Raw genomic sequence first — 72,089 nt, 5'->3', positions numbered from 1 at the left:
TCTTGCTGAGGATATTCTTTTACAGTCTCTTTGCACGAGATTTTTCCCATGCACATTCATTCTCTGCTGGAATGTTTGCTGCTGAGAGATTCTACTGAGCTTCATGAACGTTTATATAAATAAGGTTCTGCTTCATGGATTTTTGAGATTTGATTCTGAAGCTTTCTGCTTTAATCTCTACATTTATGGGTTTTAGCTGACACCTTTTCTTGCATATTCCTATCCTACTCTGAGATTTAGATAGAACTTTTTCTTTGTAGCGCCTGCTTTATGCATTTGCTCTGATGTTATTTGATTAGATTGTTTTACTGATTGATGATTACTTATGTATATTCAATAAAGGTTCAACCTACTAAAGGATTTCTAAATAAAGCTTTTGATCTCACACCAACTCTCACCATTAACTGAAAAATAATCACTGAAACTTGTATGATTTGCTGATTGATGTACAGCTCCTGGTTAATCTCACTTACGTCCAAGGTCTGTCAGCCCAGTGGCGTGATGTTACTGCCCTGATGAGATGGTAAATCTGACTTCATAAACCAATATTTAACTGAAATCCCTGCACTCCAGCAGGATTGAAAGGACTGAAGCAAGAATGCAAAATCAGTGAGCAGGATGAACCTGCTTAGTGTGTCCAACCTGCACCCCATAGCAGTCAGTGTCAAATTGCGACTAGGACCTATTCTACTGCAATCATTGACTATCATTGGCACTTTGTGCTTCTTTGCACTATTTCTACCTAAAATTTCAAAATTAACATCTCTAGTTTCCCTTATTGGATTTTTATCATTTTGGTGGCATTTTGAATAATAAGTTTTACTCCATATCTCTAATTTGTTTTGGAATTTCTGTTGTTGTTCATTTTTACTTTTATCACTGTATTAGTACTGCATAACTGCTTCACTCATTATTTCTCAGTTAAACCTGTCTGCTCTGTGTCATAGCTACCAAGGGGTTGAAATCAAGTTTAATTAATGACTTTAGTGGTTCACCCACCTCAAGGAAAAAGCACATTACTTACTAATTATTATTACTGTTATGACTTGAGGTGGGTGTTTACCCCTCATTTAATAACCCAATTTTGTACACAAACATAACCTCACTGAAGTTATCTGGAAAACCGATTTCTATCCGAAACTTTGAAAATCTAACAGTCAACCAGGGCCTGACTTCTGCCTAGGCAGTTGTCCTCCTTTGTAACCTATCCCTTGCCAATAACCATTCTGTATAACCCTATGCTAACAAGATGACCCCCACTCATTCCATACCTGCCAAGTGGCACTGTTCTATGTCTCACACTTTCATGCAGCTTGTGTGAAACTATGATTTACACTTTATTAGTTATGTACATGTAATTAGGCAGAGTACCCTCTCATGCAATATAATGGTCTAAAATGTACTCCAAAATAGCTGCAACCTTTTCAAGTGCTTAACAAAAGTCACTTACCTACTTTCATTATCCAACACCATTGTCCTGGATTTATAATAGTGTAGGAAAGTCCTTTTTTTTTTGCCCTGATCACCCCCAAACATTTTGGACAGATACTGTTGGTTTCTGACTCTTGGCTGTGCCCTGGGTACTGCTTATCAGCCCCAGGGCCAGTGCTCTGTGTAAAGTAGATATGCAAATTAGGCTAATTATAATTGGCAGTATCAACCTACCTATAAGTCCCTAGTATATGGCAGGTCATGTAGGCTTAGGGACTACAGCATAGATAGTGCTTAGTGCACTGCTGGAATGCCCAGTGTCATTTTAAAGGCAGGCCTGCCTTGCTGTCTGCTTTTAAACTAAACTTATATGCACATTCGACTTTGGAATTTCAAATACTTCCAACTACCTTATTTCTACATATAAGCTGCCCCTAAGGTGTGCCCTATGTACCTCTAGGGTTGGGTGCCATGTAACTGAAAGCAGGGACTTTATAAAAAATTGTTTTATAAGTGCTGGTGAAGTAAATTAGCCAAATAAATATTTCCCTCACTGTAGTGAATGGCCTCCATAGGCTAAAATGGGGAGTCTTTATTTTAGTTAATGAAGTCCCCTTAAGTGACAGATACTTTGAGTTTGGTATCACATTAATTGTTATAATAAATCCCACAACTTACAATTGTTGTGGATTTAATATAACTAGTTCAGGTAAGGAGTTTTTAAACTCTACCTGAAAGTTGCCAACCACAACTCTATCTGAAAGTTGCTAACTTCAGCTCTGTAGTGCCCTTCTCTGATTGGCCAGCCTATGGCAGCCTGGCCAGGCTGCCTTGATGAGGTGTAAAGTGGTCTGGGCTGAACACAAAAGATGTGCCTGGGGTAGGATATCTGCTTCAGCAGATGCGGAAGCAGGAAGGGCGGCCAAACTTGTCTTCAAAGGCAGGGAAGGACATTTGGAGCAGCCTAGCACCTCCCTCACATCCTTCAACCCTAGACAAAATTAAGTACCCTCTTGATTAGATTAGAAGAGGGCAGGAGAGTGGTGTGTTTAAGATTTTTGGCCACACCCGTGGGTGGGCTCAGACAGAACGAACCTCCAAAACTCACTTTCAGCCATGTTGGATTTTTGAGGAAGGTTGCTCTCTGGGATTGATTTGTTCCACACTTCCCAGGAAATGGTCATCAAAGGCGGAAGGAGCCTGCCTCTGGCTGGATTCCCAGGACCCCCCTGTTTTTCACCCAGGAGCAAGGATATGTATGGCAGAGCTGCACCCACACCTCAGATCTCGACAAGGAAGAACATCAGAAGAAGGGCTCCCCTACGGGACCCCTGACCTGCACCTGGGCACTGCACTCTGGAGGACCGCATCAGCTGTACACTTGGGCTTTACCACAAGAAGGTCTTTGCCTGGTTCTGGAGGGACTCCCTGTTTGCTACAAGTGAAAAATAGCTAACCAGAGTCACCTGCATCAAATCCTGAAGATACTGACGAGCTGACCACTGTCCAGTGGCCATTTTGGAGTTTGAGCCAGGTGCATTCAGGGAGTTAGAATCCGCACCCTCAAGGAGCTACTCAGACCTTCTGTAACCTTGGGGTGAGTTATGGACTCCTAGAGGACCTTAAAGGACCTTCTGGAAGAAGATCCAGAAGTTTGGAGAAGAATGGTGAACTTGTTGGGAAAAGCTCCATAGAGGGACCGACCTGCCCTGTGAGTCTAGCCGGCTTGCCTCAATCGCGACCCAGCCTGACTTGCAGGTTTGTCCCGTTGAAGAAAATCTTCCAAAAAGTGACTAAGTCCAAACGTAGGAAGTTGACCGGGACGTCCCGCGCAGTGTATCAGAACATGGATCCAGGAATGATTGATCAAGATTCAGGTTTGACCCAGTGAAAGGATTTTCGTCTTGAAAAATTGTCTAACTCTGGATGTAAATCTTCACTGAAGTGTCCTGTGACAAGTACCCGTGGAAGGGCTCCAGGGAGCTTGGATCGGACTGGCGACTTCATCCTGCTGAAGAAAATCTTCAAGAAAACAACTAAGTCGTAAGGTTAACTTTTGACCAAGGTCTCCAACTTGCTGCAGCCGAGCAGGGTTCCATTGCGGTCATCCTCAAACTTTGACTTTGACCCAGGCGGGTTGCGTCCAGATGACCAGATTGGCGCTTTTTGTTTCTAGGAGTTAAAAACACTTATTCTTTAAAAATTCACATCTCCGGTTCTCCTTATCCCATTTTATTTGTTTTGGTGCCAAATTAAAGATGAAAATATTTCCTATTTTTATAAATTGGTTTTGGATTTTTGAACTGTTTCCTGGGTTTTATTTAATTACAGTTTTGTGATACTTGAATGCTTTACACACTTTGGCCCTCATTACAACATTGGCGGTAAATGCCGCTTACCGCCGTGCAGAAGACTGCCAACACACCGCTGCGGCGGCGTAATTCCGCTATAGCTATTACGACCCACAGCTCAGAATCTGCCATAATACAGACACCCACACAAGTCTGCCACACCAAAGGTCAGTGATAAACTGGCGATAACAAAACCTCCACCGTCATGCCAACAGGAATACGCCCACACTATCACGACCCACAAATCCACGCGGCAGTCTTTCAACCGCGGTATTCCATTGGCGGTACACACCGCCACGCTCAAAATACACACACATTTACAAAACACAACCACATTGGACAAATTGAAATACACACACCTGATACACATACACACACCACTCCCACACACCAATCCATATAAAACACACACCCACATCGCCCACAAACCCTTACTACCAAATATTCCGAAAGAAGGCCAGAGAGACACAACCAGAAACAACACTAACATCCACAGACACACAACATCATCACTCACACAACATCCATGCACCCCAAACTACACACAACAACACATCCTCTCACACTTCACAACACACACCACCTCACACATCACCCACAGGTTCTCTGAGGAGGAGCTCAGGGTCATGGTAGAGGAAATCATCCGGGTAGAGCCACAGCTATTTGGATCACAGGTGCAGAACACCTCCATTGCTAGGAAGATGGAGCTATGGCGCAGAATCATCGACAGGGTCAACGCAGTGGGACAGCATCCAAGAACACGGGATGACATCAGGAAGAGGTGGAACGACCTACGGGGGAAGGTGCGTTCTGTGGTCTCAAGACACCAGATTGCAGTACAGAGGACTGTCGGTGGGGCCCCACCTCCTCGCCCACAACTAACAACATGGGAGGAGCAAGTCTTGGCAATACTGCATCCTGAGGGCCTCGCAGGAGTAGCAGGAGGAATGGAATCTGGCAAGTCAATTCTTAACTATTATATCCCCCACCCTACCTGCATGCCATCACATAACCCCATCCTCACCCTCACCCCCATCACTCCAACACCTCACATATGTCCCACTATCACAACCCACCCATCCCAACACCAAGCCCTGCATGCAACACCAAAGCAGGGACACCCATCACCAAAGCATGTCCACTACAGATACCAACACAGACCCCAAACCAAATATCACACAAGGACCTAGACAAGAATGCAAGCACTGGAGTACAGGGTCACTCACCCATCGCACACGATGGCACACACAGATGCAAAAATCATGCCTTACACCCCTGCAGGACCCCTACCCAACGTCACCGGACAGGAGGTTCCAGACATATCCAGCCCCCCCACAGAAGAGGCCCACAGTGATGACAGCATCTCTGCACAAGTGGATCAAGATAACCAGCCCGGCCCATCTTGGACCTCGGGACAGTCGGTTCCCCTGACATTGGCACAAGCCACCACAGAGCCTCCCCCCTCCGGAAACACCAGCACAGCACCCACCCAGCAGGCCCATTCCCTCTGTCCCCAGGACACGTCAAGCAGCAGTGTGTCCACCACTACAGGGAACCCAGGCAACCCCACCACCCCAAGAAAATCTGGGACCTGGGGGCAGTGGGCACACGGTTCAGGGGACAGAGGAAACGGAAAAACGGTGAACTGGGTGGACAGCTGTGTGACACAGGGAGGACGGGCCAAGGGAACCCACTCTCCATGAGGCCTTCTCCAACATCATGGGAGCGAACCATCATTCCCAGGAGACGATGGCATTGGTACTGGCCAACTTTCAGGAGACCCAGTGGCTGCAGGAGGAACACTATCTGGGGATCAGGGAGGAACTGAAGTCCATTAACACCACCCTGGTCATGATTGTAGGGGTGCTGAAGGACGTTGTCAACACCAGGAGGGACACTGTGGCACAACAAGGGCCCCTGACACTAGCCTGGATGATGAACAGCCCTCCACCTCTGCCGGCGCTAGTGGACGGGAGGCACCGCCACAGGACCACGACACCAGCACTCCACCCGCTGCAGATGGAGAGCCACCCCACAAACGGTCCCTGAGATCCAGGAACAAGACAGAGAACATTGCCAAGACCCCCGCCAGGAAATGAGACCCCCCTGAATGTCACCCTTCTGTCCCACTTTGTCACCCTGTCCATACTTCAACTGTCCTTGCTCCACTTCCTATGCCCCTTTGGAGAATGCACCTGTGAAACAAATAGACTGGACTCTGCCATCGACATTCCTCCACCATCACCCCAGCCCATTTCACACCCCCTCCACTTATTTGCACAGAAAGAAACACCCTTGAATCACAAAACAATCTGGAGTCAGTCTGTGCTTTCACTAATGTGTAATTGTAATAACTATGGAATATAGCAATGTCAATTTAATTGTCCACATACCGATGAAACACAGCTGTAGGTCTTGAGGAACTATAGCAGAGGGCACAAAGTGGGACCCACATCTGTTAAATGGAAAGTCAAAGTGACAAGTTAGGGTCCATATACTGGGATTAAATGACAGACCTCTGATAGCTCAAACAATAGTATGAGATGTGTGAGGCAGTGACATCTTCTTACCTGTGTTTCACTGGACGTATTGCTGGATAACGTTGTTTCTGTTGTCGGTATCCTCTTCTTCTGCCTCCTCTTCTTCACTGTCCACAGGCTCCACAGCTGCCACGAGACGTCCAGCTGGACCATCCTCCTACAGAAAAGGCAGGTTGTGCAGCATACAGCTGGCCACGATGATCTGGCACACCTTCTTTGGTGAGTAGTAGCAAGAACCACCTGTCATATGGAGGCACAGGAACCTGGCCTTCAGGAGGCCGAAGGTCCGTTCGATCACCCTCCTAGTTCGCCCATGTGCCTCATTGTAGCGTCCCTCTGCCCTTGTCCTGGGATTTCTCACTGGGGTCAGTAGCCATGACAGGTTGCGGTACCCAGAGTCACCTGCAAATTTCGAGGGACAACTGTTAGACACACACTAACCCGTAGGGACAACCCCATACCCAGATGCCTATTCACACTGTATAGGGTCCTTGTCCTCACCTATTAGCCACACACAGTGCCTCTGGAGTTGGCCCATCGCTGCTATTCCTCAGAATGTAAGCGTCATGCACTGAGCCAGGAAATTTTGCATTCACATGGGAGATGTATTGGTCGGCCAAACACACCATCTACACATTCATCAAATGATAGCTTTTCCGGTTTCTGTACACCTGTTCACTCCTGCGGGGGGTACCAAGGCCACATGTGTCCCATCAATGGCACCTATGATGTTGGGGATATGTCCCAGGGCATAGAAGTCTCCTTTCACTGAAGGCAAATCCTCCACCTGAGGGAAAACGATGTAGCTGCGCATGTGTTTCAGCAGGGCAGACAAAACTCTGGACAGCACGTTTGAGAACATTGGCTGGGACATCCCTGATGCAATGGCCACTGTTGTTTGAAAAGACCCAATTGCCAGGAAATGGAGTACTAACAGGACCTGCACTACAGGGGGTATCCCTGTGGGATGGCGGATAGCTGAGATCAGGTCTGGATCCAACTGGGCACACAGTTCATGGATTGTTGCACGATCAAGTCTGTAGGTGACTATTACGTTTCTCTCTTTCATTGTCGACAGGTCCACCAGCGGTCTGTACACCAGAGGATGCTACCATCTCATCACCTGTCCCAGCGGACGTGCCCTATGGAGGAGAACAGCAAGCAGAGAGTCCGCCTACATTGAGGTATCACAAAATGTAATTTGCACACATTTATTAATCCGCAATGTGCCTGTTACTGTGTGTATGCAAGGCCTAGTTAGGTGTGACGTAGTTATTATTAATGCCATGTGGCCCCCTGAAATGGTGGTTGCCTGACCTGTAAGGTGGGACAAGGGGATATGAGGTAACTGCACTGGTGTTCTACACCATCGCGGTAGGCGGTCGAAGACCGTGGTGCAATCCTGCATTGGTTAACATTGGACCCTATGGGTCCGAGGAGCCAATGACGACGTACGCCGACGGTGATGGTATGCACCGCCGCGGACGTGACTGCCATTTTCTGTCTGTTTACTCACTTGATACCTGACCTTCAACAGGAGAGGACCTACACTGCAAGTGCTTCTGTGACCTCAGTCTGGAAGTGACGATGGCTTATGTGTCTGGAGAAAGAGCCCCTGCCTTCACTTCGGAGGACTTGGAGAAATTAGTGGATGGGGTCCTCCCCCAGTACACACAACTGTACGGTCCTCCAGACAAACAGGTGAGTACACTGTGAGAATGCTGCATGGGCAATCCCTGTTTGGAGTGGTGTGGATGGAAGATACATGGGGGGGGACTGAGGCCTGCATGAGCGGAAGGTGAGTGTATGTGCGTCAGGGCAAGGGTGGGAACATGGGCCAATGAGTATGATGGTCCGGATGGGTAAAGATCTTTCTTCTCCCCTGTACTATTCCTCTAGGTCAGCACCCACCAGAAGAAGGATATTTGGGATGCCATCCCCAAGGACGTCCGGACCCTGGGGGTCCACCACAGACGGAGCACCCACTGCCGGAAAAGATGGGAAGACATTCGCTGCTGCAGCAAGAAGACGGCGGAGGCCCAGCTGGAGATGGCCTCCCAATGTGGGAGGGGTGCCCATCGCACCATGGCCCCCCTGATGTTCCGGATCCTGGTGGTGGAGTATCCGGAGTTGGATGGGCGCTTGAGGGCATCACAGCAGCCATAAGGGGGTGAGTACAGTCACATTCATCTGACTCTGCGTGCATTACGAGGTGTCTGGGAGGGGGAGGTGCGCAGTGGTTTCCCCTAGGCCAGGGCGAGCTTGGTAGGGAAGATCCCTTGAGAGGCAGGTTCAGTGGAACCCCAACCCCACTAGTGGTTAGTGCCATCTACACCTAGTCAGGCTCCTGTGTCTTCCATGTGTGCAGCAATCGTGCTTAGGCCTTGTACCACATGGGCATGTGAATAATCTAGGAACAATAAGTGCATGGCATAGTGCAGAGGGCTGCTGTGTCTGTAGTGTCCGCCAACAGTAGTGGTGTTGATTGCACTGAACATGTCTTTCTTCTGTCTCCCCCCCCCTTTTGTGGTCTCCCTGTTCTTGTGTGCAATAGCATAATCAGACGGAGGAGCAGTGGCACCGGAGCAGGAAGGAGCTGCATCCCACTTGGCCCTGGACGGTGAAACAACAGAGTCAGAAGCCACCAGTGGGACGGAGGACGAGGGGATCTCCATGGCGGGACATGAGGTGACAGCAGTGACAGCGACTCCTCCTCCTCCTCTGATGGGAGCTCCCTTGCGGTGACGGGCCCCTCTGTGCCCCAAACATCAACAGGTACAGCCGCCACCCATCCTACCAGCACCGCCCTCCCAGCAGTCCCTCAGCGTGTGTCCCGTGCCCGCTCACCCAGTAGGGTGGGCATCTCCTTTGCCCCAGGCACCTCAGGCCCTGCCCCAGTCAGCCCTGCTGCCCTCAGTGAGGAGGCTATTGACCTCCTGAGATCCCTCACTGTTGGGCAGTCTACCATTCTGAATGCCATCCAGGGTGTTGAGAGGCATTTGCAACAAACAAATGCATACCTGGAGGGCATTCATTCTGGCCAGGCAGCCCAACAGAGAGCATTTGAGGCTCTGGCCTCAGCACTGATGGCAGCCATTGTCCCTGTGTCCAGCCTCCCCCCTCCAACTTCCTCCACCCAGACCCAATCCCCTGTACCTCAGCCTATCCCAAGCACACCATCAGACCAGCATGCACACACCTCAACACACAAAAGTGGCTCAGGTAAACATAAGCACCACACATCCCACAGGCACTCACACAAGCATCATACACATGCACACATACCAACATCCACTGCCTCCACTGCGCCCCCCTCCTCTACGTCTTTCTCCTCCCTCCCAGTCTCGACTCCACTCACACCTGCATGCACTACATCTTCAGCCACTACCTCCGTCACCAACACGCCCATCACCACACACCGCTCACGTGCACTCACCACCCCCACTACCATTCACACATCCCCTATATTCTCTCCCAGTGTGTCAGTGAGCCCTCCTCCCAAAGTACACAAACGCAGGCACACACCCACCCAACAGCCATTCACCTCACAACAGCCTCCAGCCCATGCACCTTCACCCAAATTCAGTAGATGTACACCTCCTACAACCACTACCTCTTCCTCCACTCCCAAACCCCCTCCATCTACCCGTTCCAGTGTGTCTAAAAAACGTTTCCTGGCTAATATTGACTTCTTCCCTACAATTCCCCCCTCCCGTCCATCCCCCAGCACCTCAGCCACCACATCCCCAGGCACAGTGGTGCCAGCAACTGCGGGCTATTGGAGTGCGCCAACCATCATGGCTGCCTGTGTGCCACGGAGCGAGGGCAAGGACATTCTGCCACCTGCCAAACTTAAAAAGCTGCCAACATCCCGGAGGGAGAAGCAGAAAACACCTGCCACCAAGGTCTCAGGGAAAACCAAAGGGGATAGTGGCAAGACAGCTGCGCCATCATCAAAGGTGGGGAAGGGCCAGAAACTGAAGGGCAGGTCAGGAGAGGGCATTGTGGCACCAACTGAGGGACCAGTGTCACATCTTCTTTGAACTTCGACGCCAACCAGTACGGCGGAGATGACCGCCACCTGCACCGCCACCTGCACCGCTACCTGCACCGCTGCCACAGAGCCCTCCACCAGCACCGCTGCCACAGAGCCCGCCGCCAGCACCGCTGCCACAGAGCCCACCGCCAGCACCGCTGCCACAGAGCCCTCAACCAGCACCGCTGCCACAGAGCCTGCAACCAGCACAGCCGCCACAGAGCCCACAACCAGCACCGCTGCCACAGAGCCCGCCGCAAGCACCGCTGCCACAGAGCCCACCGCAAGCACCGCCAGCAGCCCCGTGACATCCTGAGCCAGTGGCACCACCACAGACATGGCTGCCATCCCCAGTGGTCAGTCGTCCGAGGCTGGTGGTGAGCTCCAGGAGCCTGGGCAGCTTCCATGAAGCATCACTTTCAGTGGAGAAAGGCTTTCACTACCTCAGTCCTTGGCAGGATGAAGCACTCTGGGCACAAAGCCCCCTCCAGAACCAGTGGAGAGATACATCCACTACCTCTGTCCTTGGCAGGATGAAGCACTCTGGGCACAAAGCCCAATCCAGAACCTGTGGAGTATCACATCCACTACCTCTGTCCTTGGCAGGATGAAGCACTCTGGGCACAAAGCCCCCTCCAGAACCAGTGGAGACTGTTATCCACTTGAGAGACTGTGGCTTTGCACTCCCCAGGATAAAGCAGTGGGCAACCCACCCACTGAAAAGACTTGAGAGACTGTGGCTTTGCACTCCCCAGGATAAAGTAGTGGGCAACCCACCCACTGAAAAGACTTGAGAGACTGTGGGTTTGCACTCCCCAGGATGAAGCAGTGGGCAACCCACCCACTTGAGAGACTTGAGAGACTGTGGCTTTGCACTCCCCAGGATAGAGCAGTGGGCAACCTACCCACTGAAAAGACTTGCGAGACTGTGGCTTTGCACTCCCCAGGATAAAGCAGTGGGCAACCCACCCACTTGAGAGACTTGAGAGACTGTCGCTTTGCACTCCCCAGGTTAACGCAGTGGGCAACCCACCCACTTGAGAGACTTGAGAGACTGTGGCTTTGCACTCCCAAGAATACATCAATGGGCATGGAGCCCCCTCGTGGAGCAGTGGCGTCGTGCTTTCATCTGGCTGAGGTGCCCCCCTCCCCCTGAGGTGCCTGTATATTTTCAGTCTGATGCCCCAGCAGTGTTCTCTCCGTTTGGAGTCAGATATCTAGTGTGGGCCTCGCCCATGCATTTTGGGCCCAGTGGTCCACGGACAATGATTGGCGCACTATCCGGACTTTTGTAGTTGGTGTAAATAATTGTATATACTGGATTTGTAGTTTTGATACTGGATTTTTATTGATTACAATCGTTCAAATCATTTCCTTTTGTCCTTGCATTATTCAAGGGGGGTGGGAGGGTTGTAATTGTAATGTTGCAGCATGTATTTGTGTGTATGGTGTTGTGGATGAGGGTGGGGGTGTTGCGTGTTGCGTGTGTGTTTCACTCTCTTTTCCCTCCCCTGTGTTTTAGGTGCAGTACTCACCGTGGTCGTCTCCGCCGTCGTTGAAGCTCCTTATAGAGGAGCAGGAAGACCATCGCCGGAAGGATCTGCATGTCTGGCTCCATGGCGTTCTGGTTCCACGTAGGGTGTGGAGAGGTGGGTGATTTTCCCTTCTGTGTACTGTTTCTGTCGTGTTTTTATTCGCGTTGGTTCCGCCCCGGAAAAGATGGCAGATTGCTAGGTTGTGAGAGGGTGGGCGGTACATTGTCTTCCGCCTGTCTGTTGGCGGTTACCATCAAGCTGTTTGTTTATACAGCCATGGCAGTCGGAGTCTTAAAGTGGCTGTCTATGTTGGCGGTTTCCGTCGTGATTCCATTATTTTCCCGCCGGCCTATTGGCGGTATTACCGCCGCTTTAACTAACAACGACCGACAGGGTTGTAAGGAGGGCCTTTGTCTCCTAAGTTAAACCTTGTCACTCGTTGCCAAGCTACCAAGGGTTAATTTATTGAGACCTAACTGAACCTAGCGGGGTTGGTGGCCTATTGCTAAGTGTAGGTACTTACCTGCCCTTACCAATAATCCACTTTCCAACAAATAGTGTGGCATACTGAAGCAAGTGCCATGTTTTACCAGCAATATCAGACTTTAAGGTGTTTGTTGTACCTAGTCTCCATAAGAAAAAGATCAAATTATTGATGGAAGGTCCTGTAGGACTTCAACCTCATGGATTAGAACTATTACACACCTCACACTCATCCACAGATTGTAACTCTAGACACTGGGTTGGGGGGATCACACAGCTATACTATGGTTCAGTTCACTAAATGTTACAGATTTAGGTCTTACACATTCCTGATCTCCCTTTCCCAGTGTTAGCATCAGGCAACAGAGATATCCCTTATGGTAATCTGGTCTTGTAGACCTTCAGTTCACTGTATCATAACTTTCACAATCCGTACAGGTTCGATACAGCTATCCATTTGGTTGTTTAGCTCTGACATTCTGAGATCTAGTTAGCCAAGCTATTTCTCAGGGTGCACTGTTTCTATGTGATGAATACATACACCAGACAAACTAAGTAAGCTGACCAAGATCACATTAGTTGTCAGCAGGGAAATGGAAATTCACTTGGGGTCTAGCACCTGCATTGTGTTTTCTTTTTCTAATCCACCCTTTCTCTGATGCTGCTTTAGGTCTGTCGGAGAGTTTGTCTAAGTTTTTTAGACTACTTAGAAAGCAATTTGGAGTTCACAACACAAATGAAATGGCAATGATCAGTGGCCCAGCTATTCAGGCAATGGCAAGCCCATCAATATTTACTCTCAGTGAAGATTGCCTCCCTTCCTTTATGACGTAAAATGGAAGAGGAAATGAGATGCATTGGTGCAACTTTCCAGTTTTGCCTCCATCATCATTTCCATCCAATAATATAAATTCAAAAGACTGTGTGCAACTGCTGTGCAATCTGTACTTCTCCTACTTTTAACTGTCAAACTAGATTGCAAATTCACTGCTGTCCTGAGATTAAAAAATATTTCCCTACAATACTTTCTTATCACATGCTATTTGCAAATTGCTAGGTATGAACATCATGTGAACATCGGTTTCACCAACTTTCCATCACCTAATTCCACCATGCTACTGTAAATATCCAGCAGCCGCCATGGGCACGTGACAATGGGCCCCACAGTACTTGGGATGTTGAGGGTAATGAGCACCTGAGGCCCTGTATCTCAAAGCGTTACCCCCCTTAGCACCAAGGAGTTCCTCCAGCACCTTACAGACTGACAGCACTCCAACTCAGATTTCAAAACCTTGCACCAATCTGCAACACCTCACACCTGAGCATGACTCAGATCCTGGGCGCCCTGCACCTGCAAAATGCCAGAGAAATGGCTCAGAGGCAATACACAGCTATCAGATGTTAAACAATTGCAGGGCTACAGGACATGACATTCCACAGGTCCTGATGCTCCAAAGTGTTACAGAGTATCAGACCAATCACAGTGGCAGGGATAGAAGACTAAGCTGCAGGAGATCCAGTGGGGTTCTCAGAAGTCACTTGAGAGCTAAACCTATAAACACCCTTCTAATTGGCTAATTGAGAGACACTGTGTCCCATCTCACTCTCTCTCTGAAATGTGGACATACCCACACCATTGGTTGTTGATAGCAAAGCTGACTGATATCTCTTTGGGGCCTAAACTGTGTACAATATTTCATGTTTGCCCAAAAGACTGTTGCGTGCAAGTCATGTACATGTGTTGTTTTTCGATTCGGATTTTGTGGACAGTGTACTTCCATCCACACTATACAGGTAACTTTTGGGAGACCTGCTGTTTTGTAACATGGCAGCCATTTTGAGACTATAGTATAAAACGGGACCATACCCAATGTCACCGGTCAAAATTCTTCTCTGATGGCAGTTCTGAATGTTTGTGTGAGTCTCATCTGCTGCATTTTCTTGGATCTTCATTGGCCATGTGTCTTCAAGAGTAATCAATGCATCTGCAGCAAAACCAGTTCCAACAGCTGGGCAAAGTGATTCTTTGTGTGTTCTCAGTCTGATATGGCCTTGCTGGATGGACTATAAATGCATTTTGTGTTATGTTTTAGAGCTTTCCTGCTAAAGGTGGCTCCCACTACTTTGTCGTGTAGACAAATCTCCATAAGAATTAGGAATTATGGGGAAAATAGGATAAGTGAGCAACTTAGACTTTGGCAGAGTAGTACAACTACCCAAAAAAGGGTGCAACAAAATTCAATGTCACCCCACCCCATTCAAAGTTGGAGAACTGCAGGATATCTAGGGGTCAGCAGAGCACCATCCTGCTCCCCCATCAGAAACATTTGACTGTGTTTTTCAATATAATGCTCATTTCTCTTGAGAAAGGCCTCCAGCGTGTGCCATTGTCACCATGAGTTAGGCTGCTATTATCTTAGAACTATGCCTATGCATAACCATGTTATGTTTATTAAGTTGATAGAGGTGAGGTATCAGCCCTTTGGTCACTGGGCCACCAGGTCACGGTGACAGTTTCCCTATTCAGGGCCGATGACCACCACTTGTTTTTCCTACTTAGGGCAGATATGCATGACAGCTGTCCTAGCTGGTGAAATCTCAGAATGTCCCTCTTGCACATAGGCCACTGTTATTTTGTTCTGCAAGAGTAAAGTTCTGCTTTGTCACCTGGTGGGTAAATAATCAATAGCTTCAGTGGAGCTGCCACAGCAGCCCCTCCCCTCCCCTGAAAGCGCAAGCTGGCAGGTATCTCTAAATCTGGAGGCGGTTCTCTGCTACTGAAGCAGAGGGTCTAGTCTCTGCAAATTTGGCTAGCTACAGGGAAACCAGCTAGGCTAAGAAATGGAGCTCTAACTCTCTGAGTTCTGACTAGGTGTCATTGATTACTAAGAGCATCAATGAGGGAATCCATTGTTACATATGGCCATTGTTCTCACACGAATACATGTTGCCATTCTTTCCAGTCCACAGACTAGTGACGTGTGTTCAACTCAACTGCTTCTGTTATATGGCAATTATTGTTAGCCTTTCGTGTTCCAGCTTTGGGTCTCGAGCTGAACTCATCATGGGTGTAGGTTGGTTAATAAGATTGGGAGGGAAGAGTGAGATGCAGATTTACTAACAATCACACAGGCATATATGGCCTCATTACGACCCTGGCAGATGGCAGTACACAGGCGGTAACACCGCCAACAGGCTGGCGGTGTACCGGCAGTGTATCATGAAAGTGGCGCATTAGCCACGGCCATACCGCCGGCCCCTCCACTTGACCGCCAGGCGGTCAAAAATCCCCAAAGCAGCGCTTCCCTGGGGATTATGATTCCCCAACCGCCAGCCTGTCCATGGCAGTAAACACCGCCATGGAAAGGCTGGCAGTAAGAGGGACTTGGGGTGCCTCTGGGGGCCCCTGCACTGCCCATGCACTTGGCATGGGCAGTGCAGGGGCCCCCAGGCACAGCCCCATCACGCATTTCACTGCCTGAATTTTGGGCAGTGAAATGCACGACGGGTGCTGCTGCACCCGCTGCACATCAACATTGCTGTCGGCTCTATTATGAGCCGGCTGCAATGTTGATGTGACTTTTCCACTTGGCCAGCAGACGGAAACGCTGTTTCTGTCCGCTGGCCCAGCAGAAATGTCAAAATAGGGAGCCACAAATAAGGCCAGCATAGTGGCGCCCGCGGCTTCAGCAGTCTTTTCGAAAGACTGCCGGAGTCATAATGAGGGCCTAAGCGCTGGTGATCAAGTGGGGGGGCTGGCAGTATGGCCATGGCTAATGCGCCACGGTCATAATACACTGGCGGTACACCGCCAGCCTGTTGGCGGTGTTACCGCCAGTGTACCGCCGGCCGCCAGGGTCGTAATGAGGCCATTAGTGTTAAAATACGATGTTATATGACAAGCAGGGAGCATTTGAGTGGCATAAGAGACAGAGAAAGGGAGGAGAATGTGGTTTGGTAGGGGTGTACGTTAGGAAAACACAGTATTTTATGAAACAACAAACATTTCTGAAGACTTACAAAACAGCAAGAGGGTGTGTGTGTGGTTTTGTGTGTGTAAAATTCTAACAAACAACCCACCCTACGCGAATGGAATCACCTGTACCCAACTCTTTCCCAGAAAATAAATTTATTATGGGGGTGTAAAACTGAAGCTACGCCCCTGGAACTCATCTTGTGATAATGGTTGTGGGTTTTAAAAGTAAGTCTGAATGAGAATGTGCTGACTCAAGGTCGAAGGTGTAGGTGTTTGACAACTGAAACCATAGGGACAGTTAAGTGCAAAAAGTTTAATGAGTTGAATTTTACAAATATGTTTTTAAATTGACAAACGGTTAGTTTGTTCCAGAACAGGAGGTAATCAGTTTCGTCTTTTGGACATGGCACTTATAATAAAATGGATGAAATATCTTCATTACGTTTGTGACAGAGTAATTCATCTGCCAAACTCCTGAATTTTGACCCCACATTTTTTTTTAATGCAATTGATGTCGCAAGAATGTTTGCTCTCCATGCTCTAAGCTTTCAAAATGAGTTCCCAGAAGAGCTTGTGTTGTGGACATCATTCTGAGAGACTGAACTTGGGGCTAGATGTAGCAATATCTGCATTTGCAACTCTCAAATCGCGAGTCTGAGCGACTCGCAATTTTAAAGTCGCAAATGCAGATGCTGGATGGTGTCCCTGACACCATCTGCGAATCGGAAGGGGGTCGCAAAAACCCATCTCATTAATATTAATGAGGTGGGTCGCAATTTGTGACCCCCTTCTGATTCACAGCACTCACAGGGATGGTGGCCTGCTGGAGACAGCAGACCACCATGTCTGTGACTGCTTTGTTAATAAAGCAGTTTTTTTTTTTTGTATTGCAGCCCGTTTTCCTTAAAGGAAAACTAGTTGCAACACAAACGAAAAAATGAAACGTTTGTGTTTCATTTTTTCAGAGCAGGCAGTGGTCCATAGGACCACTGCCTGCTATGAAAAAATGTTTTCAGGGCCATTCACAAAGGGGAAGGGGTCCCATGGGGACCCCTTCCCTTTTGCGAATGGGTTAGCACCCATTTGAAATGGGTGCTAATTGCGAATTGCTTTGTGACCGCGTTCGCCGTAACAAAGTAATTCTACATCGCGATGCAAATCAAATAGGAAGGGGAACACCCCTTCCTATTTGCGAGTCGCATTCCCATTTTGCGAGTCAGTAACCTGGTTACCGACTCGCAAAATGGGAATGAGCATTGCGATGTGCATTTTGCATGGCGCAAACAGCAAAATTTGTTGTTTGCACCATGCAAAACGCTTCCTACATCTGGCCCTTGGTGTGAAAAAGTGGACAATGAACTAGACAGCGACTGTCTACAGTTTTAGTGTGAAATACCAAGAATCATCCTGACATGCAGAAATCTAGTTGTGAATTCCGCTTACAATTTGCTTATATGTTTTCATGCCAGGGGATTTCACACAAATCCAGAGGCCCACACGGAGATCCACACAAATTGTCTATTCACTTTATTCACATGCATAGACCTTACCCCCAACATTCTGTTTATCTGCTGGCGGAAGAGTCCCTAGTTTGAGTAAATTTGCAGTGCAAATTAGTTTTACCTTTGTTTGTCCTTTTTTTTGTTTCTCCAAGAAAAAATATTTGCCTTTGTTGTGTAACTGCTTCATTTATAACCACGCGAAATATGGAAGGGCTTTATATTTTCAACCACATTGCCAAACTTACATTAGCCTTTTATTTTTAGCGGGGATTGGGGGGGGTTGGAGAGACTGGTTTAGAGTGTGGCAAGTCAAAATAGTGCCGGTATATTGCACTTCCTTCATACTAGTGATGAAAAATATGCCTGTTTAGACATTTGCAGCACGATGACGTAACAGCCAAATTTGTGCAAAAAGAACAACAGCCACCGGTGAAATTATAACGAATATTTCAATGCTGAAAGTAATCGTCTCATCATGTGAAGTGCCGCCTTCTCTTCCTACACCATCTGCACAACCTTTTCTCTTGCATTTGAGTAAATATCTCGCACCCTCTCCCATCTTGACTTGTGTGTATGTGCATGACGTGGAGCTTATTCAGGTCTAGCAGTTAAATATAGTATAAAAATGCCAGTTTGAAGCTTTAAAAAAAAAAAAAAACTTGTAAATTAGTAATCAGACGAATTGACAATGTGAGAAAGTTCCAATTGTTGGCTGCCAGGTAGGAAAAGGAAGTAGGAAAACGAGTGTCGTTTGGTTCTGACATGGCGGAAGGGGGTCTCTAAGAAAGGTCATTATTATTGTCTTGATCCTTCCACTTTTTCCTGTCTGGTTTTTCTGGCTTAAGGATGCTACATATGATGCCACTCCTAAACAATGGCAGAGCAGGTGTGCTTTCTCCTTAAAACTTGAACATTGGTTTACTTAGTGGACTTATGTAACTTTCCAGTAAGAGCACCATTGCCCAAGTAATAAATGGGTCATTGAATTGAAACTTAAATGTCATATGTGGACTGCTGTGTGTATTTACACCATCCACATATACTGCAAAATTATTGGGTCCCAAAAAGTGCCACTGTGATCTGATTGAGTAGCAGTTAAAAGCACTGCATTGCCGCATGGCGAGGAAAAGTTCCTTCACAATGAATGAAAATTGTTTATATATCTTAGTTAAAAAAAGAGCTATGTTGTACCTTGTAAGCCCCCAAGGCTGGGTGCTTATTATCTGAAAGTATTACATAAGAGGCAAGTAAAAGCGTGCCTATGCGGTGGACAATTACGAAAACGAGTTTTTCAGTAGAGGTAAAGCTTTATTAAATGGATCATGCCTACTGATGAATAAAATCACTTTCACATATTTAGAATTTGGAAAATGCTGTAGTCGTACTTAGAATGCATTTACTACTATGCTATAAAAGTTTAAAATTATTGGTGAATGTGGATTTTCCATAAATCCACTTTCAAAGTGGAAGCTAGTTTAGAACTCGTTTAAGTCTTACCCCTTGCTGGAGACTGAGGCACTCATTGCGAGTTTGGCAGTCCTTGGACCGCCAGACTCCTGATGGCGGTCTTACCGCCGCTGGGCCGGCAGTAAAGACCGCCAAAGCCAAACTGCCAAAATGCTGCCCGTACCGCCAGGGCGGTCGGACCGCTGGGCCGGAGGTGAGCACTTCCGGCCCGGTGGTAGCCGTAATACCGCCATTGGTATTACGACACGCCAGACCACCAGCATTTTTTCTGTGGCAGTTGCACCACCATAAAAATGCAGGAGGTCAACCACCCAGCAACATGAATCTCCATTCCTATTGCGGGCAGGCACAACCCCACACGACCACACACCTACATTCACACACCTCCACTCACCCACGCTTTCGCTTACATACAACCCCACACACTCAAACCCAAAAGCACTCAGATACACCAGTTCAGTCACTCACATGCACTCAAACAGACACATAGACTCTCATGCACGCACTCAAACTGACACATACACTCACATGACACCCTCTTCCTCTCTCCACATTCACACAAACATACCTGCAATGCTGAATTATGGATTGTAATACAGCGGGCAGGTTTCTGTTGGGGTGAAAGTGCTGGTGGCGAAAGGGCCTCTATTACGATGTCAACCAGGCCGACAGTGCCAGATTTAAAACGAAGCATTTAACAATAAAATTCCAAAACTAAATTAGAAAAATATAAAACAAATGAATGAGCAAAATTACATCAAAAATCTTTCTGATAGTTGTCTGTAAAGAAAATTTGTCTCCAGCTTCAATTTTAATTTCCGGGAATACTGATGGTGCCCAAATGTCAAAGGAGGATATCCTTTTGCTGACCTGTATTTACCAATCAGCCATAGTCTTGTCCATTGGTGCTTTCTGCTAGTTTGGAATTTTACTCCTAAACAGATCAGTAGCGATTGAACATCTTCTCAAGAGTCAAAATCCCAACTCTTGTTTGGATTTGAGGAAGGCACTGCAGACGATCAATGTGGCTCTGCTGCTGAGAGAATGTAGAAACCATTTATAAGAGGACTGTCGGTTATTGAGCAGATTAAGAGTTCCATGAATGCTTCTCAAAACTTGAACCTAAAGAGATCATAAGACAGCTGGGTTATGGAAATGTATAGTGCGCACGTCTGGCTGTCCGTCGCATGACAGTCAGCTAAAAAGACATGCACACTTTGAACTTAAGTGCACAGCTCACTGCTGCCACTAAGCAGCAGTGGCCCCAACCAGCCCTGACACTTGGTTCAGGAGGGGAGAACGGAAAATAAAATGGTAATAAATTAACTTTATAAGCATTTTGTATTTTATCCCTGGGGGACATTTTAGACAGAGGGGCGATGCTCCTCTGCCCTAAGGGAGAAACCGCTGCTGTTAACATTTTAGAGTCTATTCAACATATTGTATGCACCTTCCCAGTAACGTTAATTGACAAAAGGAGCTGGTTAAAATGGCTGTTCATCACACAAGGCATTTGTTCATGTAGGAACGCTGTGGTAGTACCAGTGCAAGGAACGAATGTCATGCTAAGTGCCCGCTTTGTGAAAATCCCGATCATTGCGGAAAAGAAATTGAAACGGACGGGAGGAAAGTAAGCATGAAATTACTTTTAGTATAAAACCCTAGGTCTGTTTGTTGTTTTACCATTTAATTCATTTGTCTTGCGTAAGGTGCAATTTAGTTTGTGCATGCAAAAGATTTGATTAACTAAGCATTTATACGTTGTACAAAAGGGTATAATCTGTGCTACCTGGAAAAGCTTCTAAATGCTCCAATGAAACATTCTCATTTTGAAAAAAAATATCTATGTTGCATTCAAGTGGCTATAAACCAACTTATTAAAATTTGCAATCCTTTTATTTTAGCAAACCTGTTTCTTGAAATGTAGGTCCTGCCAGATCTCTTGAGTGGCTTTTCTTATTAGTAAGGCCTCTTAGCTGAAGTCTGAGATGAGCAACAACCTCAGGCCTTTATATTCGTATTCTGTTCCATCAGTGCTTAATTTGTCAATAAAAATGTGCCGGTGCTCAAAGCCTTCCTCTTAAACATGCGGCGGCTGCAATTAAATGTGCGAACACGGAATACGGAGGCAGAGTAATCCTGAAGCCATCTCTAGCCTCTTTAATCCATTTACAGCCACTCCATGCCCCTTCAGCTCTCTCTTGCAGATTTCTGCTTTCTCCCATTGTGACACTTTTTCGTTTTTCTTTCCCTCTGTCTTTCCCATATGTGTCTTTTGCTCGCAGTAAATGCTTGAGACAGAAAAATAAGCGCCGGCCCTCCAAAATAAGTGCTCAGCACCGGAATCAACAAGCACAAATTATGCACTCCGTTCCATCACCAGTGAGTTCCCTCTATAATGGTCATATCTGGTAGAGATACTGTAAATCTGCTCTACCTTTCCCATACAAGGCTTTCTTCTGGATTGGATCTAAAAAACTCATGTGTTCAAATAGAAACTGCTTTATCTCCTTATTCAAGTTCATTCCCTCTAGATTATTGCTCTTGATTTGTATTGGACTTTTCCACGTTCTGTTCCAGCGTGTTTCCCTTGTTTTCCAGAAGTCAATGAGACACCTTAATTGATTATTACCACATTCACTGCCACAACAGCTCTACACGAAACCTAATGTGTTCCATAATCCAGGACATTTTTATTATCCTTTACTTTTTTCATGCACCACCTGTACGTATACTATCAGATACTCTTCCCTGGAGAGTTCTGACATACCCTTGTAATTGTCTTCGTACTGTCGAATGCATATTTGTCAGATTATCTTTTCTGATAGCATGGAAGGATTATTAAAGGATCTGAGTCTCTAACTGTGTTCGTATTTATTTATTCATTAATGTGTTTATTTAGACTCTCTCATAATACTAGTTTCTCAAATACACAACTTTTTAAGTAGTGTTAGACCTGGCACCCTGACGTGGCATTCTCCTAACGTTTTTCCTTCAGACCTCCTGTTTTTGCAGACTTGGTTTTACTGTACTTAGGATTCTGTGTACTTTACCACTGCCAACCAGTGCTAAAGTGTTTATGCTCTTTCCCTAAAACATGGTAACATTGGCATATATCTAACTGTCATATTTAATTTAGTTATAAGTCTCTAGTAAAGTACTCTACATGTGCCAGGGCCTGTAAATTAAATGCTACTAGTGGGCCTGTGGCAAAAAAACACAGATGATGGGCGGAATTCTGAACAATGCAAACATTCACCCCTAGTCACAAACATCTGGGTTTAATCCATCATTTTTTGCCCACCATGGCATCCCAGTTTAGAGCAAGGCATATACAAATCATTCTTGACCCTGCTTCCCATAGGAGCAGTCCAGCCTGAACTGCCAGACCAGGTCCTTCCTGGTCCAGAAACAAGCTTCCTGGGACCGGTTTCAGGGTATCATCATTCATCAGCCAGGCAAGCTTGAGTACAGTGACAGAGTGAGCACGGGATCCACGTCTGGGCATACCGTTCCCACCTAGGGCAACTTCAGCAACACAAAAAGATGATGAACGGAGTGCTGAAACTTTCCAAACACTCAACGGCAGTCAAAGATCTGGGTTAAATCTACAGTTCATTGCTCATCATACCATCCCAATTTTGGACGCAACGATATGCAAATCATTCTTGACCCTGCTCCCCATGGGAACAGTCCAGCCTGAACTGCCAAGCCAAGTCCTCTCTGGAACGGAGATAAGCACCCTGAGAGGTATTTATCACCCTTCACCAGCCAGGTTAGCTTGAATCCAGTGGTGCAGCAAGCAAGGGACCTACAGCTGGGCTTACCCTAGCCCCTTAGGGCACACATAGCAGCATCATAAAATAAAATGATGGATGGAGTGTTGAAACTTTTCAAACACTCACCCACAGTCCCATATTTGGGTTTAATCCATCATTATTTTGCTTGCCACGTCATCCCAGTTTGGACACAGGCATATGCAAATCAGTCTTGACCCTACTCCCAATGGGAACAGTCCAGCCCAAACTGCCAGGCCAGGTCCTCCCTGGACTGTAAAGAAGCATCCTTGAACCGGTTTAGGGCTATCACCCCTCATCAGCCAGTCTAGCTTGAATCCAGTGGTGCAGTGAGCACAGGGCCCATGTCTAGGCATACCCTTCCCATTTAGGGTGACAAGGGGAAAAATAACAGGTGATGGTTGGAATTCTGAACAATGCTATCTTTCACCCCCTGTCACGGAGATCTGGGTTTAATGCATTGTTTTTTTTGCCCACCACAGCACCCCAGTTTGGACTCAGCCATGTGCAGATCAGTCTTGGCCCGGCTCCTCATGGGAACTGTCCACCCTGAACCTCTAAACCATGTCTTTCCTGGACAGGAAACAACCATCTTGGGACCAGTTTCATGGTGTCATCGCTCATCGACCAGACAAGCTTGAATCCAGTCATGCAATGAGCATGGGACCGACGTATGGAATACCCTTCCCTCTTAGGGCGACAAAGGTAAAAAGAACGCATCATGGATGGAATGCTGAACAATGCAAACATTAACCACCAACCACAAAAGATCTGGTTTAAATCCTACTGGGCCTACAGCACTGATTGTGCTATCCACGTAGGTAGCCATTTAAGCATGGCTCAGGCCTGCCAATGCAGAGCCTGTGTATACACTTTTGAACTGCCATTCCACCTGGCAAAATAAACCTTTGCTAGGCCCAAACCTTCCTTTTCTATACATATAAGTGTCATGGTTATATGCAACCCAAAAATGAGTGGTAGTGTTAAATCTTGTGGGAGCTAGATGAGTATCCAGAAGCAGCTTCCTGTGTCTCCCAGGCCCTGCCATAACTGGGAGAATGACTCCGCTCTCCAAGTTACAGCAGCCCTCAGGGGAAAGGGGAATTGGAGAAATGAAAATACACATATGAAGATTCTGGATAAATGCAGATTGCCCAAAAACCTGAATGGGTTCACAACCTCCTTAGCATCAGTAATCTGGGAAGTACAAAACAACCAACACTTTTTTCTTTCTCTACTATCTCTGTACTGAGTTGTTAAGTGATTAGCTAATTGTCATAAACTCCTACCCTAAAGGTTCTCTTTTTCTCCTGACAACAAGAACACTCAAAAAGTAGAGTGTCCAGAATACTCAAGGGTGATGACCATTAGAAACAGAAGTTAAATACAATCCTATTACATATACATGTATAATATATGTTTCACCTCTGCAAACCCGTCCCTTCCCAAAAGTATAGTACCTTGGTAAGCCTTCACTAACAAGGAATTACTTAATTCCTATAAATAGAGGAAAAGTCTAGCCAAGACTGATTAAACAAACATTGGTTCTTAAAGGCATGCAAAAGGAGAAACAAAAAAGTTAGAAATAAATGTTTCACACACAAAAAAGTCTCTTGATATTAGGCTATGTTCAACAGTCTCTTTACCCAAGTAAAATCTCTTCTTTCTGTTTGGTTCTTTTAGATTCCTATATTCAAGTGATATAAATCCAGAGTTGATAACAACCAATAAATTCCAATACAGACCACTGAATGGATGGTAGGTATCTTTGTGTTAAAAGATTTAAGTATGTGCCATACCCAAAGTTGGAGGAATGGTTTGCTGTTGGCAAATATTTTCCCTTACTTTTATCTTTTCGGAAACAGCTTCAGAAACCATAAGATCCAGAATGAAAGTAGCTGCCTATAGCCACTCACTAGAGCTGGAAATGCCAGTGACAAATGGGCTAAAAACACAGGACTGACCAAGTTAAATACGTAAGCTAAATAATATAATGTGTATTGTTAGACAAATGGGTTAACAGACTGATAGTACACCTGGATATTCCTATAATTGCCGGAACGCACTGGCTGCAGATTGCACCTTTTATTCTACACTTGGGAGCCTGTAGCAAGGAAAACAGGACCTCCCAGAAGGATGAGGGACCAATGTGGGAGGCTTTAGAGTGCTAAAGCAAATCCTACGCCTTAGCCTATTTCACCTCGGGGGCCATGTTGGCTGCACTGTGAGCCTAATATTTGGGACGCATGGCAGCAGCCGCTACAGTACACCCCTCTCAAAAGCCCTCCCACTGGTTTGGGTTTATCGAGGTAACACAAACGAAATCTCTTCACTAACCTAGGAACATGCACATGGTCATCAGGTTCCCATGATCTATTTTTAGGTCCATATCCTTTCCAATTGCTAGGATAGTAAATGTGTCCTTTTACCTTCTTAGAATCCAAGATTGCTGTCCCTTCATATTGCAAATTGCCTGCAATGTTATTAGGTGGTATATCTATGTGCCTTCGAGTCCCTTCTACCACTGGCTTCAACACAAAAACATGAAAAACAGAATGTACCTTTGGAGAAGCTGGTAAGTCTAGTTTCAGGACTATTGGAATGACCACTTTGCAAACTTTGAATGGTCCCACATACTTTGATTGGAAGTTATTCTTTCCTTGCAAACACAAATATTTAGTGGATAAGCACACTGAATTACCAATATCATAAACCTTTTCAGGGGTTCTGTGTTTATCAGTATATCTTTCATATCAATCCTTAGCATTCTGTAGATTTTCCTGTGCCTTTTGATGTATCCTACTTAAGTGTTCTTGAAATTCATGTGCTGCCGGAATAGTCAGAGGTATATGTATTTCACAGTCCAACATTTTTGGGTGAAAACAATGGGTACAAAAGAAAAAAGAAAACCTTAGGAATTCATTTATATTGTTGGTATATGTGAACTCAGAGACCCATAACACTTCATTCTAATGTGTACTGTCATGTAACTATTGGCATTGAATGGACTGCTTGATATACTGATTCACCCTTTCTGTCTGACCATCCATTTGTAGATGTTGACCAGATGACATGCATATTTCGATCCTCATAATTTTACACACTGCCTTCCAGAAATGGGAAATAAATCCTGAAATAAGCACAGATAGAAATCCATGTAGGCGGACACCTGTGTGTGTGAAAACCTCAGCTATTTTGTTGCTAATGGAAGTCCTTTTAGTAGAATGAAATGTGTGATTTTAGTCAAATGGTGTACAATGCATAGGGTCTGTATTGAATACCTTTGGAGTGCGGGGTAATTTGACAATAAAGTCTAGGGATAGTATGCCTGGGCTGGGAAAGTACCAGAATAGGCATCAATGGTCCTGCTGGTGCAGTATGGCCTTGCTTGTTTTGGGCACAGACAGTACAAGTAGCAACATACTGTTGTGTGTCTTTTACCATAGTAGGCCACGAGCAATGTCTGCATAACAAATCCAAAGTTATTTTTATCCCTGGATGACCAGCTACCTTGCTATTACGACACAAATCTGGAGCTTGATTTTTCAAGTCCTGGGTTGGTAAATTAAGACCCCCACTTATGTAGTGTAACTATTCTTTCACTTCACTTTTATATTTTTGCAGGATACTTTTACTATCCTCTGTTTCTTGTTGCTGCTGTACCGTTATCAAACAGAGGGTGCTAATGGTCTTAAAGTTTTCTCTACTGGTATGATAAAAGGAGTATCCTGAGCTCTTCTTGTGGTTTATAATCATACAGTGAAACAGCATCAGCCTTTCCATTTCTTGCCTGGGTAGATGGTTTTTACAAAGTCATATTCTTCAACAAAGTGAGTCCACTGTAATTGATGACCCCATAAGGCTTTGGCACATCTGACAAATTGTAGATTGTGATGACCAGTAAGGATGGTTACAGTATGTTGTGTTCCCAACAAATAGTGTCTCTACTCTTCAAAGACATGCTTGATTGCCAACACTTCTCTGTCTCCTATGGTATCATTATATTCAGCCGGATTCAATTTTCAAGAATAAAAAGCCTCTGTATGCATCTGACCCATAAGAGGATGTCTCTGGGATAATATTCCACCCACAGCTGTCTGTGATGCATCTGGCCAAATAAAAAAAGGTTGAGTTAGATCTGGATCCCTAAGGATTGGGGCTGTGGTGAACTGTTTTTTCAGGGTCTGAAAGGCTTTTTCTGCCTCCTCAGTCTACTGAGTATAGTTGTTAGTTGGACTTTGTGTGTTCATCCTAGAAAGCCACACTTTATGGGAGCTTAAGCATAGCTTGTTGGCCCTCCCTCGGCAGGATGGGAGAGTGTAGCTGTACACAGCTTTACTTACACCTTAAAACGCTTTGTCTTGTTCCCACTCAAAGGGCTGTATGCTCCTGTAGTTAGTCTGGGGCCAGGGCAGGGAATGCAGGACATCTGTTTACTTCAAAGGCATGTTTTTGATGTCTCCCCCACATCAAAGGCACTACTTGGACCTCAGACACCTCAAAGCAGGTCCTCACATCCCTCATTGATGGCAGGCTAGACGATGATACCAAAGCCCTGTTTTGCAGCTTCACTGCTCATTGGAACCAATGCATCACCTCAGCTGTGCGACACATTCACAACACCGGCCTTCACATCACAAGCCCAATCAAAGGTGTCCTCGATGACAACACTCCAGGACCTCACTCTATGGGATTGACTTTTGCCACACTTCCCAGGAAGTGGTCATCACAGGGGGAAGGACCCTGCACCTGATTGGAGAACCAGGACCCCCCTGTTTTTCACCCAGGAGCAAGGATAAAACTGGCAGACCTGCACCCACACCTCAGATCCCTACCAGATCCCTACAAGGAAGAACTACATGAGAAGAAGGACTGCCCTGCTGGACCCCTGACCTGCACCTGAACACTGCACTCTGGAGGACTGCACCAGCTGCACACTTCGGCTTCACCACAAGAAGGACTTTGCCTGGCTTCAACTGGTTCAAGGAGGGACTCCCTGTTTGCTCTAGGTGAAAAAATGCTAACCAGAGTCCCCTGCACCAGCTCCTGAAGAAACTGACCAGCTAACCGCTGTCCAGAGGCCAATTTGGAGTTTTCACCAGGTGCATTCTGGGAGTTGTAGTCCCTCAAGGATCATCTCAGCACTTCTGGAACCTTGGGGCGAGCTGTGGTCCTCAAAAGAACCTTAAAAGAACATCTGGGAGAAGATCCAGAAGTTTGGAGAAGTTTTGGAAAAAAGCTCCATAAAGGGACTGACCCACTACGGCAACTCTAGCTGGCTTGCCTCAACCGCGACCCAGCCTGACTTGCAGGTTCGTCCCGGTGAAGAAAATCTCCAAAAAAGTGACTACGTCTGAATGTGGAAAGTTGACCGGGACTCCCGCGCAGTGTATCCAAAGAGGGCTCCAAGGACGTCGGATCAAGATTCAGGTTTGCCCCGTTGAAGGATTTTCATCTCGAAAAAACGACTAAGTCCGAAGATAGAAATCTCCACCGATGCATATCCGAGGAAGAGTTCCAGGATGTCGGATTGGATTGGCGACTTGGTCCTGCTGAAGAAAATCTTCAAGAAAATGACTAAGTCCAAAGGTAAACTTTTGACTGAGGCTTCCTGCAGGCTGTAGCCGAGCAGGGCTCCATCGCAGTTGGCCTTAAACTTTGACTTTGCTCCCGGTTGAGGTGCAACCAGATGACCAGATTGGCGCTAATCGTTTCTAAGCACTTAAAAGCATTAATTCTTTACAAATTCATATCTCCGGTACCCTTTATCTGATTTGATTTGTTTTGGTGTCATTGTAAAGCTACAAATATGTCCTATTTTTATAAAGTGGTTTTGGATTTTTTAAACTGTTTCATGTGATTTATTCATTTACTCTTTAGTAATATTTGAATGCTTTACGCTTTGTCTCCTAAGTTAAGCCTTGTCGCTCATTGCCAAGCTATTAAGGGTTGATCTGGGTTTAATTTATTGAGACCTAACTGGACCTAAGTGGAAGTTAGTGGCCTATTGCTAAGTGTAGATACTTACCTGCCCTTACCAATAACCCATTATCCAACACTGTTCCACAAAATTCATTTTCAGAAATCTTATGAATTTAAGGATATTCATATAAACTCTCAATGATGGGCTTATTTGTTCCATAGTTTTGTATCTTGGATTTCAGAGAATTTGCCTTCAAGTCTTTAATGTTTAAACCCCACTTGTATAAATCGGTGGAGTGAGGAGCGGCTCTTAAGAAGATAATTGCATTCTGTTTTTGTTCTGTCAAGAGTTTTATAATGGTAGATTCAGGAAGGATACCTTGTTGATCACAGCTTTCCACTGCACCTTTCCTGTGATTTCATGCCCAATGATAATACCTGCCATTCTGGTTCACAGGTAGCTTCATTTGGTGTTCTCGCAATGTGCACCTCCATTCCTCCACGTTAAGAATTCTATAATCTTTCTGACTCACTTATAAAGGGGATCACTTTCATTGCATCTATTTTTGTCTGTCAACTGTAAGCAATTGGGGTCTCTTATTTGAAGATCAGGAGAAAGAAATTAGATATTGCAAACCTTCAGGTCTCATCTTCCTGACCTGAGGAGTATGTGCATCAGGGCTTCTCACCAACCATTTGCACTTATGGAGTTCACTGAGAGGACTGTGATATCTGTGCAAAATGTTTATAGAGGGCTACACCGGCTATCCACTTACTATTGGTTGGCCCACATTTTGACACTGCTTGGTCAACTTAAGCTATGCACTCTGTGTAGAATCGTGATCTAAGCTCTGTTTAATCTTTTGAACTTTCTGTCACCCCTGGTTGAGGCTGCCATGCCCCACATCATCAGTGCAAAGATTGCTGCCATTGTTGTGGTCAATGCCTTTCTTGTTGGACTTGACGTGGAGCTATTCCAACACCTGCAGTCCAATTATTTACTGTTAATCTTTATTACTCTGAATACTAATCTTGTTGTCCTAGTCTGCACTATGTGCAAACTGCAAAGAGGAAGATGGATGGGTTGAGTAATGATCTGATTGCTTATGATCTTATTGCTTACCCATAATCTTCATCACTCCGAGTTTTACGGCCTAATTTAAATGTTGCAAGAAGGGAACTACATTGCAACGTGATGGAGTTCCCTCCCTGCCAAAGTTATGGTCCGCCCATCTGATTTATAAGTTCGGCAGACCATAAGTTCGGCAATGCAGAGACTACTCTGTCTCCATTGTGGTCCAACCCCGACAATCGGTTAGAGGTTTGGCACCTAATTTAGATGTGCACACATACAACTGATTTGGGATCCCGTCACTGTCACTCAAATCCTGGTGGCAAGGGGCACTGAAAAAGTGTCAATGCCTCCCTCCCAGGGGAGTAAAAGGCAGGCATTGTTTTAGTTTATTTCAAAAAGGAAATCCTGCTTTGGGCTTTTCTTTTTTTAAATAAAATAAATGTTAAGTTTGCAGTGTGGCTTTGTGGTGTGGACAGAGCCCTCTGTCAAGCTTGCAATGCATTGACACGAACTGCTGGGACAGTGATTCCTGCCGATGCTAGAAATTTTGCTGGGCTAATATTTAAATCAGGTGGAGACTTCCTCATATAGTGACAAGGAATACTTTTTCTGTCAGAAGGGGCTTTGTTCACCGGGCTATATCTTCCCACAAGGCCTTCCTTTCTTTGAAAATTAAATTACGGGTGTTATAGGGTAATTTCGTAAGGAAAGCACAGTGCCCGAATAACAAGTGTTAAAAAATTATGCAAACTGATTGTGCAGCTTTTTAATTGATAAGAAATAGAGAACTGATTTTTGCCTCAAAGTGACTCATTTGCTTCAATTCTAACTTGTACTCACATCAAAAATCTGTGAAATGTGTTTGCTTCTTAATATTTCCTGTTGCAAAAGTTTAAATGGGAGGAAGTCATGTTTTATTCTACTGCCCATGACCCAACAGAAAAATGCAGCAAACTCACTTGATCCGCTTGACTGTACTTCTGCACAATTAAGAAATATAGCCACATGGGAGCCTCGTGATGTAAACAAATTTGCCACAGCAAATCCATTGTGCCATGTGTAAGATTTATTTCTACTGTCCGTGTTATACATGTAGCAGATTGCCAGGTTAATGGAAGATGCAAAATGACTGGTCTCTGCTGGCCCTGAATCATGTTTAATTTATTGTAATCTAATTAAAAAAAAAGTACAAGCTTGCCTTTTCAATTAAATTATCATCATAATATTCTCTGAGAATAAAAAGAGTATCTTCTTTATAATGTGTTATTATAATCTGTCTTCAATTTATTCTCCAGGTTCTCACATCCTCTTAACATAGCAGTTCTTTCATATCCAAGGCTAGGAGAAATATCACAAAGTAATTAGGCTTCACCCAAGCAAGACATCTTTTGTGGTTTCAATGAACAAAAAAAAACCGTCAAATATATTTGATACTTTTTGCAATTTCACACTCAAAACGCTAAAATAGGCATCCCTTTCCTGCTGAGAAACTCAAAGAAAAAGCACGTGAATTACCAGACTATACAATCCCATACATTCCATTTACAGGATAACTAAATGCATAGATTCTGCAACCAACCCGGAGGCCTTATTATGTGAACTAAGTGGAATTTCCTCTTCAGAATCCTATCTCTCCGGTTGTATTATTCACGTAAGACATACCTATTATAAAAGTCTACTCACCAAGCAGCAGCATATTTGTGATATCAAGGTCTATCCCTTTTTATTATTTAATATTATTTGTAATTATAGAGCTTAAAATCTGCCACTTGAATGTCATTACATATCACTGGCCTGAAAGTATCAACATGCCATGTGTAGTGTGCTGGGGACCCATTCAGAAAGGGACATTGCAGTGCTCAATGTGGAGATTCATCCCCAAGTGCGGAGACTCCACACTCGTTACTTTACGAGCTGTAAGTTCCTTTGTGAATCAGGCCCCTGAACATTATACTGCAAAACGATGACATGTAATGCTGTAAAGCACAGCGTTGATAGCAGGGATTGGCAAAGTTCAAATATTGCCCAGGAAGTCAGTTGACGTTTCCCAACCAGCTTTCAGAGGAAGGTTTGAAGCCAATGAGGTCTAACCGAGGCACAATTATTGCTTATTTAAGTTCCTAACTTTGTTTGTTGCTATTGTGGGTTTGAACACATTCAGTAACTCAGCAATGGTGTCATTATATGTGATGGTGACATTCATAATCATTTATCTGTGGTGGGTAAATATAGCATATCGGTCAGATTATGTCCATAAAATATGTCCTCAACTGTTTTGAAGTTGGTGCAGTGGAATGGAATGTTGAAGCAGCAACCAGGCCCTGATATATCTGCAGTAGTTCCTTGAATGAGGTAGAAAAATATGCGATGTCATCTTGAAAGTAATTGTTTTCACCCTGTTGATTAGATTTTTGTCACACAAACAATATTGGGAGAAATGCTTGCAAACAGTGTAACCACTGGCAGTCGCTCAAGGTAGCACTTCAAACCATCCCTGTTCACCCAATGTGCCAATCTAGATAAAGCTCTACCTTATAAAAAATCAGTGCTGACCCAGTTCCTCATGGGAACAGATAATCCTCTATTCAAGTAAATTAGATTTTTTACCCAATGCCCTAAGCATAGGCTTTGTAGATTTGGATTTTCTCGTATCTAATGGAGATCTTTGTGAAGGGTAGTTGTCATCACTTCTTTAGTTTATTACTGTTGTTAGACTTTTCATCCTTGGCGTGGTCTCCCTTAACTTTTTGCCTCTGTTTCCCAGGTTGTTGATGTATGCTGGACTCTGATTTTGCTGTTTTTTGTTACTCTGGGCACTTTACCACTGCTAACCAGTGCTAAAGTGCAAGTGCTCCTTTGCAAAATGTGTATGCAACTGGCTTATCCATGATTGGCATATTTGATTTATTAGTAAGTCCCTAGTACAGGGCACTAGAGGTGACCAGGGCCTGTATATCAAATGTTACTAGTGGGCCTGCAGCACTGGTTGTGCCACCCACCTAAGTAGCTGTATAATCATGTCTCAGACGTGCCACTGCAGCCACTGTGTGTGCAGTTTTTAACTGTAAATTCGACTTGGCAAGTGTACCCACTTGCCAGGCCTAAACTGTCCCTTTTCTTACATGTAAGGCACTCCTAAGGTAGGCCCTAGGTAGCCCCAATGGCAGGGTGCAGTGTTTGGTTAAGGTAGGACATATAGTAATGTGTTTTACATGCCATGACAGTGAAATCTTGCTTAATTCGTTTTTCACTGTTGCAAGGCCTGTCCCTCTCATAGGTTAACATGGGGGCTACTTTTAAATCTGATTGAAGTGTAGATTCCCTTTGGGAGCGGATGGACATGTGGAGTTTGGGGTCTCTGCGCTCACAATTTAAAAATACATCTTTTAGTAAAGTTGATTTTTAGATTGTGTGTTTGAAAATGCCACTTTTAGAAAGGGAGCATTTTCTTGCTTATACCATTTCTGTGACTCTGCCTGTTTGTGTATTCCCTGTCTGGGTCAGTTTGACAGTTGGGCTGGTTGCACCTCACACTAGACAGTGAAACAAAGAGAGCTGGGGTGTAGTCTGCATTTCCTGATGAGCCATCTGTGCTAGGAGGGAGGGGTGGAGTGGTCACTCACACCTGAAAGGGCTGTGCCTGCCCTCACACAATGCAGTTTACAACCCCCTGGTGAGTGTCTGGGGCCTGGCCTGGGCAAGGCAGGATTTCACATTCAAGAGAGACTTTGCTTTGAAGTAGGCCTACTTCAAAGGAGAAATTGGGTATAAGAAGCTCACCCAAAACCACAGACTTTAGAACACTTCTGGAAACCAAGAGGAAACTCTGTCTGGAGAAGAGCTGAAGAGCTGAGGAAGAAGAGCTGCCCTGCCTGTAACTGTGTTTTGTGGAGCTATCCTGCAGTTGCTGCTTCTGCCAGAGTAAGAGGGCAAAGACTGGACTTTGTGTGCCTTCCATCTTGTGAAGATCTCCACGGGCTTGATTTAGAGCTTGCCTCCAGTTGTTTGAAGTCTCAGGGACAGGAAAGACTTCTCTCTTCCAGCACCTGGAGTCTCTGTAGAGACTCCTACTCTACCCTGTCATGCCCATCCAGTTCCTGGGACCCTGAAAGGAGAAGCTGGCAGCCTAAGAGGAAGAAATCCACGCACAGATCGCCGGGTGGGGGAAAAGATCGACATGACTCCGATCTGCGGTTCAAAAATCGATGTGCCACCGGCATTGTGGCTGAAAATCGGCGCTCGCCTGCAACGTGACCTAAGAATCGACGCATGAAGCTGAAGAAACAACACGCAGGATCGCTGACGGAGGCTGGGAGATCGCAACTCGCGCTGCGTGGTTTTCGGATCATCGTGCAGCTGGATTTCCGATGCAAGTACCGCTGGGTGTGTAAAAACAACACAAGGCCTGCCCAGACCCGAGAGTGCTGACTGGATAGATGCATCGCTCTCCTGCGGAGTGAAGAAACGACGCATCCCGTCCCAACAAAAGGAGAAACAACACAAGATCCCGCTAGTGGGTGAAAACAACGCATCACAAGCTCTTTTTGACACTCGCCCGTGGTGGTTATTTTTGATGCACCCAAAGTACATTTTCACGTTAACAGTGTTAGTGTGTGTTTAAAACTACATAAAGACTCCTTTTGCTTTTTAATTGATTACTTGACTTGTGTACTGGGGATTTTTGTCATTTTGGTCATGTTTTGTTTAGATAAATATTTTCTATTTTTCTGAACCTGTGTTGTGTCATTTTGGAGTGTTTTAATTAAGTTACTGTGTGTGTTGGTACCCATACTTTATACCTAGCACTCTGAAGTTAAGACTACTGCTCGTGCCAAGCTACCAAGGGGGTAAGCAGGGGTTAGCTGAGGGTGATTCTCTTTTACCCTGACTAGAGTGAGGCTCCTTGCTTGGACAGGGGGTGCCAACCAAAGACCCCATTTCTAACAACTGTATTCTTTCACTCATTTCTGACATTGTATAGTGCGTGCAAGTTCCAAGGATCTGAGACCGCATCACATTGAATTACAAACAAAAAGTGCAAACACATTATGATAAAACATCAGGAGGTCATGTGGCAAGTGAGTGGTATATTATGTAAAATACAGCAGTATAGATGATGGGGTTCATGTACAATGAGCAATAGTCAAAGGTATATGGAGAGGCAGTGCTAAGCAGACAGCAGAAGTCCATTAGAGGAGATTAAAAATGAACATACAAAAAAGAAGAAGGCCAGAAAATAGCATTTTTATGAGGATGGATAGGTATAAGATTTGAACAATTTAGAGAGTATTGGAGCCAAACACGCATATTACACCTTTTGGGAAGTGTGAAAAGCAAAGAGCAAGTAGGGTAAAAACAGAGATTATCTTAGGCAAGATGATGGACTTGGGCTTGGGGAAAATAAATTTGCTTACCAGTAAGGTTTATGCAGAAAGGTTGATCACATATGCTAACCTGTAGCATCTTGAAGCAGCGTTAACTAACATCTGTTCAAGCAGATACTGCAATGTGCTACATGTTAACAGAGGAAATTACAGTACAGCCTTTGATTGTGTTACAACGAGAGCTATTGACATCGTATGCGTTTCTCACATATGATGTCATAGTAAGGGTTTAAGAATGTTGGGGGCAAGGTAAAGAATGTGGGCAGTTGTGGAAGAAGTGCATGTTGTAGATGGCTCATATTAAACGGGAAATAAACAACCCGAGAGTGGAATATTTACTTCATTGTGGTGACGAGCGTCTGCCCTCCAACCATCTACAATGTACATGGACTAAGTGTATTCTATATCAGCAGCCACAAATCCCAGTGAGCTTAAAAGCGTGCAGAGTACTGAGGACATGGCGCGTAGAGTGCTGAGGAGAATCATTTGCACGCATATGCCTGCAGTTCAATAAGCTTGTTAGTGATGAACATTGTAAATCTTGGCTGCTTCTGACATTTCTTGCAGCATTTCCTTACTTCGACTACAAAAAAGTCTGTAAGGTTCTATGTGGATTTAAGGTCATTGAACCAGTGCATGCAAATGTACTGTTTGCCATTACTAAGTGTATCGAAAATGGTGTTACTTTTAGATGGAGCACCAGATCAAATTGCATGAGAATTCCAAAAACTTAACAGTTTTTATCACAAAGGAGGGTGTGTACACAATTGCATTTGTGGTTTAACATCACCTTCCAGTGTCTTTCAAAGAATGATGAATAAGTTATTAAGTGGCATTCAGAAATTACTTTTCTTTCAAGATGATATTTTGGTTTATAGTTCAACAATAGAAAAGCATAATAGTATTCTTGTTTAGGTGTTGGAAATACTGAGTGGAGCAGGGTTGATTTTACACAAGGGAAAGTGTCAATTCTTGCTGGAAGAGATAGAGTACTTATGATATACTATCTCAGGACAAGGAGTCAGGTCGAAAGAGGATAAAGAAGCTCCAGCACCGACGGGAAAAGATCAATTAAGGTCCTTCATAGGGCTGATAGAGCATTACTTGAAGATTGTTTGGGGCTTTGCAGTAAATGCAAATTCTGTGATGGAAGGTATCGATTAAAATGTCGGTGTGCGCGTCTGCAGATCACAGCTGCATTTCGCAATTTAGATAAGTGGGATTTTCTCTCTTTTTTCTGAGCATAATGTAACTGATGGATTTGTTCCGTATTTGAGAGTATTTTACTTATACTTTGTTTAAACTGAACGGATCTATTGTATGTTCTTTTAGTGAATGGTTCCTATCGATCGAAATATGTGTTAATACGTTTGCAGACTATCGCTGCATTTCGTAAATTGATCAAGGATTGATTGGAGGAAAGAATATATGTTTACTTGAGGTAATAATTTCACGTATTGATATTTTCTAGATTGAATTAAAAGGATGAGACACATGGCGTAGATGGGAATATATTGAAAATAAAAAGTCGGTGATTAAGTCAATGGGTATGTTTATCCATATGAGGTAAGCCTCGCTTATTGTATGTATCTAGTATTTGGAGATCCAATGCGAAATGAGGAGCAGATATGAGGTGACTTAGGTATTTTTGTAATTTGATTTATCCTTTAGATTGAGCTGTTTGACCCATTGAAATAATGAAAAGAATGTTGTGATAAGAAGATTTTTAGAAGTGAGGGTGAGTATATTTGCTAAAAGAAGATCAGCATAGGTAAGAACGTTCCATTAGTTTATTGTGATTCGTTCTATGGTATTATTATAGGGACTCCCACCAGCTAGTCCTGAAGAAGACCCGCTATGGAGCATTGAATTGGCCCCGGATTTATAAGGGTAGAAACGTCGACGTACTTTTCCCAGCCGGCATTGGTCATTGTATACATATAAAGAAGGACATAAAAAGAAGATTGTTTTTCCCAGATAATTCGAAACTGAATTAATGCAGTGAATAAGGAACCTACCGGCTGTTTTTACCTTCTGTTTTTAATGTTTGGAATATGTGGATATTGACTATATTTCTCTATCGCCTAACACCAGCACTTTTTCTTTCACCTTGTCCTTATGTCTATTAGGGTGGGATGGTTTGTCCTATAGTATGATTATATGATTTGCCATCCTTATGTTGATGTGACAAATAATTAAAAGGTTTCTTTATTTAATGTACCTATGTCGGTTGTATGTTTTATGTAATTGTTTCCCTTAAGGGGCATTGTAGTCTTTTGATAACAATTAAAAAAGAGGCATTAGTGCCAGCCTGGGGACCGGAACATTTCCGTACATATGTATGGGACGCTAATATCACTTTACGCATGGACCACAAACGTTTATTAAAAATACTGCAACCTGGTGGAATTAACAATGTATCCACTAGATTGGCTTGTTTGGCATCCCACATCCAAGAAAATATCTTTAATGTAGAGTATTTAGCTGGATGAAAAAATGTACAAGCAGATTGTTTGTCAAGGTTGCCTGTGAGTCGAAGTGATGAGGACCAGTTGGTTCAAGAGATGGTGTGTGTGGTTGATGGTGTGGAAGATGCTTTGGAGCGTGACTTTAAGGCAATCACACTTGAAGAGTGGGATGCAGCAGTATGGGAAGATGTGTAATACCAAGAATTGGCTAAGTGTATTGGTGATGGTTGGAAGCATGAAGGTGACCTCAAGCCTGGTTTAACAGGTTATGCAAAATTAAAAGATGAATTGTCGAAAGGAGCCAGTGAACCCATAATCAGGAGAGGTGAGAGGTATGTGCCTCCAGAACAAGTGAAGATGAAACTAATAATTTTAGCACACAAAGGCCATTTGGGACAGACACTTACAAAGAAAAGGCTGATAAAAAAGTTTTGTTGGCCAGGCGTGGGCAGTGAAATTAATGAGTATGTAGTAAATTGTGAAAATTGTTAGATAGAGCGAAAAGCGGCTCAAGGTGATACGTGAAGGCAAATGTTCTTTATGTGAAGTGGAGGGCCCATGGATGAAGGTGTGTCTGGATGTGATTAGTCCAATGGATTATTTGAGAGAAGAGGAACGTTTTGCTGTAGTAATGGTAGATGCATGTTCCAGATGAATGGTAGTCGAGTTTATCAGAAACAATGGAAGGTGTAATGAAATTCATGAAGAGAGCATTCAGAAAAGAAGGGTGTCCAAGCACATTGGTTACAGATAATGGGACACAACTCATGTCCACAGTTATGAGGGATTTCTTGTAAGGATATGGCATTAAACATATGTGCACGTCATTATACAACCCGCAGGGTAATGGAATGGTGGAGCACGTAAATCGTATGGTCAAAGGTACTATTTAAATGGCATTAAGAGGTCAAAAAGTGGTCAGTGAGGTGGTAGAGTAAATGGTGTGGGCTTCGAACACTACCGAAAATGGGGCAACAGGCGTAACACCATTCAAGAAAATGAGAGGTAGAGATGCAAAAACAAAGTTGTCACCTCATTGGATGTGGGTATGTGGAGAAAGGATAGGAGGAAATGTCAGATTGAGGACAGGCAGAGTAGAGGAATGTGATTTTGTGAGAATTAAGTTAGGAAGGAGTGAGGATGTTGCTAGTAAATTTTCAGAACCTTTGGCGGTAAGTGAAGTTCGTGAGTGGCATGTGGTTTTGTTCAACTGATAAAAATTGAATAAAATGAGGGTAGCATTGTATTGTAAACAAAAGGCTATGATACAAGGAAAACTTAAAGGGTGGGAAGAAGAGAAGCATCAATGTTCAGTGTTCATGATGTTGAATGATGAAGAATACAGGAAAGTGTAAGAAATAGAGATGATAGGTGTACTGAAAGGAGGAAAAGGAATGGAGAAGAGGGTGGACCAAGAACGAGGGTACGAAGAGTGTGTAGGTGTCCTATAAAGTTCCAGGATTATGTCATGAATTAAATTTTAGTTTTGTTTACTTTACTGGGTTGGTGATAATTGTACATAGAATTATTAATGATGTAATGTGTGCAATGTTAATTGATTCCTTATTCTTGAGCAGCACTTATCCATAGGGCAGCATCGTCCCATAGCAATGTTTCAGTTTGTAAATTGTTTGGAACTTATCATCTAATTTTTTAACTCATTTTTCTTTTCATTGTACTGTTTGTAAAATGTTTCCTTAAGGAGTTAAAATGTATTTTGTGTAATGAAAGGGAATATTTTATACCAAGAGTTATTGATATTGTATGCGTTCCTCACATATGATGTCATAATAGGGGTTTAGGAATTTTGAGGGCAAGTTGAAGAATGTGGGCAGTTGATGGAGAGCAGGCGAAGGAGCAGTTCATGTTGTAGATGGCTCATATTAACAAGGAAATAAACAACCAGATAGAGGACTTTTTACTTCAGTTTGTTTTCTGCTCAATACTGATAACGACTTTCACAGGAATGGAAGAAGTTCAGAATTACATGGTTAAAGATGGCATGCTATTCATAACCATATATTTCTTCTAGGCATCAAACATAGACGCATTGTAGCTATCACGCCAATATGTCCTGGCTTTTTATATTTTCAAGCACACTGTTTAGCCATAATTTTGATGTTAAAAATCAGTGTATTTCATGAGCAGGTGAGTCAAAGGTTATTGAGAATAAAGGTGTGGGGAAGTAGCTTTTTTTAGGTTTATATATGTTATATCAAATCCAATTCACACGGCTGGACCCAAAAGGTGTTGGGGAATGAGGAGATTGCTCTAAATGGGATCAGAGTGGAGCTGACACTGAGTTCCTCATTGAACCAGGAAGCACAGAGGAGAGATGGTTATTATCGAGTTACTACACGGCACTACTGACACTTCTGATAGAATTGGTGTCCCAGCTAGGTATATCAGTGGCGTGATGAAACTTGAGGGGGCCCAAATGCAATGTGCATGGGGAGGACCCCCTCCTCCCCGGCCCACCACCTGCCAGTTTTGCTGAGGAGACCCTTTGGAGCTTGAGGCCCCCCAGCACTGGGGGAGGTTGCAGGGGCTTTTGTTACGCTACTGAGGTCTATTCGAGATAGGTGAGTGTACTAGGGATGCCTTTGGAAGATTCTTCATGGTAACCGTGGTTCCAATAGTTGGGATAGGTTGCATGGGAAGGCGATTCTACGTGACCAGTGAAACAGGAAGGGGTTTTACATAGAGGGTCCATGCTGTGCCAAAGGGCTTTCAAAGATGGCTGGTGTTGGAGCAGAACTGTACCCCAAAATTTAGACACTCAAACATTTTTGACAATCGTAAATTTGACCTTATCTGTCTTTCTCACAGGTTGAATTGCACATTAAGGCACCCTTTGAACATCAATTAGCAGAGTAAAACAACAGTTAAAATAATTAATGGGCCCACTCCATAATTTAGTTCTACATCAATTAAAAGTTAATGGGTTTTATTTTAAAAAAATCTAAAATTAAAAATACAAGGTAAGTAACATGAAGACGCTTAAGTGTAAAGTTATACAAAGTATGCAAAAGCAGAAATGATCTAAGTCCCAAATGAGCAGAAAAATAAATAAAAAGATAAGTTGCAACCAGAATAGAACAGGAAAGCCCTGTGCCTCACCAGAATATCAATACAGGGTAAATGCCATAAAGGTTCTCAAGTTCAAATTTATGAAGAAAATGCAGAATCAGAATTATTCTAAGTCCCAAATGATCAGCAAAATCAAAAAAGAAGCTGGGTAGAACAGGAAAGTCCTCTGCCTTGCCCATAAATCAAGGGGTTTTTATACACAATTCTCACATAAATTAAGAAAACTGCAAAATCCTCATTGTCAGAGCAAAAGTATTGCTTCTTTGGCAAATCAGGAAAACATAAGTACTATCTCATTTAAAGTAACGTATTCATCACCCTCTCTGCTAATACCATCCAGAGATGTTCTAACAAATAAGAAACAAGTAAGAAACATTTAAACAATGGAACTTTCAGTGAATGAATGTAATAGTATGCACAACGGAAAGCCGCAGAAGGGCATTAATTATGCTTTACGTCATAGAGAACAGGAGAAAGTTAATCAAAAGCAATGTAATAACAGTGCAAATAAACCATTACACATCCCCTTGACCATGCACTGAGGAGCATCTAGGAAGGAGATGGTTGCAGAGTGAGAAAGCAGTAGTGAATGAGAGCAATAGCCTCCATCTTGTCCAAGTTGGCGTCTAACAGGAAAATGTGGTATAATTATAACACATTAATAGACACACTTTTACGCATCATATAAAATTAATTACAACTGCAATCATGCTAATTTAACCTATATAGAAAATATCTAATGTGAATAGTTATATTTATCATCATTAATAAAAGCAAAAAATAGAAACCCCGAAAAGAAAACAAAAACAAACTCAGCCATTAATTAGAAAGTGACCACACTGAAGACCTGAAACTGCAGTTTGAAGGGAATGCCAAGTACCTCATCAGGTGCTATCAATAAAACTGAAGAATCAGGTGCTGATAAAAATCAGATTAACCTGGTTGACTTCAATCAATCAAACATTCAATAATCAATCAGTAGATTTGTAGAGTGAGATTTGCCACCCACAAGGGTATGCAGGCACTGGTAGGGTCCATTTGATTAGCTGAACAGCCAGGTCTTCAGGAACTTTTAGAACTCTGGAAGATATGGGGAGGTCCGGGGATAAAAGGGTAGCTTGTTCCAGGCTTTGCTGCTAGCTATGTGAATGAGCAACCTCTGTATCTGCTATGCATCTGCTGTGTCAGATACGGGGGTGAGGGTTAGAGAAAGGGAAGCGGAGCGGAGGTATCTGGTGGTCTGGTGGAAGTTCAGACGATGGTTTAAGTTGGCAGGTCTGCAGCTGTGTAGAGCCTTGTATGTGTGGGTCAGAAGCTTAAACTGGCATATTTTCTGTACAGGGCGCTAGTGGAGTTCCCTGAGGTAGGGTTTGTCTAGGGAGATCCAGGATGGGTCTGGCCGTGGTGTTCTATATGGTCTGTAGTCATCAGAGGAGATGAGCTGCTATCCATGTGTAGAGAATGTTGTCATAGTCCAGTTGACTCGAGATGAGGGCCTGGATAATGGCACTTCCTGTGCTTTGAAATAGCCATTTTAATATCTCACGAAGCATGCAGAGGATGAAGCAGCTGGAGGAGGAGACGGAGTTGACCTGAGTGGTCATGGTTAGCTTATCATCCTGAATGATGCCTAGCTCCTAGCTTGATCAGTGGGGGTAGGAGTAGGTCTAATTTCTGAGGGCCACCAAGATGGTTCCCATAGGAAACTTTTGCTTCAGGCGATCAGTACCTCTGTCTTGTCTGTGTTGAGCTTCAGGCAGTTGCCCTTCATCCAGTTGGTGATGTCAGTCATGCAGGTGTGAAAGTTGGTGGTGTCTTCGGCGAGGGAGAGGATGAGTTGGGTGTCGTCAGTGTAGGATATGATTTTGAATCTGACTATGCTTGCCAGATGTGTCATATAAGGGTTGAAAAGGGTGGGGCTGAATGAGGATGTTTGGGGTACTTTACAGATTATTTCCTTGTGTTTGTAGGTGAAGAATGGAAGGCAGACTTTTTTCTTTCTTCTGGTGAGGAAGGAGCTGATCCATTTGAGAGCTGCTCCTTGGAGGCCTTTGTTGTGCAGCCTTGTGAGGAATATGTGGTGGGAGACCACATCAAAGGTTGCCGAGGCATAAAGGAGCATCAGAGGCGCAGTCTGAACTCAGTTGAGTAGGGCTCAGATGTTGTCAGTAGCTGTATAAGGGCTGTCTCTGTGCTGTGGTTGTCGTGGTATCCAGATTGGGAGGAGTCAAGTCGGAGGGTATGTATCAGATATGAGGAGAGTTGTTGGTTGATAGCTTTTTCTAAAACCTTTGATGGGAACGGGAGCAGGGACATTGGTCTGTATTTTGTTGGGTTCACGGGGGTCTGCCTATGGTTTCTTTATTAGGGTTTTGACTTGTACATGTTTCCAGTCCTCAAGGAAGGTGGCTGTGGCAATTGAGGTGGTGAGTATGTGGCTTATTCTGGCTTTGCCTAAATTGAAGATATGGTGAGAGCATGGGTTGATTGGGGCCCCTGAGTGGGCTGAGTTCATGATGGAGGCATTGTCCTGATTGAAGTAGTCTGTGGCCTTGGGCTGGGGTTTGAAGTCTCTGTAGATGTTAGCGATCTTGTCATGGAATGTTTGCAAGGTTGTTGATGAGATCCTGTGAGGGGGAATGTTGTTTGTTGCAGCTGAGGGGTTGGACAATTCTTTGATGATGTTGAAGAGTTCTTTGCTGTTATTAGTGCTTGATTTGATGTGTGAGGCTTAAGCCTTTTTCTTTAATTCTCTCAACAGTCTGTGGTGGAGGTTGAGAGCTGCCTTGAAGGCAGCCTTGTCGGTCATGTCTTTGCTGGGGTGCCAACTCCTTTTTAATTGATTACAGTGTCATTTAGTGGTTCTGAGGTTTTCAGTGTACCAGCTAGCCTGCTTGTGGGACCTTCTGTTGGTGATGCTGTGGACACAGTTGTTGATCCAATTGTTGAAGTTTCTGACTTTCCGGTATAGGTTGTTGGAGGAGATGGGGTACGTGGAGCTAGGATGTTGATGCATGTGTCCTTTGAGACTAGGGCTAGGTGCCCAGGTGTCTTGGAATATTATTTTGCTATTGTTATAGGAATCTGCTATAAGGAAGCCAGAGGTCCATTGCATTAGAAAGTCAATCTGACATTTCTGAGAATCCAATAAGTACACAAACAATAGCATCATAGCATTTTATGCCCATAGACGGAAGTAGGAGGTGAATGATTAACGTTTCAGGACTGATCCAGACAATTTCATGTTTAGATTTCTTCCTAGCATTTCTGGAATTGGCTGTGGTTCATCACTTGATTCCATGCCTAATGCTGCCTACTTTTACAAGGGTCTCACTCAGCCAAGCTCCACTTTGAAAAGTCCTGGATAAACTAGTTTAAATCTTTACTGAAACTTTCTTCATCTTCAGTATAAAAACTGAAGATGGCTTTGAAGACATATTTTAAAAGTTTAAAATAATCTGTAATAAAGGTAAAAATAAATTAATGGAAAGCGTAATCTACAAGTAAATTATGTCATGTATTCCTTTTTAAAATATTTTTTTGACATATCTCAACGGGAAATTGTTGAAGAGCCAGTCTACGAAACGCTGTGCTCAATGTGATGAGTAGGATTCCTTGCTATCTTGGGTTTGCTTAACGCAGCCATTTACTTCTAGGAACAGGCTTCCAAACCACGGGGGCTTCCGAGTTGGAGTCCGCCTGCCAATTCCCGCTGGATTTGCTTGCCTTTTCACTGATAGTGCTTCTGCTAACATGGCTGGAACACTTTTGACAACAATGTAAGTCAAGGCAGACGGTCAACGATTTTTTCAAGACAAACTGTGGTGTCAGATGACTGAGCAATTACGTATCGGGCAGTGCTTAATTTGTGCTTGTTGTTTCCGTTGCTGATCACCGGCACTTATTTGTGAGGGCTGGGGCTTATTCTTTTGCCTCAAGCATTTGCTGGAGCAAAAGACACATATGTGAAAGACGGAAGAAGGAAAAACTAAAAAGCGTCATATAGGGAGAAAGTAGCAAGTTGCAGGATGAGCTGAAGGGGCAGGGGTGGCCGTAAATGGATTGAAGAGGCCCGAGATGGCTTCAGGATTAGGCTGCCTCAGTATTCAGTGCTGGCAGATTTAATTACAGCAGCCTCGTGTTTAAGAGAAGAGCTTTCAGCACCGGCACCTCTGAATTTACAAATTATGCACTGGTATCGGGGTATTTTTCCCACATGCAGATTGGCTTGGAACACTCGTATATGAGTGGTCCAGGGAACAGGCGAGGACAGTCAGAGAAGAGAGGAGCCGGAGGACTGTGTATGCCCCGCTCCGGTTTAACAGGCTGATGTTTATTTGTACATAACAATTAAATCCTCAAATAACGTTCCTTACTCAAACCTCCAAATAAGAGGGGATGTTTTTCAGAAATATACCATCAATATTCCCGAGGCACTGGGAGGTTGTGTAGGGATATTGCTTGTATTTGAGACCAGCAACCCATGCATAGCAGTCCTGGGCATAAAAAAACAGCCTGTAAGCTCTGCCTGGCCTTTTGACACCATGGAGATCTTTTTTGGTACCTTCAGAGGGGTTGGGGATGGAGAATGGGGCTAAGGCTCCTCGATCAGGAAGAAAGCAGTTCTGCCAAGAAAAAAACCGAAGGAGGGGAGAATTAGACATCTGCTGTTTTTTTAGAGGCTGTCATTTTTTTTCAGAGACCTGCACATAGTAACCGCCTTCAAACGACCTCTTTCAAAATTGTGCATTTACAAATTTGTTTTTATGCGTTTTTGTTTCTTACAGTAAGCGTTTTTGAGTATTTTCTGTTTTACTTCCCATTTCTAGCACATGTTTTAGTGTAAAATGTGCCTGAATAGCAAATGAAAGCTGTGGTCTGTGTATCAACCAGATTTTTCTGCTGTGTGGGAGGCACACGTCTTGATGTGAGCTTTCAGAGGGTGGCTGCAGAGTTAAAACAATCAAGCTCTTAAGCAAATTGGTTTCTGTGAAGAGTGCCAAGTTTTCACTTGGTGATCAGCAAGCGCAGCAAGGACGGGATCAGAGAAAATTGCCTGTAGCACATAAACAGCAACACCAAACAAAATCACAGTTATGAAATAAAGTAGTAAAATGTTCAAAATCAGTTTAGTTAAATGAAAGAACATGATCAAAGTGACACAACAATGAAGTAAATGTGAAGTATGAATCAGGAGTTGCTAAAAAAGTAATTGAGTGGTTTTATTTTAAGCGTCAATTTTGGCAAGTAACACTAAACAGCAATGTGTTGGCTGTGATTTTCAAGACCTGCCTTTAAAGGGGCCAGAAGAGCATTTTTTGTTGGCACTGAAATATTGCAATACCCATCAGCAAAGCTGTTCTAGATAAAGTAGTTTGCAAGTGTGTGGATGCGTGCTTTAAATTAAAACATTTATTCAGTTCTATATGCAAATGTCCTTGGGTAAATTGAGAAAACGTTTTTTCAAGGGCAGTTCTTCAGAAAACAGTCTAAGGATTCCAGTCACAGGAAATGCCCATCACTACAGGAAAATTGATATAACGTCCTCACTTATGTCCAAAATCAACCTAAACTTCAGAGGAGTCTTTCTGGTTCCCAGGACACCGCCCTCACCTTTTCCAGGTGGTCTGCAGGCAAAGGTCCAGGAGCACTGTTTTTTCTCTTTTTTTTCTTGCCAGTGTAGCTCCCCCTGTCCTTATGATCTGCTATACTTTTTCTGACTCAGGAAAGAGGTTCTAAAGTGTGCAGGCTCCTTCCGAGCAGACGTGGTTCTTCTTTGTCCTTGTGGGCCAGGAAATTACTAGTGTCCATGGCCATTAAAGCAGTCTCTTGGTGGTGCAGCCGTGTGACTTAGGTTCTATGCTCAGTGCATGGGTAAGTGTTTACATTGCTGAGACTCTGTCAGTGTTTCCATGGCCACACTTACTCCTCTGAGTGTGGAACCAGCACTTCCAACTGCCAGAGCAAAGTTGAGGCAGAGGTTGGAATTGCCCTGAACAAGTACGCTGCATGTTGGACTTTTTGCCTTACGCAGGGACATCCCCAGTCTTTTTGCCTCCTTCCTCCTGGTTTTTCTGACCTCTCGCTGTTGGCTCTAGGACTTTGAGCACTTCATCACTGCTGACCAGTGCTAAAGTGCAGGTACTCTCCCATCTAAAGTTGGTATGATTGGCTTATACCTAATTGGCATATTTAATTTACCTATAAGTCCCTTGTACAGTGGTATCTCTATACCCAGGGCCTGTAAATTAAATACTACTAGTGGGCCTGCAGCGCTGCTTGCGCCACCCACTGAAGTAGACTTTCAAACCTGTCTCAGGCCTGCTAGCGCAGGGCCTGTGTGCACAGTTTTCTGCCACAGGGACCTGGCATCTAAACTTACTTGCCAGGCCCAGAACTCCCCTTTTACTACATGTAAGTCACCCCTAAGGTACGCCCTAGCTAGCCCTCCGGGCAGGGTGCCATATATGTAGAAAGGCAAACAGCCTAACTTGGTGTCTCACTGCTGTGAGTGCTGCCTTCTCATAGGATTGCATTAGAAATGCCCTGCCTTATGTGTAAGGGGTATTGTCTGATTTATGAGGGGTAGCGTAGGCGTGTTTGGTATGGTTGTGATGGTGATAATAAATACTGCTTACTGGTGTGGGTGTATTTTTTATTACTATCACAGAAATGCCACTTCTAGAAAGTGCACATTTATCTATACTTATGACTGGTGTTTTACAGCTTGACTCCAATCCACGTCTGGGCAGAGTGACAGTTGGGGCTTTGTGCATTCTTTTCAGACAGCCTGTACACAGGGAGGGTGGAGGTGTCACAGAGGTGCATCTGCATACTGAATAGTCTTCCTGAGCTGAGAGAAGGGAAAGGCGGGGCACACCTGCATTTGTAAAGACTGTGCCCTGGCCTCACACAATAGGGTTGTTAACCCCCCACGGATGTTTGGAGCCTGTGCTGAAAGGAGAGAGGGGGCACTCTTTGAACCAGTTGTAACTGGCTGGAACCTCCTCTCCCTACCATTGTAAAACACTGTAAGAACTGTCTATAAGTACAGGGGAATTTTCCCCACAATTGGGAGACTCTTGGAATCATCTTGGAACTGGACACCAAAGGCTGAAAGGACTCACCAGGAATCGCCATTGACTGCTGCTGCTGTGCTGACCTGTGACCTGCCTGGTCACTGTGAAGGACTTGCCATTTGCTGCCTTTCCCTTGTGCTGGCCTGTAGCTGGGCCCTACACCTGAGGACCTTGTCTTAAGATTCTGCTCCCCAGGGGCAGGGTGCTGTGGCCCCTGACCCTTGCATCCATTTCTTCACGAGGGGTGCTTCTCCGTGGTTGCGGCTGCCATAGCGCTGATTGCAGCGCGCTTATGGAGCCTTGGGAGCTCATAGGCTCCTTGCTGCATCGTGCCCCTTTAAATAAGATCACCGCAGTGGCCCGGGAAGCTGGAAGAACACTTGCGCACCCCATCGGGTGCAGGCGAGTGTCTGCTCAGGCCCCAGGAGGGGTCTGATCTTCTTGTTGCTTCACGGCAGGACCAGGGGAAGGGGCGGGGAGTGCCCCCTGGCCTCTGCGTTAGGAGCAGGACGCTCCTTTTCTGCTACTAGGTAAAACGGGCATTATTGTGGGCCCCCCCTTGGTGGAAGGGCCAGTGGAGGCCCGGGGGGTCCCCCAGAGATCGTGGGTCCCGGGAGGGGCCTGTCATTAAACCGGAGGGGGTGCGTGGTGCCCCCCTCCTACCCTAAGTTGTTTTTGCTGGCTTTGGCCCCCCTCGTGAGGGCCGGTTGAGGCCCTGGGGGGCCCCCAGTAATCACGGTCCCCGGAGGGGCCTGTCTATAAAAGAGAGGAGGTGCATGTCGCCCTCCTCTGACCCCAGAGTATAAGGGAGGCCCCCGTTTTGCGCATAGGAGCGCCGGGGGCCCCATAGTTCACCTTCTAGGCACTGGAGGTGCCTTCATCCAACCAGGTACTGTTTAAAGGACCAATATAGTTGCAATCCAAAGTTCTTTCTACAGACTTTTGCTTGATTCATATATTACCTACCTGCGTTTGATGTTTTTATACATGTGTGCAAATGTTCCTTTTATGGGCATGACTTGCTAATATGTTTCCCAAACTTGCCATAGGTTTTCTAATGTTCCTTCTATGGGTGTTTTATGATATTCTTATGACAAGTGTTCTAATGTGATAACGTGTTTCCTGACTACTGCTTAGGTTGCAGAATACTGAGTAACCTGTGTGTTATGTGTGACTACTGCTAATTTGCAGAGTAACTAATGTGTAACGTTCTGACAACTGCTAAGGTAGCAGGATAGTACTGATATGTGATGTTTGGTCTGATAATTGCATTGTGTACAATACAGTATATTTTCATATAATCTGGTGTTGTGTTTCCTTTGTGGTGGGGATATTGCGTCACATGTGTGTGTGTGTTGTGCAAACGCTTTACACATTGCCTCCGGGTTAAGCCTGACTGCTCGGGCCAAGCTACCAAGGGGGTGAGCAGGGGTTATCTTGGACATGTAACTCCCTTGCCCTGACGAGAGTGGGTAAGTTCTGCCTGGCTGAGGTGCATACCCTAGCCAACCAGAAACCCCATTTCTAACACTGCAGAATTAAAACAAGCATTTAGGACAGTATTTAATGTATGCTCTACAGGAATTCAGAAGGAAATGGGGTGTGCATTGTACCAGATTTTGAGTTGTAAAATGATTGGATCATGTTTCTATTGTGCCTTTGAGTTTTTGAAACCATTTCAAAATCTGTGACAAGAATACACCAACAAAATCAATATAATTATTAAAGGAAAACTTTTGCATAGTACCATCATGATATCATCAGACAATTAGAATCACATAGAATTCCTCTTCTTTTTAAATTGAAAACAATGGGCGTTATTCCAACTTTGGAGGAGGTGTTAATCCGTCCCAAAAGTGACGGAAAAGTGACGGATTTACCACCAGCCGTATTACGAGTCCATTATATCCTATGGAAGTCGTAATACGGCTGGTGGTATATCCGTCACTTTACCGTCACTTTTGGGACAGATTAACACCTCCTCCAAAACTGGAATAACCCCCAATATGTTCAATAATTTTGCCTACTGACTCCCAAATCAGAACGTTCAAAAATAGATTTAAGTCTTAGTGGCAACCTGGATCCCACCCTATTTGTGCCACAATAGGTACATATGTACTCTGAATTCATGATCATTCCCATACATATTTTTCGGGGGCAGGGAGGGAGGTAAATACACATATATTTATTCAAAAAATATTGTCTGACAAAAATAGTTTTTCAAAAATATTGTCATTTGCAAAATATTGTGTTCAAAATATGGAATGTAAGAATATATCTTTGTGTATAATATAATTTTAAGAATATTGTTGTTTTAAATTTTATTTACATTAATAAAGGTGTAATGAATATAATTTTTTCATTAATTTATTTAATATTTCTTAGTATATCAATTTTAAGTTTTAGTATTGCTAGTATAATCATTATTAATGTTTTTAAATAAGGGTTGCAATTTTAAATGTGCAAATTATTTTTTAATCTTTAATTTGTAATTTCTAATCTAGTAGCATCTTCTTTAGATACTAGGGGAATATGATGGAAAACAGATTAAATTATAAATACAACGTAATTTTACTTACATATTAAATGTAATGTATTGAATGTATAATTTTTTTATACATTAAATGTCCGATTGATCATTTATTATCAAATCACTTTATTCGGTTAGAAAACTTTCAACCATAAAAACATATACATAAACAACACATCACATATCTCTCAAACCTCATAGCCCCTAATTTAAAAAAAAAAACAATTAAAAAGAAAATTACATTCAAAATTACAGTACTCAATTGATGGATCCATAAAAAAGTACAAATGTATAAAAACACTAACAAAAGTTAAAAGTTAACACTATTCCGCCATATTATAGCTCCTTTTAAAAAGGAGCCAATCCCTTGCCACACTAATGCGTCAGAAGTCATACACAACCACATAAAGGCTGAGCGGTATTGCACAAAACCCCTGTCCCTCAAGAGGGGGACTAAGTAGCGCTTCCTAAAAGGTGCATAAAACTCACAAAACATAATAAAATAAATTAAGGTCTGTTGGGATACACTATCACACGGACACAATTTTATGGAATTTTGGTCAAACTTCCCTAGTGGGAAACACAGATTGTTTCTAATTACTCCCAAAGGGAATCGCTTGATAAGGGTTCTTTCCCATACATTTTAACCTCCAAGAGTTAGGTCTCTGGGCCCACCCCCATCTTTATCATAATAATATCCCTCACTGATTTTTTCCTTAGCTCTACCTCCTCCCTCTTGGCCCCTAAGATTTCTAAGAAGTTCTCCTTCACCCACCATTTGTCCGATTGGTTAAATCCTCTGGTGCATCACAAATATCTGAACGCCCCAATACACTGGCTACCTTTCTTATATAAGCCAACCAGGGAATTTCCTTTGTGTGATTGCACAACAAGCAATCCCGCAGGATTTCCCTGTTAAGGGACGCAAATTCATTAGTCCAAATTGAAATCCACAATAAAAGGGGAGTTATTTTAATGGCATCTTCTATAAATTCCAAATCCAACTCAACATGCAAGCAAAACCCAGGAATGTTTTGGCCCACCCCTAGTAACCATGTACAAAAACGATTTTCCTCAATCGCAGGGGCCCTATTTTCCGAATAGCCCCAAAGTGGGGCTTCATACATCATGACTGGAAGGCATTTACGCCTATAGACCTCGAGCAAGGGCTTAATAGGTTTTTTGCCCACCCTAGCAGCAAACTCAAACATGGCACCTACAGAGGAGTTAAACAGCCTCCCTCTCTTAGAGATACATGGTTTCCAGGTGCCCTTATCATCAAAGTTCACCCCTAGATGAGGGAAATCCTGTAATTTTCCAATTACCTGCTCCTTTATTTTCAGCGCACCCATCCTACCCAATGGCTTTCCATAGCCCATAAAATGTTATTAGCTGCAGTTTATCTCTAAGTCTAAGACTGACATAAAAAATTCATAAGCTTTAACTGCCTCATGTAGTCCATTCATGGTATGAGCCAGAAGAACTGCATTGTCCGTGTAAATAAGTACTGGGATACTTTTGCAATTGATTTTAGGAGCGTCCTTACATTTTTAAACTAAAAAATCATACAGCCCACTTGTATGTAACAAAAAAAGCGTAGGGGCCAAGACACACCCCTGTTGCATGCCCCTATTTAGTTCAAACGTTTTCTGAGCTTTCTCCATGCTGCCCAACCCTCACATTTGCATTAGTTCCTGAGTGGAGACAACGGAGCAACTCCACAATGTGGGAATGAATGCCCAAATGGATTAGCCTACCCCAGAGCTTACTACCATTAACCTTATCAAAGGCACAGCTTAAATCCATAAAGGCAAGATACATGGGACCCCTCTTAGCTTGTGTATATTTTCTAATCTGCATAAGCAGGTTTAGGCACTGCTCCAAGGCGCCTAACCCTTCCCTAAAGCCGTACTGAACCCTACTCAAGATTGTGTTTTCAGACATCCAAACCTCAATATGCCTTAATAAAATCCGACCCAGAATTTTTGCTGAGGAGTCAAGTAATGAAATCGGACGGTACGACTTCGGGTCATTGCGATTGCCCTTTTTACAGACAGGTACTATACATGCCGATCTCCAAGTAGCCGGGATTCCTACACTAACTGCTGCATTAAGGACATTCAGAAAAATAGGTGCCCAGAGCTGTGGGCAATATTTGTATATATACTTAGGGATAGTATCAGGGCCCTAGGCTTTATGGCTAGCGCTGTGTTGCAGCGCCTCCTGCACGTCCTCAAGGTTAAATCTAATGGCTAAGTCTTAGGAGTGTCCAAGCCGATTGCCCTTTAGGCCCTCTATAAGGGCACCTGAAAAAAATCCCACAAAAGTGGACCACCCAAGACTCAAGGGTGATATTACAGCCCAAACCCTCAGAGGTTTCCGTCTCAAAAGTGCCCCTGTTAACCACCTTCCAGAACAGGCCTGGGTTCTTTTCTATTGATGCACATTCCAAATCCTCTCAGGACTGCTCCTTATACTGTTGTTTCCTAACCCTTAAAACAGATTTATAGTGGCCCCTCGCATCTCTTACAAGAACTGTGTCTCTTGGTTGTTCCTTTAATGCCTTCTTCAGAGATTTCTTAGCCTCATAGCAGGGCTTGCTGAACCAACCACCCTGTTGCTTACACAGAGGCTGGACAGCTGTGATCATCCATTCTTTGATAGCTTCATTAACTTTGAATATGTCATCCAGGACTTCCCCTGGATTGGAGGAGTCAGCCAAGAGAGTACCAAAAATCAGGTTGAAATGTTTACCCACCACCTTCTCTGTTACTTGCTGAATATTAACCTGTTTCCAGCCAAGTCGTCTACCCTGATCTTTGGGTCTCACCAAGACTGGCCCACCCCACATTAATTTCCACACATTCTCAGGAAAATTAAAAGAAACCCTGAGGGGATTATGGTCACTAAAATGCTGCACTACTACTTCACCATCCTTCACTATGTTCCTTATAGGTGGGGACACAAAACTATAGTCAATTGTTGTTCCCACCCTCCTATCTACAAAAGTAGGGGCCTGAAGTGTACTTGCCACTTCCAAGTCACAGATTTTCAAAAGACCCACACTCCTTAATCAGAGCCCCACCACTCACATTGTGTGATCCCTCAGCTGAGTACATCTCATAGTCCTGCTCAAAGGGGTTCGTCGTAGTACTATAACTCCCTAGTTTAGCATTAAAATCACCTGACACCACAGCATAGACATCTAGCCCATTCTGCAAAACAGAAAAAAGGACCTTGATTTTCAACCAGAGTCCCAAACAGCATTGTAGAAATTAACCAATACAACATTACAATTATTTGAGAAAACTACCCAGGTAATTAAAAGGCCCTGATGTTTACAGGTAATTTGATAGGCTGTTGCTATTTTAGAAAATAAAATTAGGGTAACTAAGCCCCCTTTAGGGCGAACACCTTGTGGCCTGACGGCCGGGACTGCAAATCTTTTAAAACCATCCCACTCGGCCAGCCCATCCGACCAGGTCTCTTGGAGTAAGATTAAATCATAGTGTATCACAAACTTCAGCCAATTGCTGTCCAAAAGCTTAGAATCATACCCTGCTATATTCCATGAAATAAGGCAACATGCGTGTGAACCAGCCCTACCTTCAGTAATCAGGGCATCGGAAGGAGATTCTATCACCCCCTCTTCGTATCTCTTTACATAGCAATAATCCACTCTCTCCAGATCTGGGGAGGTAGAAAGATCATAACCCATACTATTTGGCTGTAAGGCACCCTGCCCTGGGTTAGAATTCCTAAATGAAATATTATCACACAACTGAGTATGGTTATAGAAAAAACCCAAAGGGACTATACCAATCTTACTCTTCAACTTGAATGCCAGACGTTGTGACAAAACGATCCTCTGGGCCAGACCTGGATATCTACAATTTACAATTACACAATTCCCATTACCATCCTCTGACAAACAAAATATCCTCAAAATCCATACAGGCAAAATCACAGATTCGCTGATGCCCAACGCTAAGGGGGTAACATTGGTGAGCACCACCACATCGGGTGCACAGGCTGGAAGAAGCTTTACACAAACAAGGGGGGGGGCTTTCGCCAAATATTGATTTTGAGTCACACTTCTATTTTGTGTCATTCCCACACTGTCCATATACCTGCTGGCAAGTATCCGACCATCCCCCCTCCCATGATTTATCCCAGCCACTGCTGAGAAGTCGCCCATAGCAGTCTCCACACAGTGTCCAGTGGCCCTCAAGGTGGGGCAGCTTAAAGGTTGATGGGTCTCTCTCACAGAGGGCTAGGGTTTTCCTTTTGTTGAAGCACCCCCTTCATAAACTACTTTGACACCTGGAATCCAGAAGGCTCCCTTTGGCAGAAGCCAGCCTTGGCCTCTCTTTACCGCTCATCCGGGAAACTGCAGTTTCAAGCGCCTGCAGTTTCTCCATTACCGGGGCCAAACAGGACTCAATCATGACCTTGAAATTTGCCAATAGATTTTCCGAACACTGACCCACAGAACCCAGGGGAATCGGGTTAGGGTTGGCAGGCAGGGGCAATTTTGTTTTTTTTCCAAGTTTTTTTTTAGTCTTGTTCTTTTTCGAAGGAGGGCTACTGCTGCCAGGAGGAGAAACCATTAGAAGCCTCTTACTCTTTCTTGTACCTCCTTCCAAGCCCTTTGCCCCTGATGCCCCTATGGCCCCTGTTTCTGCTTGCACTGGGTAGATCCCCCTGGCTGTCCACCCTCAACCTCAGAAGTCCCCAGACCCCCATCTCTGTGGGAGCTTGTTGCCAGTCACCCATCTCCAGCGAAAGTCTCCTCTTTGCCGGGTCTATCTCCCTTGTGACTACCCCAACAGCACGCACAAGAAAGGAATCCAAAGTTGAATTTGTTGTCACCTTCTCCCCTCCACTCTGATCCCCATTAAGCAATGACCTTCTCTTGCCCATCCTCACAGATTACCACAGGGGCCTCTGGGGCCTCTCAAGTCTGTCAGGGATCAAAAAGCACCCACAATATGAAAATGCTCATATCTCAAAACAAAGAGCTTCTCTCCACCCTGGGGATCAGCTAAAAGAGGGCTAGTGCAAAAGGTCCATATAAAATCTTAATTTAAGCACTTACCCTCGAAGCCAGAGCTAAGGGGGGGCCCAGCCCGGCCTCCTCCGGCCAATGACGGGCAAGGGATCGGCCAGCCCTTGGCCTGGGCTTTGCCTGGGCGCGTCCCGCTCAGCGGTGTTGTGGCAGTGCTAAAAAGCGCTTCCTCCTTCCGGCTCTGCCCCCTCCTCCTCCAGGCTCCTGCTGGGACACAGAGTCCCATGTCCCTGTGCCGAGATGTGCGCATATTTATTATGTCATTGGTTCCATTTTTAATTCCTAGTTTATTTATTCAAATTTAATTTGCAATTGTTAATATATATTTTATTGTTTTATCTTAATTTTTATTAGCAATGCATATATTAGTAGTGGGTTGTTGATTATATGGGGAAGTTGATGAGAAGATAATGTTATAATTAAATTAATTTTAATATTAATTATTTTGTTATTGCAAAATAAATATTTATTTGATTAATGAATTTAAAATTCCTAATTGTGCAATTGCTATTTTATTACAATTTTACATTTGAATGTACATTTTAATTGTTATAATTATATTAGTAATTTATATTTTAATAGTGGGTTGTTGCTTTTGTAGGGGAATATAGTGGGAAGTTATTGAAATTAAATATTTTTTAATTAATTGGTACTTTTAATTTATTTGTTAATTGGTAAACTAAGTATGCACGTTTTATTTGGTTATTTATGATGTAAACTATTTGTTTAATTATATTTTAATTCATTTATTGCTGTGTTAGTAATATTTGTAAAATGTATTTTTTATATCTTTAATTTTATTTGCTTCATTAATGTCATATGTTAAATTAAATATTGCTTTATTTATTATTTTTGTGGGTGCTTCAGATTTTTCGGGGTTATAGGGAGAGAAGTGAATTTAATGTTATTTACTTTAAAGTTTTTTTAAAACTAAGGGGGTCATTCTAACTCTGGCGGGCGGCGGAGGCCGCCCGCCAGAGTTCCCCCCTTCAGAATACCGCACCGCGGTCAGAAGACCACTGCGGTTATTCTGTGTTTCCCGCTGGGCTGGCGGGCGACCGCCAGAAGGCCGCCCGCCAGCCCAGCGGGAAACCCCCTTCCCACGAGGAAGCCGGCTCCGAATGGAGCCGGCGGAGTGGGAAGGTGCGACGGGTGCAGTTGCACCCATCGCGAATTTCAGTGTCTGCTGAGCAGACACTGAAATTCTTTGTGGGGCCCTCTTACGGGGGCCCCACGACACCCCATACTGCCATCCTGTTCCTGGCGGGCGAACCGCCAGGAACAGGATGGCAGTATGGGGTGTCTGAATCCCCATGGCGGCGCAGCAAGCTGCGCAGCCATGGAGGATTCAGCAGGGCAGCGGAAAACTGGCGGGAGACCGCCGGTTTTCCTGTTCTGACCGCGGCCAAACCGCCGCGGTCAGAATGCCCTGCGGGGCACCGCCAGCCTGTTGGCGGTGCTCCCGCCGACCCTGGCCCCGGCAGTCAAGGACCGCCGGGGTCAGAATCACCCCCTAAATATCTTGTTATTTTACTTTATTTATTTGAATACTATCTTTTTATATAAAACACGGTTTAGTAATTTTCTGTTGTTAGGTATTTCAGTGTTTTTTTAAAACGATTATTAGTTGAAAAGGTATAGGGTAGCCCTCAGAAGTCCAACACTTTCCTTACTTTTGTTCAGATTGAAGTGCTAATAGTAAATCTGACCACTCTGGGAACACTTTTCCTACATTGTTTAGAGTGGAGCGGGAATAGTTAAGCTAAGTCCTCCGTAGTCCAACACTTTCACTAGTATTGCCTACACTGAAGTACTATTTTAAATAAATCACTTTAAAGTCTATGGCCCTGATTACAAGTTTGGCGGGCAGAGCACCCATCCGCCAAGCACCTGACAGGGTGGTCGCCACTGTAGTGGCAACCTCCCCACAGCCTAATTATGACTTTCCCGCTGGGCTGACTGGCAGAAACCAAGGTTTCCGCAGGTCAGCGTGCAGGAAAGTGGCTCGTAATCAAGCCGGTGGCAATGCTGCCACCCACAGGGGTCACCAGCACCTTGGTAATGCGCACTGTCTGCACAGCAGAAATTGCTAATTTTGAGGGTGCTGGGCAGGGAGACCCCTGCACTGCCCATGCCATTGCATGGGTGGTGCATGGGCCCCCAGTAGCCCCTTGCACTTGTTCTCCGCCAGCCTATTCATGGCAGTGAAATCTCCATGAAAAGGCTGGCAGAGAACCAGGTTGTAATCAGCAGGGTGCGCTGCATGCAGCACTGCCCTGACTGATTGCAACCTCCACCAGCCTGTAGGGATCAATGATCCCGGCAGAGACAGTGGAACCCTAGCAGTCGGACCGCTGGGTTGTAATGTGGCGGTCGGACTGCCACAGCAGCAGTGTTCCATACCGCCACTGCAAGTCTGGCACTCTAGTGACCGCTAGACTCGTAATCAGACCATATATGTATTTACAATAAAATATATATATATATTCTTACCTTGTTTTGGGTGATAGTCGTTCCACAAAATGTTTGTAACAATAGTTATGACAGGAATTTAACAGTGCATGCTAATATGTGAGGATGTGCACCAGAGATACAGCATTCCAGCACATTTGTTTTCTCCAGTGGATACCAAGCAATTGACACAACCAATGCAACAATTTCATGTTGAACAAAATCATAACATAAGCAGAAAATCCTCGTCTTCCTTCTCATGTAAAAGATAATCCTTCCATGAGATTTGAATACACGGATAGACCAACGTTCCCTGATAGGCTGTCCTTTAAATATGAACTGAAGGAAAACATAGGTTTACAACTGATTTTGCCTTTTTTATGTCTGCCAAGAGTACCACAAATGGATTCCTGGTATCTGTAAGTGCATTTACGGTTGTGTATGTCTTCCCATGAGTGAAGAGAAATCCACAGTAGTAATTCCATGTTCGGGGTGGATCTTGTGAATATCCAAAACATGTATGCTTGTGTACAGTGACAGACTTCAGTCCAACTCATTACCACTCTTAAAATGGTCAGAGAGTTACTGTCCTCAGGAACGCTGTTTTAGGGCAGCAGGTGGCATGAACTACAGCCACGGAATTGTGGTTTTAGGTGGGGAAGAGTGCTGAATTTGCATACATTTCAGACAAATTAAGTAACTTACAATTAATTACAGAACATTCAAAAGCTGCATTTGGTGCTATATTCAGCATAAAATGCACCTTTGCTTTTATTTTATTGGGATCCATTTGACCTACGAGCATCAGAAGCATATTTTATGCCCTTTTTTATGGACCTGGAGATGAAGGGTCGATTCCTCCTATCTGCAGGAAGCGACGTGTGGGCTACGCATGTGCCACGAAAACTGACATTCTGAAAAGAGTGGTTGTCAGTATTGTAGTGAGTCCCCATGGGCTAAGAGCTGAGGGGGGTTGTCCAACCCATTACAGCCCAAGAGGGAATAATCTGCAAGACAAGAGAAGAATAAAACAGGCTGCCAGCTGCTCGAGACCGGCTGGCCTGTGCACAGTGAGTGCCAAACCCATGGATCTCAAGGCAGCATGTAAACCAGCATGAGCGAGATTGATGATCTGGGCCACATGGCTAAATGTTATCCTTGGTGCTCTAGATGAGATTATAATTGGCCAGGTGCACTGAACAGTGATAGGGATCCCAGATAACTTTCAGGGACTTAAGGTGCATATAGGGCATATCAACTCACTGTGGCTTTGTACACAAGTGAGAGTGGCGGCATATTCTAAAACATTAAATACATAGGGCCTGATTCATGAAGATAACTTAACGCTTTTAAGTAATCTACACTTTTGAGTATGTTTATTACTCTTTTATTCACAACATTTGAGCTTATGGTACTAGTATTAAAACCCGTAGTAAGTCCAGACCCACACATGACCAACCACTGGCACTGCAACATCCTCCCATAGAAATGAATATAGGTAGGTAATTAAGTTAAAACCTCATTGGATATAAACTTCCATTAAATAAGTAAGATAATTTATATTGAAAGTATATAAAAATAGTACGTTTTTATATTTAAATATAAAAAGGTTTTAATAATTAATTTTAAATTTCAAAATTGAAGTAACAATAATATACACTAAACATATTTTTAATTAATCAATTAATTGACCAATGTATTAATATCCGTTTCATAATTATTAATGCAAAATATTGAAAAGATTGTTTCTTTAAATGGGACTATTTTTTCAATTTAAACTTCAGCAAAATAATTTCAATTTAATTTAATATATTTCCAATAATAATAGATATATCTGATGATTCAGTTAATAGTAAAACAGCATTCCGTAATTTTAGTCTACATTTTAAAGATATATATAAAATGAACTTACATTAATATTTAATTTAGAAAATATTCTTTAATATATTAATTTTCAAATCAAATAACCATTTTTGCATTTTTCCCTATACCTCATCATGCGGAAATCTCCATCCCGACTGCAGAGTCTCCTCATATGGTCAAACAATTAACAAACTACAAGACTATGATCAGCAACCTACTCACTTTCAAGCAATAAAGCACCAGGTCCTGACAGACTTATCACTGTTTTTTTATGAAGCTTATGCAAATGTATTGGGCCTACACTTATTAAGTATATTTGAAGAGGCACATTATGATGGCAAACTTCACCCAAAATTACGAGAGGCCAAAATCATAGCCATGCTTAAACCCAGATGCAGAATATAATCGTCCCAAGTTGGTGTGTGTCGGCGCACTTTTTTTCATGGTGGTGCAGGTTTACGGTAGGACATGCCGTTGTAATACAAAAACAAATTCCTTGAGTTAGTAAAGGAGAAACCGCACTCCAAAAGACTCCGTATTCAAAACTTCTTTATTTCTGTGCTCTGTTTCAATCAAACTTGACACAATGTTGCCCAACGCGATTCGGTCATGACGACATTGTTCACAGGCATTTCCGGTCATGAACCCTTTCTTCCGTGTTTATATCCACAATTTTACACCCTTAAAACCTAACAATTATTAACTTAACCTTCTCATGTGTGTTTCTAAATAATAAATAACCACATTATTAGCCTATGTAACTAATTGGAAATTCAAAAATGAACTGGAATGTCGTGATTACCCCACTGTGTGAATTCTGCAGCATTATGGGTAAAGTAGTTTCTACCATTGGTTGATATGTCCAGAATTGATTCATGCACTAGTGATAAGAGTATTACATGCTTAAACCCACTAGACCACAATAAATGTGGTCATCACATAGGCCTCTTTCACTTTTGACCACAGACAACACAATATTACAATATATTGTAAAACAAAATATTGGCAAATAGGCTACAGCCTCTTATGCCAAACCTGGTTATACCTGACCATTCAGAATCATTACTGGCCATTCCATACAATTGAACATCAGCACTCTTACATCAGTAATCCACCACATAGACCCAGAGCTACCTGCTGCAGTGATTTTTCTTGACACTGAGTAATGGTTTGAGTCACTTGAATGGCCTTATATTTCTAAGGTGTTGAGCACATTGGGCCTGTTGAGAAACTTCATCAAAATATTCTTGTTGTTATATAAAAATCCCATTGCTAAAGTAGAAATTCCTGTACATACAGAACCCAGTAGACAACATCAATCCTTTAACTTGTGAAACTATGAACCTGACTTAGAGTTTGGCAGAGGGAGTTACTCCATCACAAATGTGACTGATATCTTGTCCGCCTATTATGATCCCATAATAGCCCATGGAGATTGCAATACGGAAGACAGGATATCTGTCACATTTGTGATGGAGTAACCTGTCTGCCAAACTCTAAATCAGACCCTATATCATTTAGTGGTTTCTCTCCTCTAAAGATTAAATGGGATAAATCCAAACTATTACCAATAATAACTGCCTGGATCAGCTATAAGTTAGGGTTCCCTCTACAATGGAGAACGGATTACATTAGATACCTTGGTACACATACAGGTAGCATGGTAAGAGAAAACTATAACAAAGCAATAGTGGAACTAGAAGCACAGGCTGAGAATTGTTTAGCCCTTCCGATAGCTATGGTTTAACCTTTCGCCATAACTAAAGGTGGTTTTAAAAAGGTTCTCATAGACATTTGTTAACATTCCGATCTAACTATCCAGAGCGTGAGTACACTGAATCTCCTTAACCAGACCAATGGCAGAAGGAGGTTTAGCAGTTGCGGGGTTTCAATTATGTTTCTTAGCTACCCAAACTCATTTTACCCATTATTGGTTTCCCTCCTTATGACAAGCATCTTACTATTGAACAAAGCTTAATTGTCAGAGGGCTGTTAGCCATGGCCATGTATGCTAAATCCTGCCACGTGTGAGATGAAATACATACAGTTAACATGACTATCAATGCATGTTATAATATAGCCCCTCTGCTGTCCTTGCCGCATGTATATTCAGTGCTTTAAATATGCAGGTACTGCATGGTACTGAGTACCTGAACTTCTTTCATTTGAAAGGGAGAGTACCTGCACTTTACACCTCTTCTTCAATTCCTTTTAATGGGAGAATACCTGAACTTCTCAATAGCAAATAAGTACTCTAGACGGCAAGTAACAGCACTTCTATATTTCCATTTAGAGCACTGTGCACAGACCCCTTTAATGCCCATGTTGATAATAAGCGTGTGTTAACCAAAGTGAGTTATTTGTTTCCTGATGGTGAATTCAGTGCTCAGCAGAAACTTGTGGAGAGACAAACCTATTAGATATCTGGGTTTATTGCAGGACATGACATTCAGCGTGAGTAGTCTGGGAAACTTTGCAGTGTCTGCCATCGAAGAGCAACAGTCTTACCAAACTGATTGAAAGGGAGAACACTAAGGAAGGTGTGTTATCCTTGTATGCTAAAACTATTAAAATCCTCCCCATGGAAGCAGTGAAGGCTAAATAAACTGGAATGACGTTGTTACATAAATGACAGTGGGTGAACCCTAGGAGATAAGGTCTGAAAAAGCAGTTGTAAAGATAAAGGCATGCCGTTCAGTAACCAATACAAATACAAATTGATCAATTTTAAGTTCTTGCGTAGGATATATGTCACCCACAATCGATGGCAGAAATAAATACCATGGTGTCAGACTCCTGCCACAGGTGCCTCGGGGGAGGAATGGGCTTCTTTCACTTGGCGTGGTTCCGTCAGGGTACCTCAAAGTACTGAGAACAGCTGTAAACAACATTGAGCGGCATGCCTGGGGTGCTGCTGCCCATGTCCGTCATGCTAGCATTACTGGGGAAGGTTAGTCCCAAAAATTACAGTCTTTTCGTAGATACGCCCCCATTATGAACTGAACGGAGAACACTGATATAGTGGTTGAAAGGCTAATGCCTAAATAGAGAGAATGAACACAAGACATGGTGTATTGTACCAAATTGATGTACTCATTCTCGGGAGTGATAAACTTTGATGCCAGGCCACAAGACGTTTGGGACACTCTCAAGGCCTATTTTCTTTCATCTAGTGAAGAGGATGAGGGAAACACCTCAAGTGAAAGGACAGCAGTTCCTAAATCAAACACTCAGATGTTTGTGCCATGGTAATGGACTAGCAGGGAGGGTGTTATGATTGGGGCGTCTCAACCTATAAGATGGATTCGTAGAGAGTGCACACTGTTTGAGATAGACCCGTGTGCTACTTGAGAAAATAAAATGACTGTAATTTACTAAATGTACCATCTGTCAAATATTTAATGTATTAGTTTATTTTTGAATCGAGGAGCACTAATTGATGTAATACATTGCAATGGATTACAATTTTTTAATTTTTAAACAAGTTTTTGAAAACGTTTTGTTTGTTTCGCAAACTCTTCAAGCAGGGCATGACAGGATACTGTAGCCAGATTCATGAGCATAGTTACTTCATATTGGTGAACCCAAGGAGACCTTGAATTTCACTTGAAAAACTTCTAAGCACTGTTAAACTGAAAAATATTAATCTCCCTGAGTTGTTTCCTTTTCGGGAAGCCTTGGTACCAAGGTATGGTCATACAGAGTCGTTTCAGCTGACAACGTAAATAGCATGAAGACGAACCTGAATAAGTAATCTAGCTGAAAAGCATGGGTTCCTCACCATTATGCGTCGTTTTCTTGAGTAAACATCCTTTTTCCAATGAGTCAATTGTAAAGAGGTTGATTTTGTGAGTCAATCTTTAGAGAAACCGTAGAGAAAATATTGTCAAAAAATAGCTTAATAATACATTAACGTTTGGTCCACAGTAGTAATTTATAAGCTAGTTGTTTGAGGTCAACCTTCAGCCTGGCAGAGAAAATCAATGGGGCATTATCAGAACAGATGATTTTGGGCATCTGATTTAGATAAAATGGCACCAACATCCTTGGCAAATTAAATTATGGTAAACAAATGGATTGTTTTAATGTCTGTTTCACAGATCTAGACTTGTGCTGATTGTGCCACAGAGACAAAACACAGACAATAATAATTGCCTGCAGTCTATCTCCTTGGCTATAAGACACACTTAGCGGTCCGTGACATAGGTAATGTTTAAAAGTAGAGTTTTATAAACACCAGAAAATTGTTTATTTCGACATTGCCTGCTGCAGCGTATTAGGCTGCAGTCACTCGTGCAAAACCCGTAGACCGGAAGACAGATATTTGATGTTATACGTTTGGGTGAGGTAAACATACTCTGCAACGTATATGTGGCAATAACCGTTAATTGCACCGGTGCATTCTCTGCGCAAAAATATAGGGGCCTTACTTAAAAGCTAACTACCAAGCAGGATTAGATACTTTGACACCATATGAAGGGGTCAGAGCTCTTGTGCAGGGAGAGTGATTGGCAGCCTCACAGTGTCCAGAGTCAAAGTGTCAGAAACAAATGGGGGATCACTGAAAACATGCACTTACTTACTTTCATATTGAAAATTAACTAATGTTAGCTCATGACAAATTGAATCTATCGATTGAAAAGGGTGAGCTGATTTTTAGGGATAAAATAAGGACATTTTTTATATAAATTTACAACCTGGTACTTCGGCTCCACGTGAACTCATTTAAGAAAATGTTCAAGTTGACATCCGGAAACAAACTGAGATAATTTATTAATAAAAATGAAAGCTAGCATTTGGAGAAAAAAAACTCATTTCTAGAAAATGAAAAGATGCTATAGGGGCTCAAACCAACGTCATCTTATTATTCAGATAAGAGGTAAACCCATACTTTAGGAAAACAAATATGTATTTACAAAGTAGTTCAAGCTATTGGGTGAATGATATTTATGTATTGTTGGTTACAAAGCAATAACAAACAAACAAATAATAGATAAGTGGGGAAGCAGTTACAACAATAAATGTTCAGCCCGACATGAAGAACTGAGTGATCGTCTAGTGAATGGTGATGCTTTTTGGGGGGCAAAGAAGCAAAAAACTAAATGCATGTGGGCAGTGTGAGCTCAGGTGTGACAAAAGAAGCACGGCACAAGTCAGCATGATTTAAGCACTGAAATCCTGATACATAGCTTTTTGTGTTAATTCTGTATGTCTGATGTACTGTTCAACTCGTCACCAGAAATCAAAGGCATTTTGAGATGTTGGCCCGAATGCATGCTTAATGCAATGTCTGTCCTGGTTCTGTTATCCGAATTTGAGCAAAAGAGTCTCATGTGAGATAAGTTAAACATCTACTGCATGATTTTACTATTCTTAGTCAATGACTACAGGGAAGGGCCTCCTCCCCTTCTGCAGATAAACTAGAAAAAACTCAACTAGGATGTTATGTCACTGATATTCTCCTCACATGATTTGGTCGATCTGCTATACATATGTTTGCATTCCTAGCCTAGTGCATGCATGCATGTATGTGCCTCACATGGTTTAAACTGTATGCTGAATACATCGTTCTTGGGTCCCAATATAGAGTGTATGTATTTTGCTGTGATCATTATTGGCTGTGTGACTTTGTTCTCAAAATATTATTTATAATATCAGAATGATCTAATTAAAATCATGTCTGCTTTACAGATTTTTATAATACAAACAGATATGAGAGCCTTACACCTCTGTCTCTAAGTGCATGTTTTTTTTTCATAAACAACTATATATAGGCAGCGATTTTATAGGCCCTTAAGAAAACCAGAGATCCATTTAGTTATGTTAGAATCAGTTCAAACATGAAGGCAAAAACAGGGTTCAAAGGATGTAAGAATCATTACTTTTCATAACACATTCATGTTACATTACATTTTAGCAATGACATGGTATAAAAAGAGGTATGTTAAGGGTACACCAATAATCATTTGTGAAATAAACACTGTATGCATGCACCTATCCAGTTGAAACATTCTTATCACATGCTGTCAACTTGTGGTTGAGCCCACTCATTTGATATTCACCCACTCAAATGAGGAGAAAGCACATATGATGAAGCATACCACTATTAATTGTGGGTGCGACGTCCTTCTCCTAATATGAAAATGCAAACAATATATATGTGAATCAGTAGGTTATTCCATAATAAAGTAATCCTTGATCAGGAGCCTTCACACATTGTTGTGTAAGGGTTCCCACATTTTTGGAAACTGTTCTTGGGATATCAGGTCACCAGTTTTAGCGGGTGACTGACTTCTCAACATTAGTGAAGTAGCCAAAAGCATAGTTCCTATAGCTCCTGGCTGTCTTCTGCCAGTCAAAGCTAGCTACTATTTTCTTTGTTGCACTCCCTTCTTCCCAGAGCAGGGAAAGGTAGTTCACAGGAAAACGAACTCCTGAGAAATGTACTAAAATCTAATGTATCCTAATATGGAGAAAGAGACAACTATTCCTGGCCCTGATAATACCTCTTAGAAGAAGATATTCTAGGAGGAGCTATAGACAGTCACTGCACAGTCCCCTTTCGGGTTAATAAAAACTTTGCATCACAGGCACTTTCTTTATTTCTTCATTCAATTTGGATTCTAAATGGTGGTGCCCTTACTTTATAGTCTAATTCATAGTGCTGGCTCAGAATATTCACCCAGCTAGAAAGCATGTGTCTACGTTTTACTCTCAGAGATTGAACGTGAGATGATTGCTTTTTGCTTTCCCAAAAAAGCCCAAATGTTTCTGAATGCCCAAGTGTAGGAAATCGGGTTACTGTTGAAACCCTACTCAAGCAGCACCAACCACAGCCTGTGGCAGGGGACAACACAAGCAAACCCCAAATAAACCTGTGCTTAACCCTCTGATAGCTTGGCCCAAAAGCTGTGAGGCTTAACTTAGAGTCCACATGTAAAGTATGTAGCACTTCAAACAATAATAAAGTGAAAACAGAACAAAAGAAAAAGAAAAAAATGAATTTAGAAAAATGGAGAACACTTTAATAAATTATTTGAGACCAAAATGACAAACATCCAATCAGTAAAACCAGAGATATGCAATTTCAAAGTTTAAATTGAAAATGGTGCCTAAAAGCACACAGCGCCAACTGTGGTCATCTGGTCCTGCTCAACTGGGAAACACTCAGAAATTCAGGCCATCCATGATGGGCACTGGTCTGACACAGGGACCCAGCTAGGCCCTGTAAGAAATTGTGTTGTTGGTTGACTGGGGTCTGACAGCCCTGGTCAAGCAGCAACCACAATTCTTGTCAGGATGAGGCAAAAGCCAACATTAAATTAACGGGCGCTCACCCTTCTGGTAGCTTGGCAGAGAGCAGTCAGGCTTAACTTAGAGACAATGTGTAAAATATTTGTTCAACACTTGAAACAGTAACACAGTGAAAACAAACCACAAAACGATTCCATACGAGATTAGAACAAAAATAGTCATTGTTAATAAGTAAAACAAGACCAAAATGACAAAAAACACAATGAGTACAACAGGAGATACGCCGTTTCAAGGGATTTGGTGAAAATAGCGCCAAAAAGCACAAAGCGCCAACTATGATTATCTGGTCACGCTAGGCCAAGAGAAAGTCACAAATTGAGTAGGACCACAATGGAATGCAGACCGGCTACAGGAAGACAGTACCTTAAGTCCAGATGCACGGTCTGATTGCCGTTGATCTGCAAGACTTTGCATCTTTCGGCATCTGTTCCGAAGAAACTGTGCGGCAAGACTTTGCATCGCTGTGTGTCAGTTCCAATGAGCTGAGCAGCTTAGTTTGATGGGATTTGTGCCACATTACATCAGTACCGAACTGGCAGCCATGTGGCGAGGCTTTGCAGTGCTTTTCACCTCAATGCTTCAATTCCGAGGAGGCTGGCAGCAATGTGGCAAGGTCTTTGTGGAGATTTGCATTGTTTTGCGCCTGTTACGACTGCGATTGCCTTAGCACTGTCAGGCCCACTTCTAGGGGCTCAGGATTGGGGTAGCACCACTTTGGAGGGCAGGACTCACAGAGGGCAGAGTCCAGGTGCTTGGACCAAGGTGGTTGGAAGCCTTCTGTGTCCCTGAGGACCATGCACGGTGGTGGTTGGATTAACGTGTAGTAATAAAAATTACTTTACATTATGAAAACAATAGAAATTCACTGAAAAAAACAAAGGTTACAGGGACGTTATAGTTAGGAAATAGAATTTAAAAAATCATCCAATCCACTTAAAAACCAAAGGTTACAAGGATGTTATAGTTAGACTCACATTTTAAACGTACCAAACCATAGAAATTCACCTGTTGTAGTTAGAGTTACTTTAAGTAACCATAATTTATGCCCTAAGGGTACTATAACTCTCACACTCACCATGCATTTCTAATTACCCCACACATTATGGCACACATGACATCTTTGATAACATCACTAATAATATCAATGTGGTATTTGCAGTAACATTTTTGAGAAAATATCTGTACATGGGGAAGGTGCAAGTTATAGTTACCTTAGGGCACGAGCTGGGCATAGCCTCACTTACACTTGAATAGGCTGTGCCCTGCTTCCACATAAAGGTCTGCATAACCCCTGTAGTTAGTCTGAAGCCAGGCCCAGGAAGGCAGGGCACCTGTGCACTTCAAGGGCATGTCTCTAGAAATGTGGTCCCACTTCAAAGGTACAACTGAGTATAAATATTGAACCTCAGACACCAGCTTTTCAGTATACTGCTGTTCCTGTGGACACTCTGCCAGAAAGAAGGAGTGCTGTGCTGCTGAAAGGACTGACACTCTACTGTCCTGTGGTGCCGAGCTGCTGCCCTGCTGCCCTCTTGCCTGAGTGAGAAGGACTGGACCTGAAACTCGAGCCCAGGACCCCGGAGTGACTCCGTGGACTAGTTGGCAGACCTCACAATCAGAAGCAGTAGGAACACAACAAGCTTCTTACAAACTTGAACCCAGCACCTGTGCTCAGCCCTGAGTCTTGCCCTCCTAAATGGTACCACCCTAGTCTTAGGCCCTCGGATGTGGGCCTAAAGGTGCTCTGCCAAGCCCCACCGTTGTCCCCATTGGAACCATCACAAAGCGATGTGAAGTTCTGCATATAAACTGTTGTGCAGCTTAAAGGACTGCCACTCTGCTGGACTATTGCTCTGAGGGACTGCTGCCCTGCTGTGCTACCCTGTGCCCTGCTGCCCTCATGCCTGGGTGAGAAGGACTGAACCTGTGACTTTCAACCCAGAACCCCACAGTGACTCCAAGGGCTAGTTAGTTGACCGGAGAGGAAGAAAGAGAGTGACAGGACCGTGGTGAGAGCCTCCAGGCCTCACAGTCCTAGCCAGCTCCCCACATCATGTGGGAGCTGGCATTTATTCCCCAAGCAGGGAGCTGCTTTTAACAGCAGCTCCATGCTTGTAGGAGCAATGTCTTCATCAGTTTCCCTGCACACATACTTGCATACAGGGACGACAGATGAAAACTCTGCTTTCTGCCAGCGGGAGCTGTTTGACATTTCCTGCTGTAAGAAAGCGGACTTTGTTTGCTGTTGCTTGGTGGGAGCTCTCAGCTCCCACCAAGCAAAAGCAAACAGCTATGTCCTGGGGGTGGGCGCCCCTGGACATAGCAGGAGCTGGACATGGGGGGTTGGCGGTCCACAGAGCCACCAATGACTCCTCAAGGGGGGGCCACACGGCCACCATCCAATATAGCCCCAGCGAGGTGATGGACCCCAGGGCTGGACCACCTTCACTCTTTTATTGTAGGACTGGGGAGGTTGTGGTCCATGAGGCTGCGGGGGGGCCACATGGACTCCCTGTATTGTTTGTCTATAGTGCTCGGGAGGTTGTGGTCCCTGGGGCTGCCGGGGGGCTGGGCAGCACTCCCACACTGTTTATAATAACTGCCCTCTAGAAGTAGCGGTCCTTGGGGCTGCAGGTGGGCTGTGTGCCCCCGCACTGTTTATAATTAGTGCCACAGGGAGGTGGTGATTTCAGGGACTGCGGGGGGCCTGCCTTGAATTACATTCAAGCCCCAGGTAGGTAGTGGTCCCTTGGAGGTGGCTGTCCCTGTGGCTCCTGGGGGGGCACACACTCCCCCCCAATTAAATTATATTCAAGCATCGGGGAGGTGGTGGTCACCGGGGCTGCGGGAGGGCCAGGCAGCCCCCAGATTAAAATTAACAATGCCCCTTGGACTTGGCCCACCTGGGAGTTTGAGAATGACGAAGCTTGGGAGCCCGCGCTCTGTCTATTTTTTGATCCGCTGTGAAACATGGTGAACATGTCTAACAAATGCTTTTTTGCTCTTGGAGGAGTCTCTCTGGGACCCCAGCACCAGAGCTAAGGGGTCAGAGGGACTCTACCCTGGCTCCTTTTGTTTTTTTGTTTTACACTTTTTTATGGGACTCAGGTGAATTCGACTCCCAACATGGCTGCTAACACTTCCTTGTTGATGTGTTGACAGCCAATCAGAGCTCAGCACAAGATCATAAGGGGTCACAAACCTTTCACGTCCTTATTTATACAAATTTGGATTTTCATCAAAACTCTAACACTACTAAATGGATTTACACCAAATAACAAAAAAGTCTCTTTCTGGACCAAGAGCTATCTTTCTGCCAAATTGGATGTACTTTCGTTCAGTGGTTTTGGCACTATCGCTGATCAAAATCCTTATGGAAAAATGAATGGCTAAAGCACGTTTTGGAACCCCCCCTTTTTCTCTGCCCATGCTTGACAGATCACCCGAAACTTTCCAGACAAAGCTGAAGTGACCACCCGGTATTTTTTGGAAAAGTTTGTGAAGATTCATCAAACAGAACCAAAGTTATTAGCAAAACAAAAAAACAATTTTTCTATAGAAACTAGGTCCTAACTATAACTACCTAGTGGCAACTGCCACTAGGTAATGTATATATATATTCATTTAAAAAAGCAAAGGTTACAGGGACGTTATAGTTCAGCTCATATTTTAAACTTACAAAACCATAGAAATTCACATGATAGAGTTAGAGTTTGAAAAGCAGATCACTGCTTGTGGGAGTAAGTTTTCATCTGTTTCCCTGCACGCATATTTGCAGATGAAAACTCTCCTTTCCCCTGCTGTCAGAGAGCGGACTTAGTTTACTTTTGCTTGGTGGAAGCTGTCATCTCCCACCGAACAAAAGCAAACAGCTATATCCCAGAGGTGGGCACCCCGGGACATAGCAGGAGCCAGCCCTGGGGGGTGGCGGTCTCTAGGGCCAAGAGGTTGGCCACGCCTTCCCCCTCCGATGAGCATTGTTCGGTGGGGGGGTTAGTCCCCGGGCTGGGCGCCAAAATCGACCCCCTTCGCTCTTTTATTACAGCCCTGGGGAGGTGGTGGTCCTCGGGGCTGAAGGGAGGGCTGCACAACCCCCTGCATTGTATTTATTTAAAGCCATGTGGTGGTGGTGGTCCCCGGAACTGCGGGGGGCCATGCAGCCCCCCTCATAGGACTAGCATTAAGCCCCAGAGAGGTGGTGACCCCTAGTAGGTTATCTATCTATGTGATCAAGACCTATCCTGGATTATTGGATGCCCAATTTGGAGACTTGGAGAAGACGGAGTAGTGAGGTGAATGCCCATATAGCCAGGACCTCAGGAGCTTGCTGTGCCAAGTTGTAGGACCCTGGCAGTCTGGACAAGCCTTGATAAGTACATATCCTTGCCAAGCTTTTCTCTTCCTCTTACTCACAAGCTAAACTGCTTCCCATGGAAAGAAACTCTGGCCTATTCAGCCATAATAACCGCATGTGTATGGAGAAGACTGCCTTTTATTGTTTATGGTGGTACTAAAAAACTGTCCCCGGTTGTTTATTTACCACCAAGCGATTGGTCTCTTTTAATTGACTGACCATTCTAGTGGCAGGTAGTGCTTTTGAATTATCTGACTTTGGCAGTGATTTACTCAAGCACGGCAGCAGGACTTTGACAGTGCTGTTTTAGGACTCTGTTCATTATTGTATGAGTATTAAGCAGCATTACAGATGACACAGAATGAGGAAGGAA

Source organism: Pleurodeles waltl, chromosome 12, assembly GCF_031143425.1.
Source record: "Pleurodeles waltl isolate 20211129_DDA chromosome 12, aPleWal1.hap1.20221129, whole genome shotgun sequence".
Taxonomy (NCBI): Eukaryota; Metazoa; Chordata; class Amphibia; order Caudata; family Salamandridae; genus Pleurodeles; species Pleurodeles waltl.
The sequence above is the reverse complement of the archived record's forward strand: the minus strand, read 5'-3'. Positions refer to the sequence as shown.